General features: G+C 46.6%; 2 protein-coding genes and 1 long non-coding RNA gene across 5 annotated transcripts in view; 1 reads left to right on the top strand and 2 right to left on the bottom strand.

Annotated features, from left to right (window-relative positions):
* The window catches only part of LOC144675835 (transcriptional enhancer factor TEF-1-like), a gene marked incomplete at its 5' end in the record, with an annotated part of 27,345 nt that extends 26,796 nt beyond the window's left edge, over positions 1–549 (top strand). Inside the window, one exon of the mRNA XM_078536407.1 lies at positions 1–549. This exon is cut by the window's left edge and continues 139 nt beyond it.
* Positions 550–2,331: 1,782 nt separating this feature from the next.
* Positions 2,332–10,991, bottom strand: LOC144675834 (uncharacterized). Its single transcript, XR_013575172.1, has 4 exons — positions 9,560–10,991; positions 7,687–7,759; positions 5,582–5,646; positions 2,332–2,656 (listed from the first exon to the last, which is right to left on the bottom strand). It is a non-coding gene; the product is annotated as an uncharacterized LOC144675834 (long non-coding RNA).
* Positions 10,992–23,245: 12,254 nt separating this feature from the next.
* LOC144675833 (leukocyte antigen CD37-like) lies at positions 23,246–69,076 on the bottom strand. Of its 3 annotated transcripts, none has more exons than XM_078536406.1 (9): positions 69,026–69,076; positions 55,137–55,217; positions 51,079–51,151; positions 49,500–49,624; positions 43,851–43,925; positions 41,676–41,783; positions 34,485–34,679; positions 31,358–31,441; positions 23,246–24,884 (listed from the first exon to the last, which is right to left on the bottom strand). In XM_078536406.1, the coding sequence occupies exons 2-9, from the start codon at positions 55,200–55,202 to the stop codon at positions 24,783–24,785; spliced, it is 828 nt and encodes a 275-aa protein (XP_078392532.1). In that variant the 5' UTR covers positions 55,203–55,217; positions 69,026–69,076; the 3' UTR covers positions 23,246–24,782. The 3 variants fall into 3 exon arrangements, with proteins under 3 accessions (XP_078392532.1, XP_078392531.1, XP_078392530.1); XM_078536405.1 differs by lacking the exon at positions 69,026–69,076 and adding an exon at positions 68,647–68,916; XM_078536404.1 differs by lacking the exon at positions 69,026–69,076 and adding an exon at positions 67,828–67,911.
* Positions 69,077–72,089: the final 3,013 nt, after the last annotated feature.

Raw genomic sequence — 72,089 nt, 5'->3', positions numbered from 1 at the left:
GACGTTACCATCTAGGAGGAGAGTCTGGATCGGTTTGTGGTGCTAACTTTTCCCAATGCACCATTCTGAAATTTCACTCGCTACAAACCCAACCAGGCCTCCTCAGTGAGGCTAGATTTCTGTACAATACAAAAAAATCTAGAGGCCGGGTTTGCAATGACAGCGACTGTATCAAGGTTCTCTCGAGGGCTACCCAATGTTTCAGTGAAAATGACAACGTGTTTGGCTTTAACCAAATCATAACCTCAATTTAACTGGGCTGAGGGAGGAGCCCAGGAGCTACGTATTTGTATTACACCTCAAGGTCACTCAGGTCATTCGGCATTTGTTATTGGTAAATGTTCCCTTTTATCTTCATTGCTGATTAGAAATGATATCACCAGTTAAAACAAACTTTGAGATAAAATTGGAAGAGAGAATTACTGAACCTACTAATGCAGAAGATTAAGTAGTCATTCACCCTTTTGAAATGGCTAAAGTGTGCGTGGCCCTGACTTATCCACACTCACATGCTGGTGTGGAAACGGTAAATAAATCATCTGAAAGTGATCTTTCCAAGCTGCATTAGCCTCATACATCTACAGCCAGCCACCTCCCTACCTGTGCACAGGGGGGCCTATTGCTTCTGCAGATATAAATATGCTGTGATAATTATTGTAATGGTCGCAGAATGCCCTTAGCGCTTTGAGCACTCTGGCCAGGTTAGAGAAGTGTGGGGGTGGGGGTGTGTGCGCAGGCGTGTGTGTGAGCGTGTGTGCATGTGTGTGTAGGTGTGTGTGTGTGTGTGGGCGTGTGTGCACGTGCGCAGGCATGTGTGTGTACCTGGATGATGGCCATAGGCATCACAGTGACGGGCTCTTCAGTTACTTAGACAGAGAAATAGTTTAAAGCAGAAAGGGAGCTGCACTGGGGAGTGACAAATGTTTACTTTATTCACACAAGCTGTGAACCAGGAGATGTTTTGTTCATTCTGTTTATGTTTTCAGATTCTGAGAAATATCTCCTAGATATTCTAGAGGTTCAGTTACAATGAAAGACTCAGCCAGTGCTTGGAGGGAACTATGACCATTCCTGTGCGGCACAATAAAGTATTTATATTGTTTTAAAAGTGCCCAACGAAAGAGAGAGCATATCTGTCTCTGTGGCTAACACTCTGTCTTTCTTCATCTCTCTCACACTCACTCTTTATCTATCTCTCTCTTGCTCCTGTAACCATGAGCTTACTCACTCTTTATTTGTGTCTCTTCTCTCAGCTTTTATCCATCTCTATATTCCGCTCTGGGATTTGGCTGGGCTGGGGTTTGCTGCAATGTTATAGAGGCCACCAGAAGCCTCACTGACAGGTCTCACTCAGCACTGGGCTTATCAAGCTCTTGTTGAGTTAGTCCTGTCAGGCTCACACTTGCCTTTCTTCAGTTTTTAATCATCTTTCATTACAGAGGAAAAACCCCAGACCCTCACAATGTCGTAAAATTGCAACTTAAAATATGCAGCTTACCACCAGATGAAGCCTTGTGACCATCCTGATCCCTGACTAGACTGGGCCTCAGGCTGATCCTGATCCAAGGACATTCATACTGGCCTTTCCTTTAATTAGTTACCACAACTTTACAATGTTCAAGCAGCCTCTCTGGTTCCGATGGCATTAGCTAATAGAAATCAGAGTCTAAGGTGTGATTTGTATCCAGTATAAAGTTCTCTGTTTTCAGCTAAGCAGATTCTGGGCGGGATTCCCTCTGCTCCCTTCACCTTCCCTCACCAGAGTTGCCTGATCCAGACCCGGTACCTGATGTTACAGGCAGGATACGAAGCTGCACACATCCTGGGCTGTGATGGACAGAAGTGGTTTCACTCCTGCACTTTGCTGCTACTGTGTGTGTTTCTGGAACATTGAACAAATATCAACCACTCCTTGTGGGAATGTTGCAGTTTATAAAACTGCTGTGATGGTACTGGGGGCCGGTGTGTGTAACTTATTAACCCACAGCTCAGAGTGGCAGCTTCCCAACCTATTTCTGAACATTCCCAGTTTCTCCTGACTTGCTCTGAGACCGTTTCCAAGGGACAAATTCACCAAAATGATGTAAATCTAAACAGTGCACGGCAGTAAAGCAACTAGCACATACCTTCCAACAGGAGTGTCTGGACAATGGAGCAAGAACAAGACTCCTGGCTGTTTTCCAGGCTCTTAATACCCTAATGTGCCCTCTGTGAGGGTCAGATAGCTCAATGTAATCGGGGACAGAGTCTCCCCTACCTCACTTTGTGGGCTCGTGCACTAAGTGTAGGTTTCCATCTGCTGCAGCTACTAATGGGACACCGGAACCCATACAGTTGCAAACACTTTTAATCATTAACCAGTTCTTAATCAGCCTTCCCTGTAAGAGAGAGAAGGCTGCCTCTCCTCCACCAGGACTCATTTATAGCCACAAAGTGATTTTATTTCATGTTTTGCTCGACAAGTGATTTCACACAGCAGAGAGGAGGGGGCCAGCCACAGGGGTCAGCGGAGCGGAAGCTGAATGAAGTGCCGCAGGGTGTAAGGCCATTTGTTGATGAAATTCAGTTGCCGTTTCAGAATATATGGTGATTTCTGTCTGCCGTACTCCTTCAGTGCTCGTTTCTGATCACGTTTCTGTGCCTGACAAAGCAGGAGCTGGGGAGAGAACACTGGCAGTCAGGAAAGGGAAACCAGTACAACTGGGACATCCCATCACGCACAACACATTCAAACAGTTACATTACAATCAATCTGAGGAAGGCAGAGGTCATGGCTGTTTTTTAAGACAACAATATCCCACCAATAGTAATTATATCCATGAACAGCTAACCCTTTAGTTTGTGGTTTTGTTTGGGTGGCATATTAGTGAAGGCACCGAGGATCTTGCTGCTGTTTGAGTTGGGGTCACAGGGTTTCTCACTCACCTGGACAGCCAAGGAGGACCTCGGGTTTATTGGCCGATTGTGACTAACAAATCGGTGTCACTGGCTAAGGAAAGGAAAGGCCAGCCGGGGTCACACTCCTGTCTGTGCCACACAAGTGCCAGGCAATGACCATCTCCAACCAGAAAGAATCTTAACTAAATCCCCTGACATTCAACAACATTACCATCACTGAATCCTCTACTATCAATATCCATGGGTCGGGTTGCAGGTTACCATTGACCAGATGCTGAACTGGAATAGCCACATAAATACAGTGGCTACAAGAGCAGGTCATAGGCTGGGAATCATGCGATGAGTAACTCACCTCCTGACTCCCCAAAGCCTGTCCACCATCTACAAGTCAGGCATTGATGAAATACTCTCCACTTACCTGAACAACATTTAAGAAGCTCGACATCATCCAGGACAAAGCAGCCGCTTTATTGGCACCCCATCCACAAACATTCACTCCCTCCACCACCGACACACAGTAGCAGCAGTGTGTACCATCTACAAGATGCACTGCAGCAACTCACCAAGGCTCCTTAGACAGCACCTTCCAAACCCACGACCACTAACACCTAGAAGGACAAGGGCAGCAGATAGATGGGAACACCACCACCTGGAAGTTCCCCTCCAAGTCACTCACCATCCTGACTTGGAAATATATTGGCCGTTCCTTCACTGTCGCTGGGTCAAAATCCTGGAACTCCCTCCCTAACAGCACAGTGGGTGTACCTACACCACATGGACTGCAGTGGTTCAGGAAGGCAGCTCACCACCACCTTCTCAAGGGGAAATTAGGGATGGGCAATAAATGCTGGTCCAGCCAGCGAAGCCCACATCCCGTAAATGAATTTTAAAAATCATCCTTGCTGAAAAGTGCATTGTGGATGAATATTGGACCAAATGCTGGTGATTCCATGTTCAAATAGTGTGACTGGACTTTGGGTCTGGGGTCAGACATCAACAATAAACACTCTGTCATGTACTAAAGAGTGCAAATGGCCAGCAAGAGTTAATGCCCTTGGAGCCTGTGGCCTAAAGGCAGTGAGTGGAACTCATCTCCACCGGTGGGAGGGGGCGGGGGAGGTGGGTGCTGGTAAGGGAGAAAAGACAATGAATAATTTTAGTGGTGAAATTTTAGCAATGTCTCTAAATACTTTTTTGTAACATTCAGAGAAAACCTCCAAGAATCGGCCTAAATGGTCAATTATACCATTTCTCTAAGGTTTTCAAAGATCAGACAATCAGGAAAACCCCTCCTTAGAAAGATACAGGTAACAGAATCCTGTCAGTGTGCGGATTTTGGTCAGTCCTAACCACAGGGGCTTAGTTTTCCAAGCTACATTCACTCCTCCCGATTCTACTTCAAAATTTAAATCTGCCTCTCTGCACCCTCCCGGGGACTGTTCACTGTGTGTGAGAGCTCCCTCCTGTCTGTACAAAGAGCAACACTTAGAATAGAATCATAGAAAGTTTACAGACAGAGAAATGAACCCCCAGCCTAATCCCACTTTCCAGCATTTGGTCCATAGCCCTGCAGGTTACAACAGTTGAGGTGCATATCCAGACACCTTTTCAATGAGTTGAGGGTTTCTGCCTCTAATACCCTTTCAGGCAGTGAGTTCCAGAGCCACACAACCCTCTGGGTGAAATCATTTTTCCTCATCTCCCCTCTAATCTTTCCATCAATCATTTTAAATCTCTGCTCCCTAGTCACTGATCTCTCTGCTAAAGTTATAGGCTCTTCCCATCCACTCCATCCAGGCCCCTCACAATCAAATCTCCCCTCAGCCTCCTCTGCTCTAAGGGGAACAACCCCAGCCTATCCAATCTTCCCTCCTGTCCTGGCAACATCCACGTCAATCTCCTCCGTACCCTCTCTTACCCAAATGCACCATGGATGCAAACTTTTTGTATTTCAACATTCGTTAAATATTGGGGGCCTTGACAGGGGAGTCAAGCCCCCACTAGCAGACTCTCTATTAAATTCAGTTTAGGAATTGAAAGGCAGCTATAATAATGAATCCGTTTTAACATTCGAGCTCCTTAAGGACTCAGAAATACGCTATCCAGGTTCCTGAGCACTGTGACTGTAAGGCCCCAAACTTCATCACTGGTCTGGAGGGTGTTAACTGACCCTATTGGGACAACAGAAAGGACAGTGTCCCATTATACAATGAATCCTGAGAGACAGGATCAGTCTGACCGATGCCTCCCATAGTTGAATATGTGCCTGACAATCCTTGGGCTGATTGGCGAGGAACATCTGTGTGGATGATGTTACTGATGGCTATCTGATTGGAAGATGAGCAGGATTCTGTGTCTTTAGGCAGGAGGGATGGAATTCCTCCATTGGACAGGGAAGATGATGATAGTGATCAGAAAGACAATTTTCAATCATTTACATTTTAAACCAAACCGTGATTTCAGATGATGGAAAACTGCTCAATATGGAGTGGGCTGTACTCCATATACAACAACATCAATCTTTCAGCCCAGCATCTGGGATCCAGGACTGTGGGAGTCCAGATGTTGCCTCATGTGTGTAAAATAGATTCTAGTCAGTTTGATTCCAGAGTTAAAGTTGCTTCACAATTGCCTCAGATTCGTTCTTCTCTAAGAAGTGTTAAATTAATAAACAAACACTCACGTGTGAAATGTGCAAATGGGTGCAGGTGCAGTAATCTTGTGTCATCGTGGAAGGCAACTCAGCCTCTAGAGAAAAGCAAATCGGATGTTCATAAGTCTTTCAGATAAACAAATCATTAGACAACCTTCCTGTACAGCAGTGGTCAGTGCGACTAGGCCAGAGACGGTCATGTAAACAGTGATAATGTCGCAGAAAATGTCAACAGTCATGTCAAGTGGCAAGTAACATTCGCACCACACAAGTGCCAGGTAACGACCATCTCCAACAAGAGAGAATCTAACCATCGCCCCTTGATGTTCAATGGCATTACCATCACTGAATCCCCCACTATCAACATCCTGGGGGTTACCATTGACCAGAAACTGAACTGGACTAGCCATATAATTGCTGTGGCTACAAGAGCAGGTCAGAGGGTGGGAATCTTGCATTGAATAACTCACCCCCTGACTCCCCAAAGCCTGCCCACCATCTACAAGGAACAGGTCAGGAGTGTGATGGAATACTCCCCACTTGCCTGGATGAGTGCAGCTCCAACAACACTCAAGAAGCTCGTCACCATCCAGGACAAAGCAGCCGCTTGTTTGGCACCCCATCCACAAACATTCACTCCCTCCACCACCGACACACAGTGGCAGCAGTGTGTGTACCATCTACAAGATGCACTGCAGGAACTCACCAAGGCTCCTTAGACAGCACCTTCCAAACCCACGACCACTACCATCTAGAAGGACAAGGGCAGCAGATAGATGGGAACACCACCACCTGGAAGTTCCCCTCCAAGTCACTCACCATCCTGACTTGGAAATATATTGGCCGTTCCTTCACTGTCGCTGGGTCAAAATCCTGGAACTCCCTCCCTAACAGCACTGTGGGTGTACCTACACCACATGGACTGCAGCGGCTCAAGAAGGCAGCTCACCCCCACCTTCTCAAGGGCAATTAGGGATGGGCAATAAATGCTGGCCCAGCCAGTGACAGCCACATCCCGTGAATTAATTTTTTTTAAATGCCAATGGACATGCTATGTGGTTTAAAATGCTCATAACTCACAGCTCCTACACTGGCTCTTTGCTCCTACACTGGCTGACTGCTCAGTACCTCTGCTCCCACACTGGCTCACTGCCCATTACCCACCGCTCCTACACTGGCTCACTGCCCATTACCCACCGCTCCTACACTGGCTCACTGCCCATTACCCACCGCTCCTACACTGGCTCACTGCCCATTACCCACCACTCCTACACTGGCTCACTACCCATTACCCACTGCTCCTACACTGGCTCTTTGCTCCTACATTGGCTCACTGCCCATTACCCACTGCTCCTACACTGGCTCACTGCCCATTACCCACCGTTCCTACACTGGCTCACTGCCCATTACCCACCGCTCCTACACTGGCTCACTGCCCATTACCCACCGCTCCTACACTGGCTCACTGCCCATTACCCACCGCTCCTACACTGGCTCACTGCCCATTACCCACCGCTCCTACACTGGCTCACTGCCCATTACCCACTGCTCCTACACTGGCTCTTTGCTCCTACACTGGCTCACTGCCCATTATCCACCGCTCCTACACTGGCTCACTGCCCATTACCCACCGCTCCTACACTGGCTCACTGCCCATTACCCACCGCTCCTACACTGGCTGACTGCTCAGCACCCTCTGCTCCTACACTGGCTCACTGCCCATTACCCACCGCTCCTATACTGGCTCACTGCCCATTACCCACCGCTCCTACACTGGCTCACTGCCCATTACCCACCGCTCCTACACTGGCTCACTGCTTTTCCCTCTACGCACTCCCCAGTCCCAACCCTCACACCGTTATAACGAGATTTCATTGGCACAGAGAAGAAGTTTAGAATGTTACCCGTACCCATTTCTTCTGCTAAGTGTGAAAATCACATTGAAGTTTACCCCCAGCCATAGTGATTGTGTTACACAGCTGTGATATAAACTAATAAAACATGTCCCCCGCCTTTTTAAGCAGTTTGGTGTGACCAGAAGTCCTGTCTCGGAACAGAGGTCTCCCCAGATTTGGCCTCACTGCAGTCCACACACCAAGCGTCTGACAGCACCACCTGGTCAGCCGATCCCTCACCTGAGAAAACTCCAAACATTGCGACCAGGATTCCTATCACACACAATGGATAAAACTGCATGATCTCCTGCACCTGGAAGTACAAACACATAGATGCAGTCTAAGAAATGAGCTAAACAGATTGTTAAATAAATTTGGCTGTCTTTTGATCAGAGAACATGCTGCTTAAAAAAATGTCCTCTGTCAGGTTAAATTTTCTCCACTTAACCCCAGGAGTAGGGCATCAGCAGCACCGAAACTATTTCTCACGTTTGTGGGAGTCTCTCAGGCTCTTTTGAAGTTGTATAAAATGTGTTACTGAATCTTGCCCCAGAGGGGACTTAAACTTTACCCTCTTGTGCTCAATATTTATGGTTAATTTCTGGCGCTGAGAGTACCAGTGACAGCGCTCCCGATCCCAACACTCCTGGGCTCAGTGCTCCTGGTTGTTTTGGTGTCAGCATTCCTGGGAACAAAGAGAATTTACGGCCAGCGAGGCCATTCAGCTCATCATTTCTGTGCTAGCTCAGAACAGTTATCCAGCCTAATCCCACTTTCTAGCTCTTGGTCTTGGTAGGGAACATTTTTTAAATGTGGTGAGGGATTCTCTTGCAGCTCCCCCCCCGCCACACCATAATCCTATCCCATAGGCACTCTGTGCACAGGGTAACACTCCAGTGTCAGGGTCTATCATCCTGTTTGACTCAGTAAAGATTAGAAACTGGAATTAAAGTGCAATATCGCATGAGGATAAGATTAGAGTGGAGGAAACTCTTTCAAGTTATCAACAGTCACAGATTGCAACTCGTTCGAGTACAATCACAGTTCTTGGTTTCCGGGAGTGGGACATGAACCCACAACCCTCTGATTCAAAGGCGAGGGTGCTATCAAGGTGCATTCATTCCATTGAATCTCCTTCCTTTGACCAACTCTCTCATCTCAGGCCCTCCTGCTAGTACAAACGCTCCCATCAAATCTCCTATCCTAGTATTCAACAGCAATTCTAACACCTAATTTAAATTTACTTTTCACTCATTCACAATTTCTATTTAGCTTGGATAATTTTGAAGTTGTAATTTGGCTTCGCCTTATAGGATTTAGTATTTGATGAGGTTTTGATGCCCCTTTTGCAGTAGGTTGTAGAGTTTGTGCTTCTCTAACTTTCTCTCAAGGCTCAGCTCCTGTACACTTGGGATTATTTCTGTTATTTGTGCCTGCACCTTCTCTATTTCATGTACCTCCTCTTTATGGTATGTGGTTATAATTGAACACTTCCAAAGATAGTATAACCTCTGTTGACTTGTGAAACGTTCTGCCTGTACATCCAAAATACTATTTTCTCATTCTTTAATCTCATTGGATGGGAAAGAAAGAACTTGCCTTTGTATAGCGCCTTACACGACCTCACAATTTGCCAAGATGCTTTACAGTCGATCTTCATTGCTGCTTCTTCCCTGGCTAATTCTATCCCATCATTGGACATTCATGCCACATAATTTTTCCCAAAATGTTAAACAAATCACAATAGTTCCAAACATCCTCAGCATCTCTATTGTTCTTTCAATTTGAAAACAAACATTTTTTTTAATGAGTATTCTTTTGCAGCAGCCCAGGCACGATAATTAAACTCAGAAACTCTGGCATAGAGAGAAAATCAGCCAGAGTTCCTAATCATCATGCAGTGAATCCTGCTGAAAAGTACACATTCTGTATATTGTGGGATCACCAGGCAAGTGATTGGGTGCAGCTTTAGGAACCTCCATGGTCGAATAGCCTCCAGTGAAACATGAACAAGGATGGGGCACTAAAGGAGCTGATGTCTTTGGTACCATTACTCCGACATCAGTTCAAAACAATCAGGAGAGGAGGGGAATACATTACAAATAGACTTTACCTTTATGTCTTGGAGCAGTTGGAGATCTTTGAGAATTGGTCTGTTTCTCTTCCAGAAATTCTTATCGCTGGCGTCTTCTTTCACTCTGGTGCGGCTTCCAGTTTCACTGCACTTTTTATTTGGAGAGGTACCGATGAGTTGGTGGTGAGGGGGTGGAGCAAAGCTCCCCCTTCAGAAGCTGTCAAACTATCAAGCTGCAAATTGTGATGATCTCCTCTCTTGTTACAGCTTTGAGTCCTGATCCCTTTCACAGCACAAACCCAAGACCTTTGCCCTGTCTGCGTGATATTTCTGTTAAACTCCCTTTTATCTTTAACATCAATTCTCTATCAAACAAATGAGTAGATAATTCCCAAGCTGCTGAAAATGAAAGTTACAGCCATCACTGGGCTGAGAACAGGAACTTTATTGGAACAGTTATACAAACTTGGCCACAACATTGTGTTCCAGGGATTAGTGCACTAGCTGACAGTGACTGGGCACATTAAACACAAATATCCTGTTAAAATTATAAAGGGAGAATGGATTCCTGGAATACTTCATGGAACTGTCACTCAGTAAGAATATGCATCTGGGAGAGGACAGAAATCAGATTCCTTTATCCACTGCACACATCTTACATTTCCAATAAAAACACACTTTCAGCGCGCAGAGCCAATTACACTGCAGTATCTGTATCTTTCAATGCAAATCACCTCTATATTCATTTCTCAGGATACTGGGACCCCGCCACTCTGGGAGTGCTGTATCTCTTGCACTCCGGGAGTTAAACAATGGTTACAGCACAGAAAGAGAGCATTGGCCCATCGTGTTCACCAACTCTCTGCAAGAACGATTCAGTTAGTCCCACTCATCTGCCTTTTAATTTCTTTTACTCTAGATACTGATCCAATTCTCTTTTGAACACTATGATTGAATCTGCCTCCACCACACTCCCAGGCAGCAAATTTCAGATTCTAACCACTCGCTGCTTAAAAGGTTTTTCTCATGTTGCCATTGCTTCTTTTGCCAATTACCTTAAATCTGTGTCTTCTGATTGTCAACATTTCCACCAATGGGAACAGTTTCTTCCTATCTACTCTATCCAGCCCCCTCATGATTTTGAACACCTCTATCAAATCTCCTCTCAACCTTCTCTTCTCCAACGAGAACAGTCCCGACCTCTCCAATCTATCTATGTAACTGAAGTCTCTCATCCCCAGAATCATTCTTAGAAACCCTTCTATACCTTCACATCCTTCCTAAAGCATTGTATCCAGAATTGGATACAGCACTCCAGTTGAGGTCAAACTAAATTCCTCCACCTCAGATCCTACCTTCGAACCTCACTCCAGACAGCTCTGTGGAATGGAGACCGGAATTCTATGTTGGCATTCAGTGAGATGCTGACATCTGGTGGGTATGATTGACCCCAACTCTCCCTATTAATGTATGGGCAACGAGAGGCCATGAAGCCCTCTCATAGCAGAGGACTGAACCCAATGGCCTCGGAAGAAATATTCACATTGGAGACCTACAAAAACCTGAAAAAACTTCCACTATTCTCTGAGGAAACAAGATGATGTCATTTTGGAAATGCCGGGAGGGAAATGTTCAGCCAAAGGCTAATGGAGGATAATGAGGTCAGAAGCAATGTTGGCCTCTTTAAAACTGATGACAGTGATTTTGTCAATGAAAATAAGGCAATTAATGGATATGCTGAATAATTACTTTGTATCAGAGAGGAAGGGGTCAGCAGGTTATGGTCCCAAGAGAAACAATATTGAATTAAGGGCAGGGTCTCAATGAAATAAAGGTAAGCAAAATAACAGAAATGGAAAAATTAATGGCACTGAAGAATGACAAATGCCCAGGGCCAAATGGTTTTCATCCCGGGTTTAAAAACTCAGTAAGAACATTACAGATGCCTTATAAATTTCTGAAATTCCCTTGACTGGGGAAATGTTTCTTTCGATTGGAAAGCTGCACATTTCACTCTGCTGTTTAGAAACGGTGACCAGAGGGAAACCAGGGAGTTTACAACCTGATATCAGGAAATTATTAGAATCTATAATTAAGCATAGGGTGACTGAACACAACCTCATTGAATGGTAGAACAGACAGGTTCTCCTGTCCTATGTTCCAATAGCTTAGAATCTCACAGCACAAGAGGAGGCCATTCAGTCCATCAAAGTTATGCTGGGTGTTTGGCAGAGCAATCTAATTAGTTCTATTTCCCTGCTCTTTCAAACAACCCTGTACAATTTTGAAGTATATATCCATTTTTTAAAGTTATTACTGAATCTGCTTCCACCCTTTTAGGCCACTCAATCAGGTGATAAATCACTGCTTGTGCTGCTAATGCTCATTGACCAGCCTCACAGTTGTGCCAGTCCTGTGGATGGAGCCTTTCTTTGGGCTAATCACATTACAGCGTGTAAATCAATATAATGGATATAGCTCTAAAGAAGGCAATGAAAGGGTTAACCCCTTTAATGGAAACACACATCTCATGGTTAAACTTTACCTCCACATCTCATCACAGCTTCAAAGCTTCTTTCTTCCTGTTCAGACTGTTTGTGTCAGGACTTGTTGCACAAGAGGAGCCGCAGATGTTTCAAGCAAACTGCATTATCCAGCAAGAGTTCATGAGAGCTCTCATAGCACCTCAGCACAGCTGGGTCTCAGCACTTGCCGACGCTTGCTAATACATTTCAAAGCTGTGAGTCTCCCTCCAACACCCATACCCTTCATCTGAACTCTATCATCTCACAACAAGTCCTTAATCTCACCAAAAAGAGGAGGCGAAACATCAGCAATAAGAATCGTGCAGAACAAAGTGGTTGAACCTTTTTGAAATTGGACCAGCAGCTGCACCAAGCTTCAGCAAAAACTCAGCACAATGCCTGATGCTAAATGTTTCTCCCTCACCAACATGTAACCCATTCGCTGACATTTCTGCGCAGACACAAGCTGCTCATTAATTTTAACTTATAGTAAATTCACAAAATATTTCTTGATAAATCCCTAATCATTAGTCCAAATATCTGACCTAATTGCATATCCAAAATCTGGAGTACATCCAACAATAGACTATAGTTTAATCTCCTCCCTGCAGTGTCCTTTAGGGAAGGAAATCTGCCGTCCTTACCTGGTCTGGCCGACATGTGACTCCAGACCCACAGCAATGTGGTTGGCTCATAAATGCCCTCTGAACAAGGGCAATTAGGGATGAGCAATAAATTCTGGCCTAACCAGCGACGCCCACATCCCCTGAATGAATTTTTAAAAAGCTCTCACTGCACCACTCTCCCTAACAGTTCCCTCGCTGAGGTACAGATACCCTGATGTTGAAAGTTAATAAAACTGGGTTCACAAAGTCCAATTTTTAGAAGATTTCTTTTTAACCATTTCAGCCATGAAGGGTGAAAGGTGACAGAGGGAAACCAGGGAATTATAAACATGGGAGTTTACAATCTGATGCTGGGAAATTATTAGAGTTTATAATTGAGAGTAGGGTGACTGAACACGTTAAACATTTTCAGCCACAATCTCATTGAATGGGAGAACAGGCCTGAGGGTTTCCTCCTGTCCTATGTTCCAATAGGTACCTGCTTGGCACTGCGAAGGTTGAGCCAGTTCATTTATATCCCCAAGAGAGAAAGCTGAGTGGCTGATCCTTCCACTAAATGGCCTCTCTCACCAATTGGATTGCTCACAGTCGTCATCATCCAGGCGATTCTCCAAGTTTACAGCAAATCTGCATTTCTTTGGAGGCACAAAAACCCAACAGGAAAAGTGATCCAAACATGGCCAACAAGAGAAGCTGAAGAAGCTTTAGATCAAAGGAAGAGGCTTAGACAGTTTCCAAAAATGTAGTAAGCCTGAGGATTGGGAGTATTTTAGAATTCAGCAGTTCCTGTCCAAATGCAGCAAGACCTGGGCAATATCCAGGCTTGGGCTGACAAGGGGCACGTAACTTCCATGCCACACAAGTGCCAGGCAATGACCATCCCCAACAAGAGAGAATCTAACCATCGCCCCTTGATATTCAATGGCATTACCATCGCTGAATCCCCCACTATCAACATCCTGGGGGTCACCATTGACCAGAAACTGAACTGGACTAGTTATAAATACTGTGGCTACAAGAGCAGGTCAGAGGCTAGCAATCATGTGATGAGTAACTCACCTCCCGACTCCCCAAAGCCTGTCCACCATCTACAAGGCACAAGTCAGGAGTGTGATGGATACTCCCCACTTGCCTGGATGAGTGCAGCTCCCACAACACAAGGAGTTTGACACCATCTAGGATAAAGCAGCCCACTTGATTGGCACCACATCCACAAACATTCACTCCCTCCGCCACCGACGCACAGTAGCAGTAGTGTGTACCATCTACAAGATACATTGCAGGAACTCAACAAGGCTCCTTCAACAGCACCTCCCAAACCCACGACCACCACCTCTAGAAGGACAAGGGCAGCAGATAGATGGGAACACCATCACCTGCAAGTTCCCCTCCAAGTCACTCACCATCCTGAGTTGGAAATATATCGGCCGTTCCTTCACTGTCACTGGGTCAAAATCCTGGAACTCCCTCCCTAACCGCACTGTGGGTGTACCTACACCACATGGACTGCAGCGGCTCAAGAAGGCAGCTCACCACCACCTTCTCAAGGGCAACTAGGGATGGACAATAAATGCTGGCCCAGCCAGCAATGCCAACATCCCGTGAATGAATTTAAAAAAAGGAGGACCAAGAAACTGATAGAGAGAAAATAGAACATGAAAGTAAACTTGTGAGAAACATAAAAACAGCTGTAAAAGCTTCTACATGTATGTAAAAGTGAAAAGATTAGCAAAAAGAAATGTGAGTCCATTACAGGCAGAGACAGGAGAATTTAAAACAGGGAATAAGGAAATGGCAGAGAAATTAAACAAATACGTTGCATCTGTCTTCACAGAGGAAAATACAAAAAACCTCCCAGAAATACTAGTGAAGCAACAAGAATGAGCAGCTGAAAAAAAGTAGTACTAGAGAAACTAATGGGACTGAAGGTTGATAAATCCCCTGGAGTGAACGAGCTGCATCCCAGAGTGTTGAAAGGGGCGGATATAGAGATAATGGATACATTGGTGGTTACTTCCAAAATTCTATAGATTCTGAATCCTGCAGATTGGAAAGTTGCAAATGTAACCACACTATTTAAAAAGGAGGGAGAGAGAAAACGGAACTATAGACCTGTTAGCATGACATCAGTAGGGAAAATGCTAGAATCTATAATAAAGGATGTGATAACTGGGCAATTAGAAAATAATGATCTGATTGGGAAGAATCAGCATGGATTTATGAATAGGAAATCATGTTTGACAAACCTGTTGGGAGTCTTTTGAGAATGTTACCAGCAGAATAGATAAGGAGTGGTTGTGGTGTATTTGGATTTTCAGAAGGCTTTTGATAAGGTCCAACACAAAAGGTCAGTAGACATGGAATTGGGATGGCAATGTACTGGCACGGATTGAGAATTGGTGAATAAACAGAAAACAGAGTATGAATCCTCCCCCTCCTCCAGGTACCACACCCTAAGAGGGTGTTGGTGAGCATGGACCTTCCATTGGGCTCGTCTCTGTGCTTGTGTGTGGCTGACCAGCGAGCTCTCCCACACTCACCACCTGCCATCAGGTGCATTGAAAGAGTTTACAGGCTGATAATCAACCTGCTTGCCCACATTATGAACCCACCTTCCATGGTCATCTAGCCCTGAAATGGAACAAAAACAGAAAATGCTGGAAAAACTCAGCAGGTCTGACAGCATCTGTGGAGAGAGAAACAGAGTTAATATTTAGAGTCTGTATGACCTTTCTTCAGAGCTGAAGAGAAGTGGAAATGGGATGAAATTTATACTGTTTAAGGTGGAGGGAGCAGCTGAAGCTGGATAAAAGGCCAGCGATAGGTGGGGACAAAGGAGAGATTGAAAAAGATGTCATGAACTAAAGGGCAAAGGGAGTGTTAATGGTGGTGATTAGTGTGAATACTGGCATAAAGGTAAGAAAGCAGAATGTGATAATAGCAGAACAAGGATAGCATTGTGTGAAAGAACAACATGGAACAAGTGACAGGTGGTCCTGAGGGGGATGGAGTGGGGGGAGGGACAGTGTTGGGGGGCAAAAAAGGATAGAAAATGGGGTTTTAAAAAAGGGGATAAAACTACGGATAAATGAATGAAAATATAAGTAAGTGGATAAAAAATAAAAATGAATGTAGAAAAAAGGGCATCGGAAAGGGGGTGGGGATGGAGGAGAGAGTTCATGATCTGAAGTTGTTGAACTCAATATTCAGTCCGGAAGGCTGTAAAGTGCCTAGTCGGAAGATGAGGTGCTGTTCCTCCAGTTTGCGTTGAGCTTCACTGGAACAATGCAACAGGCCAAGGACGGACATGTGGGCATGAGAGCAGGGCGGAGTGTTGAAATGGCAAGCGACAGAGAGGTCTGGGTCATGCTTGCAGACAGACCGAAGATGTTCTGCAAAGCGGTCACCCAGTCTGCGTTTGGTCTCTCCAATGTAGAGGAAACCGCATTGGAAGCAGCGAATGCAGTAGACTAAATTGAGGGAAGTGCAAGTGAAATGCTGCTTCACTTGAAAGGAGTGTTTGGGCCCTTGGACGGTGAGGAGAGGGGAAGTGAAGGGGCAGGTGTTGCACCTTCTGTGGTTGCATGGGAAGGTGCTGTGGAAGGGGGATGAGCTGTTGGGAGTGATGGAGGAGTGGACCAGGGTGTCCCGGAGGGAACAGTTGCCATGGAATGCTGACAGGGGTGTGGGGGTGAGGGGAAGATGTGTTTGGTGGTGGCATCATGCTGGAGTTGGCGGAAATGGCGGAGGATGATCCTTTGAATGCGGAGGCTGGTGGGGTGAAAAGTGAGGACAAGGGGTGGCCCTATCATGGTTCTGGGAGGGAGAGGAAGGTGTGAGGGTGGATGCGTGGGAGATGGGCCAGACACGGTTGAGGGGCCCTGTCAACCACTGTGGGGGGGGGGAGCCTCGGTTAAGGAAGAAGGAGGACATTTCAGAGGAGCTGTTTTTGAAAGTGGCATCATCAGAACAGATGCGACGGAGGCGAAGGAACTGAGAGAATGGGATGGAGTCCTTACAGGAAGCGGGGTGTAAGGAGCTGTAGTCGAGGTAGCCGTGGGAGTCGGTAGGCTTGTAATGAATATTGGTGGACAGTCTATCAGCAGAAATTGAGACAGAGGTCAAGGAAGGGAAGGGAAGTGTCAGAGATGGACCATGTGAAAATGATGGAGGGGTGGAGATTGGAAGCAAAATTAATAAATTTTTCCAGGTCCAGACGAGAGCATGAAGCAGCACCGAAGCAATCATCGATGTACCGGAGAAAGAGTTGTGGGAGGGGGCCGGAGTAGGACTGGAACAAGGAATGTTCCACATACCCCATAAAGAGACAGGCATAACTGGGGCCCATGCGGGTACCCATAGCCACACCTTTTATTTGGAGGAAGTGAGACAAGTTTAGGGAGAAATTGTTCAGCGAGAGAACAAGTTCAGCCAGACGGGGGACAGTGGTGGTGGATGGGGATTGTTCGGAGTCAAGATAGGAAGAAATGTGTTCCGTGGGGCAGTAACAGGCTGACACGATTGGCCTACCGGGACAGTCCTGTTTGTGGATTTTGGGAAGGAGGTAGAAGTGGGCTGTGTGGGGTTTGGAGACTGAGGTTGGAAGCTGTGGAGGGAAGATCTCCAGAGGAGATGAGGTCAGTAACAGTCCTGGAAACAATGGCTTGATGTTCAGTGGTGGGGTCATGGTCCAGGGGGAGGTAGGAGGAAGTGTCTGCGAGTTGGCGCTCAGCCTCTACAAGTCCTGAAGTGGGACTTGAAGAGTATGAATAAATGGACCATTGTCAGGTTGGCAGGCTATGACTAGTTGGGTGCCACAAGGATCAGTGCTTGGGGCCCCAGCTATTCACAATCTATATCAATGATTCAGATGTGATGACCAAATGGAATATTTCCAAGTTTGCTGATGACACAAACCTTGGTGGGAACGTAAGTTGTGAGGAGGATGCAAAGAGGTTCCAAGAGGATTTAGACAAGCTAAGTGGTTGGGCAAGAACATGGCAACTGGAATATAATGTGGAAAAATGTGAAGCTATCCACTTTGGGAGGAAAAACAAAGATGCAGAGTCTTTCTTAAATGGGGAGAGATTGGGAAGTGCCAAAGGGCCCTGGCAGTTCATGTTCATAAGTCACTGAAAGCTAACATGGAGGTGCAACAAGCAATTAGGAAGACAAGTGGTATGTTAGCCTTGATTGCAAGGGGGCTTGAGTACAGGAGTAAGGAAGTATTGCTGCAGTTGTATAGAGCCTTGGTGAGATCACACCTGTACAGATTTGGTCTCTTTACCTAAGGAAGGATATTCTTGCCGTAGAGGGGATACAAAGAAGGTTCACCAGACTAATCCCTGGAATGGCAGGACTGTCCTATGAGGAGAGATCGAGGAGACTGGGCCTGTATTCTCTAGAGTTTGGAAGAAAGAGGTGTGACCTTATTGAAGCATACAAAATTCTTACAGGGCTCAACTGAGTAGATGCAGGAAGGATGTTTCTCTTGGCTTTGGGGGGGCGGTTGAGAACTAGGGGACACAGTCTCAGAATAAAAGGTAGGTCGTTTACATACGAACATACAAGATAGGAGAAGTAGGCCATTCGGCCCCTCGAGCCTGCTTCGCCATTCAATAAGATCATGGCTGATCAGTTTGTGTTTCGAGTTCCACATTCCCATCTACTCTCAATAACCTTTGATTCCTTCGCCTACAAGAATCTATTCACCTCTGGCTTAAAAATATTCAGTGACCCCACCTCCACCACCTTCTGAGGCAGAGGGTTCCAAAGTCACACACCCCTCAGAAAAAATTTCTCATCTCTGTCCTAAAATGGCGACCCCTAATTTTAAAACAGTGCCCCCTAGTTTTGGACTCACCCTCAAGAGGAAACGTCCTTTCCAGTCCAGCATGTCAAGACCATTCAGGATCTTATATACTTCAAACAAGTCACGTCTCACTCTTCTAAACTCCAATGGAAACAAGCCCAATCTGTCCAACCTATCCTCATAAGACAACCCACTCATTCCAGGTATGACTCTAGTGAACCTCCTTTGAACCTCCTCCAATGTATTACACAAATAGCTGTAAAAACTCAGCAGGTCTGACAGCATCTGTGGAGAGGAACACGGAGTTAACATTTCGAGTCCATATGACTCTTCTTCAGAGCTCCAGTTCTGATATGAAGAGCCATATGGACTCGAAACGTTAACTCTGTCTTCCTCTCCACAGATGCTGTCAGACCTGCTGAGTTTTTCCAGCTATTTTTGTTTTTATTTCAGATTTTCAGCATCCGCAGTATTTTGCTTTTATCCAATGCATTTACATCCTTCCTTAAATAAGGAGGCCAAAACTGCACACAGTATTCGAGATGTGGTCTCACCAATGCCCTGTATAACTGAAGCATAACATCCTTACTTTTATGTTCAACCCATCTCGTAATAAAGGATAACATTCCATTAGCTTTAATTACTAGCTGTACCTGCATATTTACTTTTTGTGACTCGTACTAGAACTCCTCGATCCCTCTGTACCTCGGAATTCTGCAGTCACTCTCCATTTAAGTAATGCTCTGCTTTCTAACTCTTCCTGCCAAAGTGAACAATTTCACATTTTCCCACATTATACTCCATCTGCCAGGTTTTTTCCCACTGACTCAACCTACCTATATCTGTCTGCAACCTCCTTATGTCCTCCTCACAACATACTTTCCTACATATCTTTGTGTCATCTGCAAATTTAGCTACCATGCCTTCACTGCCCTCATCTAAGCCATTGATGTAAATTGTAAAAAGCTGAGGCCCCAGCACAGACCCCTGCGGGACTCCACTCGTCACATCCTGTCAATCGGAAAATGACCCATTTATGCACACTTTGTTCGCTGCCAGCCAAGTTTCTATCCAGGCTAATATGTTACCCACTACACCATAAACTTCTATTTTCCACAATTTAGGCCTGAGATAAGGAAGAATTTCTCCACTCAGAGGGTGGTGGGTCTTTGGAATTCTCTGCTGCAGAGGGCTGTGGAGGTTCAGTCATTGAGTATGTTCAAGACTGAGATCGATTGATTTCTACATAGTAAAGATGTCAAAGGATATGGGGAGAGTCCAGGAAAGTGGCATTAAGGTAGATCAGCCATGATCTAGTTGAATGGCAGGGCAGGCTCGAGGGGCCGAATGGCCTACTCCTGTTCCTATGTTCCTAAAAGTAACAGGTTCATGTTTCACATCATTACTCTGTCCCAGAGCATCAGCTCTCAATATCTCTGAGGCCTTCTCTCTGTGCTTCAATCTACCTGGGTTTGCAGTGCTGTCTGCTCCACCCTGGGCCTCCTTTAGTGGCGCAGTTGAGGACTGCAGGTTAGTGGGAATCCAGACTTCTCCATCTTTATTTCAAAACCTTCTCCATCCTGGATCAAGTATTGCCCAAGTGGTCAATCTTCATGTAAATGTCAATCACAGATTGGAACATCATATTCAAACCCAGTGCAACTGTTGCCTATTTTTCCCCCAGGGACAGACACTGGGCAAGGGTAAGGCCGGACTGATTTATTCCCTCCTCTACCCCCTAACTAGCTGAGAGTTGATCCAACCCAGACCAGATCACAAACTGCTCCCCGGGAGGCAGTGAGTTATGTTCGTCAAGGGTTATTTGTCCTCCTCTTAAGTCAGAAACATTAAAACATAAAGTTTTTTTTAACCTATAATCAGAAAAGGAAACAGGAAGTATTGAATCGACCACATCTGTTGAGTGTTTTATTAAAGATATAAACCAGATTGGGATGGGGTCCTGCGATTTTTATACAGGAATATTGATAGAGACTTCCAAATGCTTTGATGTTTGGTTTGTTCACTGTACCTGGCACTAAACACTGCTCCTGACCACACTGTACCCCAGTAAATACGATGGGAATACACCAGTATAGGCGTGAAGGACCAAATTAAGAGATGATGGCATAATGGCAATGTCACTGGGCTAGTAATCCAGAGACCCAGGATAATGCTCTGGGGACATGGGTTAAAATCCCATCACAGCAGCTGGGGGAATTTACATTCAATAATCTGGAACTACAAAGCCAGCCTCAGTAACTGTGACCATGAAACAATTGTCGTAAAAACCCATCTGGTTCACTAATGCCCTTTAGGGAAGGAAATCTGTCCTTACCTGGCCTACATGTAACTCCAGACCCACAGCAATGTGGTTGACTCTTAACTGCCCCCTGAAATGACTGAGCGAGACACTCAGTTCATGGGCCATTAGGGATGGGCAACAAATGCTGGCCTTGCCAGTGATGCCCACAACCCGTGAAAGAGTAAAGAAACAAAGTGAAATCTAGGCTCTGCTTCCAGGTAATTCTTGAACATATTCCTTTGTTTGCAGTGAATGGATCCATGTGTATGAATGTGTGTCACTTGCAGCAAGAGTAAATGAGTCACATTACAAGCTTGATTATCTAAAGTTTGTTGCTAGTGTAGCTTTAAGTGCAATGAGGATTGTTCAGCAAGTGCTGTCCAATTTGTTACAACTGGGATGGGAGGAGTGTGCGAATTATCAAACCCCACTACTCCACAGGCCGTACCATTAATTTAAAATTTTCTCACCTAAATGGCCAATTGTACCTATACCTGTAGTACCCAATAGAAAAAAGAGACTCTGACCAGGCTTCTTTCAAAAACTCAGAATGATTAATTTATTTTAAAACAAAACTTCTTTTAACAAGTTGCAAGTACTGATTAACACACAATTGTAATCGGGCAGTATAACTATTTATCTCTTCCTAAAGAATTCCCCCAACACACATACACACGCACACACACACACACACACACAAATAGAGTTTCCCTGCAGAGATGGGCTTTGGAGGATGGGTGTTATAAAATAAAGTCTGCAGGGTCTTGACACCATTGACCTGGAGATCCCTCGTGTGAGGATGGGCCGCTGGTCCCCGTGGGATGTCTGGACGTTCTCACCAACTGGTCCAGCTTTGCAGGTCCAAATGCAGACCAGTTACACTCAGGTGCGGGTTCGCTGGCTACAGGTTGATATTTACACACAATTTCAGGCAAGGTAGAGAAAGAGAGAGCCAGTCAAGGTAGCCTTCCTTCCCCAGCTTGTTCCCCAACAAAACTGCCTTCGAAACAAGCAGGTTCACTACTTAAGTTTCTTTTTCCCCTCTCTCCCATGTGATTTCCAGCAAGTTACCAATCTTCCTTTTCCAGTTTCTTCTCCGTCCACTAAAGTGGTTGCTGATCAAAACAAACAACCAGACCTTCCTCAAGTACCATAAAGGTCAGGTGATTTCTTGGAAGAGGCCTGATTGCTGACAGTTCCGAGGTGAACTTATTAAAATAAGTTCTTAAGTCCCAGGTTAGCATCCATATGTCCAGATCATGCCATGTCCTTCCAGTTTGTAAAAGAAACATTCAGACTTGAGAGATAAGATTCTAATAAATTGCAGAATGACATCTAACAGCAGACATTTTATTTTGGGCTGGTTAAGTATGGTCTGTACTCTGCCTATTATGAACAGCCAGAGGGACATGTTGTTAGATTCTATCAGCCAGTCAGTGGGGCATACAGCTACATACCTGGTATCACTCTGTCACTGAAATTCCTACACAATGACACTCAGCGGTGTGGTAGCAGAATGTCTTTTTGGACTGACAGCAGCATCCTGTTAGTAGAAAATGCCACTTGTGTTCAAATTTTTGAGTTACTTCCCTTGCCAGAGTAATTTCAGGTATCCTGTTCTGATCAGGATAACCAGGATAAAGCAGGGATAGCTTTAATGCATTGTTGAGTGCATCAGGCAAACTCACTAATGGTCCAAAGGACACCACTGTCGGACCTGAAAAGTGCCCAATCTACCTCAAACCCCTGACATTGCAGAGCTCCCTCAGCACTGCACTGCCAGTGTGGCTTAAGTGTTGGAAGTGGGACTGAACTGACACCTTCTGACTCAGGAGACAAGGGTGCAAAGTGCAAGCACTGAGCTGATCAGGGTATGCCAAGTGTGATAACATTTTCAAAATATATCTGATATAAAATATAGAAATGGAACAGACTTAATTCAGTGACAATTATCATTGTCTTTGATTTGCTAAAGAGTAGGCCTTGTGGTTTAGTCATAATCTCCTCAACTCTTCACTTGTAAAATTCATCACAGACTTTGTCCTTTCTCGAGTCAACAGCTACAGACTAAATATCATTGAAAGTCAGCTGTAGAGACAAGAGACTGGTGGGAAATTCAAGGGAATGCTGTAAATAAAGACAACGTCTAGCTCAATCTGCGGCCTGATCATTAGGTGCAACATTGACCTGTATTTATTCTTTCAGATTCTGAATCAGCTGGCTGTACATTCTCAGCAAAAAACACTCTCTTTTCCTATATGTGTTCACTTGCATGGCAGGGTTACAGTGTCCAGGAATAGCCACCAGTTGTCAAGTTATTTTGACAATTTATGAAGATTAATAGTGCAGTTTGTGCTGAAGATTTGATGTCGGGGGAGGGGAAGGGTTACTGTTCACCTAAAACCACAGATACTACGACTTCAGGCTCCAGGTTCCAGTCTAAGACATTATTTGTTTCTCCTCTGGTGCTGACGGTCACTGTGTACAGATCACTGGGCACTGGCTGCCCCTCCAGTACTTCATCCAATCGCCTACTCTTAATGTTTGAGCCCAGACAGTAAATGTTCGTCGATGTCTGCCCTTAGAGTGCATCACAACAAGCCTGTTCCTGCCCTCATTTTCCCACACGCGTTTCCTAGCATTACATCAAATCCTTAATCTCACCAAAGAGGCAGCAAACCAGCAGCCAGAATCACGCAGAACAAAATAGTTAAACCTTATTGAAGTTGTTCCAGCAGCTGCAAAGTTTCATTGATGTCAATTGTTTCTGTCTCACTAAGTCCAACTTATTCACTGGCATGACTGCCAATCGATCAAATCAGACATGTCCCTCTGGCTCTCCCTTAGTCAGAAATGCTAAAATATAAACAGGTTCTTTTTTCACCTATAAGAATTTGACTTGAAATCTCTTAAATCAGAAAAGGAAACAGGAAGAATCGAGTCCAACACATCTGTTGAGTGTTGTACTAAAGGGATAAATCAGATTGGGATGGGGTCCTGGGATTTTTATACAGGAATATTGATGGAGACTTCAAGATGCTTTGCTGTTTGGTTTGTGTTCACTGTGCCTGGCACTGAACACTGATCCCTGCCACATTGGAACCCGGTAAACATGATGGGAATATTACCAGTATTTGCACTGTCTGGGGTGGTACTGAGGGAGCTCTGCACTGACAGAAGCTGGAGGTAGACAGGGCCCTGGACTGTAATCAGAACCCCTGATATTCCTCAAAAATTGTGAAGCCCTTACCACCATACATGCTCAGATCAGTCAACTCACTAACCAAGAACTGAACCCAAGTCAGTAGCAAACTGGACAATACATTTACCTCCTGAATCTTTGGGGCAGTTCTGGAGCATACAGTTGTGCAGTAACAGCCACTGGTACTACTTATCCTCCCAATAAATCTCAGCCAATAATTATACAAGTATCACATCCTGCACTTCCTACTTGGTCACATGTTGCCCAAAAACAAATAAACAATCTGTGCATCTGACATCAAAAGCTCAAAAGTGATCCACGTTCAATTTTTTCTTTTTAAAGTTTTCTTCCTTGCTGTATACCTCCATTATCCAATCTCCATTCAGCAGCCATACACAAGGAGCTGATGTCTTGTGAAGAATCCTTAGAGAAGATCTTGGTTTATCCTCTGCATCTTTGTCACCTCTCCAATACAGACAGTGCATGTTAATGAGTTAAGCGACAGGCAAAAACTGAATAAAACCCAAGGTTCTTTTTGGGCTCCTGGGTGTAATGATTTGACCAAATTTGGGTTGGGTAAAACGAGTTGGATTGAGATTGCTGTTGGCTGTTGAGAGTTCGGCACTGACCGGTGATTTCTACTTTCTGAATCCTGCTCCTCAGAGGAGTCAGCACCTGCTATGGTGACCCCAGTCCCAACTGCAATCTTCAAAAAGGGTTAAGCACAAACTGGAAGCAGAGTTACTGCAGGAAGTTATAAACAAAGAAAAATAAACGCATTGGTTTTCTATCCTTTCAGACCTGCCCACAAGCCTTGTTGTTACTGAAGCGAATGAGTTTGTCGTAATCTGGGTCGATGTTCCTACACAACAACATTGATAATGTCATCGCAAAGATCTGTGGGAAAGGAGAGAGAGTCAATGTGAATACCTGGCACAAAACAGCAAGGGGAATCACCCATGGTGACACTGAGCACTTGTCCCCCCCATATGGAGTCCAGTCCTTGTGTACAGATACACAGTGAAAGTGAGCCCCATGTACAGATGGATATACTCCATGTACGGATGGATATACTCCATGTCACTGTCACTCCTGGCAGTGGAGCTAGGAGGTGCTGCTGGAACAGAATGCCACGCCCAATCTACCTCATTTGTTCAACTAGAAAATTCAGGCCAGTTTATCCAGCTAGATGGTTACAATAGCTGAAAATGCGATGACTATCTCTGAATGAGTGAAGTTATCCCAGTTCCCCCTCCTTACTCCTATCACAGGGCATTTAATTACAGAAAACTTTACAGCCATGTGTGCTTATCTCAGTGCCTTGGGATGGGAGGGAGATGATCAATCTGACCCCTCCCCAATCTGGGCAGGAACACCAATTGTAGCCAAATGCCCATCAGCAGATGGATAACCCTCAGGCTAAATACTTCACCAGAAAATTGTCTGAGGGTCTGTGTCAGCAATTGCTACATAGATTCTGACCTCTTCTCACAACATAAACACAAACAGCTGCTCCTTCATTTTCCCTCATTTCTCAACTTTTATTCAGTGGAATAAAGTTCAACAGTTTCAAAAGACATTTTCTCAACTTTATAACAGCACATTGCTCTGTTCAGTCTGTGCTGTTACACTGGATAATTGAGCTGCTGTCTCTGCGCTCTCTTGTTTCTGTGTCTGTGCTGTTACACTGGATAATTGAGCTGCTGTCTCTGCGCTCTCTTGTTTCTGTGTCTGTGCTGTTACACTGGATAATTCAGCTGCTGTCTCTGCGCTCTCTTGTTTCTGAGGCTGTGCTGTTACACTGGATAATTCAGCTGCTGTCTCTGTGCTCTCTTGTTTCTGTGTCTGTGCTGTTACACTGGATAATTCAGCTGCTGTCTCTGTGCTCTCTTGTTTCTGAGGCTGTGCTGTTACACTGGATAATTGAGCTGCTGTCTCTGCGCTCTCTTGTTTCTGAGGCTGTGCTGTTACACTGGATAATTGAGCTGCTGTCTCTGCGCTCTCTTGTTTCTGAGGCTGTGCTGTTACACTGGATAATTCAGCTGCTGTCTCTGCGCTCTCTTGTTTCTGAGGCTGTGCTGTTACACTGGATAATTCAGCTGCTGACTCTGCGCTCTGTCCTCCTGGCTGCACAAGCACTGAACTGGCAGAGGAGTTTGAGGATAATTCCAAATTCTGAAATTCTGTGGCCTCAATACTGGATTGAAACAGATGCAAGCACAGGATCAAGGAAAATACAAGGAGCCCAAACTAGAAGTGAGATAAGAAAGCAGACTGCATTGAAAAATGCTTCAAAGAGAACAGATACCACCTGACACAAAATTGATCAACTTCACAAAAGTAGTTTTATTTCTGCAAATCTAAGTAATTCCCTATCCATACATTACCTCCAATTTCATGTGCTTTCGATTTTGCTGACATATTCTCCTCTCCTGAAGTATTTACTCTCACTGGGGTACGGGTACCACACCCCCCAACTCTCACTGGGGTAAAATGGGGACGGGTACCACACACCCCGACTCTCACTGGGGTACGGGTACCACACACCCAGACTCTCACTGGGGTAAAATGGGGTACGGGTACCACACACCCCAACTCTCACTGGGGTAAAATGGGGTACGGGTTCCACACACCCCAAATCTCACTGGGGTACGGGTACCACACACCCAGACTCTCACTGGGGTAAAATGGGGTACGGGTTCCACACACCCCGACTCTCACTGGGGTAAAATGGGGTATGGGTTCCACACACCCCGACTCTCACTGGGGTACGGGTTCCACAGGAAGTGACCCTCACTGCAGTGGACATGTTTGCTGAATGAATTGACTAAATTCAATCATGAACAACAATTCTACTAACAGTAAGAGATTGAAGTGGGTCAGTGATGTGTTAAACATGCTGAAGTAAGCTGACCCACACACGAGCAGAAGTTACCTTGCCAAAATTCAATGTGGAAATCTCTGTGAGCAAAACACAACCAAACCCAAGTTGGTTGGATCAGTTCAGTTAAAGTTGCCAGACACCTTACTGAAAATGTCACCATTAAAGCTCTGAAATCATCAAACAGACCGAGGCAATTTTCAACATGCACGGGAGTGGGGAACAGGCTGCTACAATACACACCACTAACCTGCCACCAACACCATGCAATGCATGCCCTCACACCCTCACATGCCCGTTCAAACCTGCACTGTGGCCTGGCTCACTCTCAGCTTTCCCAGCAATGAATAGATTTTTCCCTCTATTTGAACCAAAAATGTAAAATTGAGAGGAAACTAGTAGAGAGAGGCAGCCTAATCCCAGGCATCAGGCACACACCTTTGTACATCACCCAGCAACTTTGTGCCATGGACAGCAGTGGAATAGGAGGGAGCCTCTACATGTAGTTCGGAGCTTCAGCTGATCTTCAGCTGATCCGAGTTTGCGTGTGGGGGAGTTTCCATAGTTTAGCCCATTCCTTAAACTTCTCCCCTAAACCATTCCCACCTCAAAATCCATCTTTTTGACCAGGATTTCAGTTTTCTCTCCTAACCTTCACTACTTGGTCTCCCTCCCATCCATGATGCCCCCATGGATTTATTTGTAATGAAATACACAAACATAGAAACTAGGAGCAGGAGTAGGCCATTCGGCCCTTCAAGCTGCTCCACATTCAATATGATCATGGCTGATCCTCTATCTCAACGCCGTACTCCCGCTCTCTCCCCATGCCCCTTGTCGCATTTAGAGTCCAGAAATCTATTTCCTTCTTAAATATATTCAGTGACTTGGCCTCCACAGCTTCTGCGGTAGAGAATTCCACAGGTTCACCACCCTCTGAGTGAAGCAATTTCTCCTCATCTCAGTCCTAAATGGTCTGCCCCATATCCTGAGACTGTGACCCCTGTTCTAGACCCCCCCAGCTAGAGGAAACATCATCCCCGCATCCAGTCTGTCCATCCCTGTCAGAATTTTATATGTTTCAATGAGATCTCCTCTCATTCTTCTAAACTCCAGTGAATACAGACCTAACCGACCCAATCTCTCCTCATACGACAATCCTGCCATCCCAGGAATCAGTCTGGTGAACCTTTGCTGCACTCGCTCTATGGCAAGTATATCCTTTCTTAGGTAAGGAGACCAAAACTGCACACACTACTCCAGGTGTGGTCTCACCAATGCCCTGTACAGCTGCAGTAAGACATCCTTGCTCCTGTACTCAAGTCCTCTCGCAATGAAGGCCAACATACCATTTGCCTTCTTAACTGCTTGCTGCACCTGCATGCTTGCTTTCAGTGATTGGTGTACAAGGACACCCAGGTCCCTTTGTACATCAACATTTCCCAATCTATCACCATTTAAATAATACTCTGCCATTCTGTTTTACCTACCAAAGTGGATAACTTCACACTTCTCCACATTATACTTCATCTGCCATGTATTTGCCCACTCACTCAATCTGCCTAAATCACCTTGAAGCCTCTTAACATCCTCCTCACCGCTCACATTCCCACCAAGTTTCATGTTGTCAGCAAACTTGGAAATATTACATTTGGTTCCCTCATCCAAATCATTGATATATATTGTGAATAGCTGGGACCCAAGCACTGATCCCTGCGGTACCCCACTAGCCACTCCAAAAAAGACCCATCTATTCCTACTCTCTGTTTCTTGTCTGCTAACCAATTCTCAATCCATGCCAATATATTATCCCCAATCCCATGTGCTTTAATTTTACACACTAACCTCTTATGTGAGACTTTATCAAAAGCTTTCTGAAAATCCAAATACACCACACCCACTGGTTCTCCCTTATCTATTCTGCTGGTTACATCCTCAAAAAATCTCCAGTAGGTTTGTCAAACATGATGTCCCTTCATAAATCCATGTTGACTTTGTCGAATCCCTTTGATATTTTCTAAGTGTCCTGTTATCACATCCTTTATAATAGGCGCTAGTATTTTCCCCACTGCTGAGGTTAGGCTAACCGGTCTGTAATTCGCTATTTTCTCTTTCCATCCTTTTTTAAATAGTGGGGTTACATTTGCCACCCTCCAATCTGCTGGGACTATACCAGAATCTACAGAATTTTGGAAGATGACAACCAACACATCCACTATTTCCATGGCCACTTCCTTTAGTCCTGGGATGTAGATTATCAGGAATGCAAATTGTAGCCACAGGTCAGTCCAGGTTCACTTCCTTCCACCCCCACACAATCGAAAAGTTACCCTGGTTCGATTTGGGAAGATTGCCTCCAATCACACATCCTGCACCCACTTTACTGTCAGCCTGGAATGTTCAAACCACTCAAAACCAAACCCACAGGCCCCTGGCAGGAAGGCTCAGGAGGTCAGTGGAGGACCCTGTGTTCCATGTTCGTCTTGGAGACAGGGTCAGGTTACAGTGGACAATCATACAGAGTCGCTGAAGGAACTAAACACAACGGCATTCATCAGGAACCTCTCCCAGACTCTGCCTTCACCCCCCCCCACCAAACCATCTTCCAAACTGCACCCCATTCGCCCTCCAAAACTGCACCCCATTCGCCCCCCCAAAACTGCACCCCATTCGCCCACCCCAAACTGCACCCCATTCGCCCCCCCCAAAACTGCACCCCATTCGCCCCCCCCAAAACTGCACCCCATTCATCCCCCCCAAAACTGCACCACATTCACACCCTCCCAAACCGCACCACATTCACGCCCTCCCAAAACTGCACCCCATTCGCCCCCCCCAAAACTGCACCCCATTCGCACCCCCCCCAAAACTGCACCCCATTCGCCCCCCCCAAACCGCACCACATTCACGCCCTCCCAAAACTGCACCCCATTTGCCCCCCCCAAAACTGCACCCCATTCGCCCCCCCCAAACTTCACCCCATTCGCCCCAAAACTGCACCCCATTCGCCCCCCCAAAACTGCACCCCATTCGCCCCCCCCAAACTTCACCCCATTCGCCCCAAAACTGCACCCCATTCGCCCCCGCCAAAACTGCACCCAATTCGCCCCCGCCAAAACTGCACCCCATTCGCCCCCTCCCAAACCGCACCACATTCACGCCCTCCCAAAACTGCACCCCATTCGCCCCCCCCAAACTGCACCCCATTCGCCCCCTCCCAAAACTGCACCCCATTCGCCCCCTCCCAAAACTGCACCCCATTCGCCCCCCCCCAAAACTGCACCCCATTCGCCCCCCCAAAACTGCACCCCATTCGCCCCCCCCAAAACTGCACCCCATTCGCCCCCCCAAAACTGCACCCCATTCGCCCCCGCCAAAACTGCACCCCATTCGCCCCCCCCAAACTGCACCCCATTCGCCCCCTCCCAAAACTGCACCCCATTCGCCCCCTCCCAAAACTGCACCCCATTCGCCCCCCCCCCAAAACTGCACCCCATTCGCCCCCCCCCCAAAACTGCACCCCATTCGCCCCCCCAAAACTGCACCCCATTCGCCCCCACCAAAACTGCACCCCATTCGCCCCCCCCAAACTGCACCCCATTCGCCCCCCAAAACTGCACCCCATTCGCCCCCCCCAAAACTGCACCCCATTCGCCCCCCAAAACTGCACCCCATTCGCCCCCCAAAACTGCACCCCATTCGCCCCCGCCAAAACTGCACCCCATTCGCCCCCCCCAAACTGCACCCCATTCGCCCCCCCCCAAACTGCACCCCATTCGCCCCCCAAAACTGCACCCCATTCGCCCCCTCCCAAAACTGCACCCCATTCGCCCCCCCCAAAACTGCACCCCATTCGCCCCCACCCAAAACTTCACCCCATTCGCCCCCCCCAAAACTGCACCCCATTCGCCCCCCCCCCAATGGATCACACTGACCCCCGATGGATCGCACTGACCCCCGATGGATCACACTGACCCCCGATGGATCGCACTGACCCCCGATGGATCGCACTGACCCCCGATGGATCGCACTGACCCCCGATGGATCGCACTGACCCCCGATGGATCGCACTGACCCCCGGTGGATCACACTGACCCCCGGTGGATCACACTGACCCCCGATGGATCGCACTGACCCCCGATGGATCGCACTGACCCCCGATGGATCACACTGACCCCCGATGGATCACACTGACCCCCGATGGATCACACTGACCCCCGATGGATCGCACTGACCCCCGATGGATCGCACTGACCCCCGATAGATCACACTGACCCCCGATGGATCGCACTGACCCCCGATGGATCGCACTGACCCCCGATGGATCACACTGACCCCCGGTGGATCACACTGACCCCCGATGGATCGCACTGACCCCCGATGGATCACACTGACCCCCGATGGATCGCACTGACCCCCGATGGATCACACTGACCCCCGATGGATCACACTGACCGACTCAGAACCTTCCCTTTCCCCATTGACTCACCTCCACTAAACTCACACCAATGGAGACAATCATGATGCTCAAAATATTTTCCCGAATCCACTTGAACACATTCGTCTTACAGCTCTGGGGAAGAATAGAGGAAAAGAAATGGAGTCAGTACCATGAGCATCATGTTCTCTTTCCAGGAACAGAGTCCAGTACCCGCGATACCACCGTGTGTAAACACCGAGCAGGCGATTACCCAAAAACTAACCCCCTTCTGGTCGGCCACCTTGACACATGATCGGCTCAACCTAACCTTGGTGGGATCGCCCCCTGGTGCCCAACACTGGACATGAGCTTGCAAACTTATACGAATATATGAAATAGGAGCAGAAGTAGGCCATTCAGCCCATCGAGCCTGCTCCGCCATTCAATAAGTAAAAGAAACATATCAGCCAGGATTTAATTCCACATTCCCACCCACCCCCCGATAACCTTTGATTCCCTTGCCTAACAAGAATCTACCTCTGCTTTAAAAATATTCAGTAACTCCACCCCCACTGTCTTCTGAGGCAGAGTTCCAGAGAACAAAAATCTCCTCATCTGCCCTAAAAGGGTGACCCCTAATTTTACAACAGTGCCCCCTAGTTCTGAACTCACCCCCAAGAGGAAACATCCTTTCCACGTCCATCTTGTCAAGGCCATTCAGGATCTTATATACTTCAATCAAACCACCCCTCACTCTTCTAAACTCCGGTGGAAACAAGCCCAGTCTGTCCAACCTTTCCTCATAAGGCAACCCATTCATTCCAGGTATCAATCTAGTAAACCTCCTCTGAACTGCCCCCAACGCATTTACATCCTTCCTTAAATAAGGAGACCAAAACTGCTCACAGTATTCGTTCGAGATCTGGGGAAAAATTCTCCCCCCGCCAACAGGAGCGGGCACAGGCAGGCGCGCCTCCGACTGGCACTGACTGGTCTCACCAATGCCCTTTATAACTGAAGCCTAACATTCTTACTTTTATATTCAATTTCTCTCATAATGAAGGATAACATTCCATTAGCCTTCTTAATTACTTGCTGTACCTGCATACTAGTTTTTTGTGACTCATGCACAAGGACACCTAGATCCCTCTGCACCTCGGAATTCTGCAGTTGTTCTCCATTTAAGTAATATTCTGCTTTTTTATTCTTCCTGCCAAAGTGAACAACTTCACATTTTCCCACATTGTACTCCATCTGCCAGATTTTTACCCACTCGCTCAACCTATCTATATAGGTCTGCAACCTCATGTCCTCTTCACAACATACTTTCCTACCTATCTTTGTGCCATCTGCAAATTTAGCCACCATGCCTTCGCTCCCCTCATCTAAGTCATTGGTATAAATTGTAAAAATTTGCAGCCCTAGCACAGTACCCTGCAGGACTCTGCACATTACATCCTGCCAATCAGAAAATGACCCAGTTATGCATACTCTCTGTTTTCTCCCAGGCAGCCAATCTTCTATTCATGCTAATTTGTTACCCCCCACACCATGAGCTTTTATTTTCTGCAATAACCTTTGATGTGGCACCTTATCAAATGCCTTCTAGAAATCCAAGTACAGCACGTCTACAGGCTCTCCTTTATCCACAGTGCAAGTTAATCCTTCAAAGAACTCCAATTAATTGGTTAATCATGATTTCCCTTTCACAAAACGATGCTGACTCTTCCCTTGAGTTTTTCTAAGTGCCCAGTTATAACCTCTTTAATGATCGATTCTAGCATCATCCCCACAACAGGCACCAGGCTAACTGGTCTATAGTTTCCTGTTTTCTGCCTCCCTCCCTTCTTGAATAGAGGGGTTATATTTGCTACTTTCCAGTCTGATGGAACCTTTCCAGAATCTAGCGACTTTTGGAAAATTAACATCAATGCATCCACTATCTCATTAGCCACCTCTTTTAAGGTCCTAGGATGAAGTCCACCAGAACCCGGAGACTTGTCAGCCCACAGCTCCTTCAGGTTGCTCAGTAAGGCTTCCCCAGTGATTGTAATTTCACCAAGTTCCCCTCTCCCTTCCACCTCCTGATTTACAGATATTACTGGAATGTTTTTTGAATCCTCTATAGTGAAGACAGAAGCAAAATATTTGTTCATTTCATCCATTTCCTTATTATCTATTAACTCCCCAATCTCACTCTCTAGGCGCTCAACACTCACTTTACTTACTTTTCCTGTTTAAATACCTGAAGAAGCTCTTGCGATCCATTTTTACATTTCTAGCTAGCTTCCTCTCATACTCTAATTTCTTTCTCCTGATTAACCTTTTAGTCATTCTCTGCCATTCTTTATATTCTGGCCAATCATCTGACCAGCCACTCATCTTTGCACAGTTATACGCTTTTTCCTCAAGTTTGATGTTTTCCTTAACTTCTTTAGTTCACCATGGATGGTGGGTCCTCCCCTTAGAATATTTCTTTATAGAAGGAATATACTTATTCTGAAATATCCACTTAAATGTCTCCCACTGCTCCTCTATTGATCTATCCTCTAGCTTAGTTTCCCAGTTCCCTTCAGCTAGCTCAGATCTCATGCCCACATAGTTGCCCTTATTTAAGTTTAAAATACTAGTCTTAGACCCACACTTTTCTCTTTCAAGCTGGATGTAAAATTCAATCATATTGTGGTTGCCGCTACCTAGGGGCGCTTTTACTCTGAGGTCATGAATTAATCCTGTCACATTACACAACACCAAGTCTAATATAACCTGCTCTCTGGTTGGTTCCAGATGTGCTGCTCTAAAAAACTGTCTCGAAAACATCCAGTGGGACTACCCTCAGTTGATTCCATTCTTCTCAATCTGATTGTAACCAGAGAATGTCTAGCAATGTCCACCTCCAATGTTTTGCCAGCCAATGCTGCAGCTTCAGCTCAGCAGCCAGTGGAAACCTCTTCCACACTTTTAACATGTCTACACTCAATTATTTCAATGTTCTCCTGGCCCACCTCCAATCCTGAACCTTCCATTAACTTCAGCTCATCAAAAGCTCTGCTGCTTTGATCTTATTCCACACCAAGTCCCGCTCACACATCACCTCTGTCTCTTTATCATCCCCACACTCAATTATTCCGTAACCGTATTCAGGACTCAGCAATCGACAAGCAAGGGCCGAGTGACACAAAAGAGGAACCATTACCTTCAGCTTTTCTGTCAGTAGGTTTGTGGGGGCAGAACAGAATCCTGTCTCTTTGGTAATGTTCAAACTGCTGTTATTCTCGGAGATGGATCTATAGCAGGAACAGGGAAAGGGAAACTCCCCCTGAGAATCAGCACGTTTCATTTGTGGGTTTTTCATCCACTCCAGAGAGCTATTCCAACCACAACAAGAGAACTGGAAAAGGAGGAAACAATTTAATGGAGAAGTTTGCACATTACATTCTAAGGCCAGCAGATTACTGCACAATCTGTGACAGTTGCATTTGACTGTGGGCTAACAGAATAAAAGGGATAATATTCACATATCAAACTAAAACATGGATTGAGCATAACTGTGAACAGAGTTCCTCATTGAGTGGCAGGTGAATATTAGACTCTGTCCCACTACTCAGTTCTGTGATAGTTCAGAATCTCTACCCTTCAGCCTCACCAACTCCTGGTCTGGCCCAGAATAAAACACTCTATTCAAATTGGATACGAAAATTCATTACCTTTTGCCTCAGGCCCCAGTGGCTGGAACTACCTGAGACCCAGGTTTAAGGTGACCGACAAGAGCCAAAGGATTTTTCATGCACAGTGAATTTCTGTGACCTGGGGTACATTAACTGGAAACATGGTGGAAGGAGATTCAATAATAATTTTCAAAAGGGGATTAATTGGATTTGAAGATTAAAAATGTACAGAGCTGTGGGAATGAGGAGGGTGGGACTGAATGGACAGCAGGAAGAGCTGGTAAGAGGAGACAAAGCTAAATGACCTCCTCCTGTGCTCTGTGATTCTAATTCAGTAATTAATTTACCCATTATTTGTGAACTAGGAATGCTCTGAGGAGCCTAAAGCGTGAATGAACCATGTGTTCATGGCCCCCACCTCTATTACACTCATCCTAAATTTCCAATGTAATGATTAAGAGGTTAGTGACCCCTTTAATTGTTGGGAATTGCAGCTGCAGTACCCAGGGGAGCCACCTGGTGGCACCAGACACCGATAAGCCCAGAGATGTCACCAGGAGGGAAGCAGCGGCCCTGACACCAGCCTGGACCAGTGACCACTGCGATTCCCAGTGACCAGGCTGGACCAGTGACCACTGCGATTCCCAGTGACCAGGCTGGACCAGTGACCACTGCGATTCCCAGTGACCAGGCTGGACCAGTGACCACTGCGATTCCCAGTGACCAGCCTGGACCAGTGACCACTGCGATTCCCAGTGACCAGGCTGGACCAGTGACCACTGCGATTCCCAGTGACCAGGCTGGACCAGTGACCACTGCGATTCCCAGTGACCGGGCTGGACCAGTGACCACTGCGATTCCCAGTGACCGGGCTGGACCAGTGACCACTGCGATTCCCAGTGACCAGCCTGGACCAGTGACCACTGCGATTCCCAGTGACCAGGCTGGACCAGTGACCACTGCGATTCCCAGTGACCGGGCTGGACCAGTGACCACTGCGATTCCCAGTGACCAGGCTGGACCAGTGACCACTGCGATTCCCAGTGACCGGGCTGGACCAGTGACCACTGCGATTCCCAGTGACCAGGCTGGACCAGTGACCACTGCGATTCCCAGTGACCAGGCTGGACCAGTGACCACTGCGATTCCCAGTGACCAGGCTGGACCAGTGACCACTGCGATTCCCAGTGACCAGGCTGGACCAGTGACCACTGCGATTCCCAGTGACCGGGCTGGACCAGTGACCACTGGGATTCCCAGTGACCGGGCTGGACCAGTGACCACTGCGATTCCCAGTGACCAGGCTGGACCAGTGACCACTGCGATTCCCAGTGACCAGGCTGGACCAGTGACCACTGGGATTCCCAGTGACCGGGCTGGACCAGTGACCACTGCGATTCCCAGTGACCGGGCTGGACCAGTGACCACTGCGATTCCCAGTGACCGGGCTGGACCAGTGACCACTGGGATTCCCAGTGACCAGGCTGGACCAGTGACCACTGCGATTCCCAGTGACCAGGCTGGACCAGTGACCACTGCGATTCCCAGTGACCGGGCTGGACCAGTGACCACTGGGATTCTCAGTGACCAGGCTGGACCAGTGACCACTGCGATTCCCAGTGACCAGGCTGGACCAGTGACCACTGCGATTCCCAGTGACCAGGCTGGACCAGTGACCACTGCGATTCCCAGTGACCAGGCTGGACCAGTGACCACTGCGATTCCCAGTGACCAGGCTGGACCAGTGACCACTGCGATTCCCAGTGACCAGGCTGGACCAGTGATCACTGGGATTCCCAGTGACCAGGCTGGACCAGTGACCACTGCGATTCCCAGTGACCAGGCTGGACCAGTGACCACTGGGATTCCCAGTGACCAGGCTGGACAAGTGACCACTGCGATTCCCAGTGACCAGGCTGGACCAGTGACCACTGCGATTCCCAGTGACCAGGCTGGACCAGTGACCACTGGAATTCTGCAGTAATTATAGTTTTGATAAATGCAGGACTGTAACTTTAAAGAAAAATCCTGTGTTGTAAGATCACATGATCTGTGTAAATCAATGAGTTATCAGTAGGGGGAACCTCTAGGAGAGAGCTCTTCTTTAGTTATAGAGTTTGATGCACACATGTAATTGCTGCTGCTGCCTTGTAAATAAAGTTAAATGTTTCCATCTGTCTGAAGATCAACTTTATAACAAACTAGTGATGAGGATAAATCGGATTCGGTGCTGTACCTCGCCCAGTGATTGAGTATCCCTAAGTTTGTTAAAAATAAAGATATACTCATCCGAAATGCCACAGTTTGGCAGAATCGATCCCTTTGAGCCAGCCAGACGATTGGTCTCAATATATAGAACATCTTGCGTTCTTCTTTCAAGCAAAGCAAATCACAGCCGAGGAAAAGAGGAGAGCGATTCTCCTGAGTATTTGTGGGAGCCAGACCGACAGTTTAATTCGAAGCTTGATGGCTCCCAGTGTCCCAGATTTGAAGACTTTTAGTGAGTTAGTAGACCCCATTAAGGGACATTTCCAACCCAAGCCCTCAGTCACAATGAAGAGCTCAGGTTCAATTCACGGAATAAGCCCCAGGGGAGACCATTGCTACCTACGTGGCGAAATTAAAACAACTAATGGAATATTGTGATTTCAGTGAAACCCTGAATGACATGTTCAGGGATTGTTTAGTATGTGGTGTGCAGGAGGCTGCTATTCAGCAAGGATTGCTGGCTGAAGTGGATCTTTAAGAAAGCGTTAGAAATAGCACTTGTGGTGGAAAGCGCTGTAAGGGATTCACAAGCAATTTAAGAGGTGCAAAATGGCGCAGTTCTCCTAGTTGGGCAGGAAGAGTCAGCTGAAAGTTGCGTGAAAAGCCAGGACTCTAGCGTGAAGCGAGGGACAGCCCCGGCTAACCAAAAACTTCGAGGAAACAGCTTAGCAAATAAATCGAAAAATAACTTTCACCAATGTGAAAACAATCAGTCTTCTAGTGATTGGCAATTTAAAAAGTAGAATGTTATTTTTGTCATGGAAGTGGATATATAATGAGACAGAATTAAACAGGCTCCCAAACAACAATCGAATCCAATGAAGTCTATAGTGTGGAAGAGCCAGAAACAACCAATCCTGACATTTATTCCTTATTCAACATGAATGTTGGGAAGACAGAGCCACGTACTGTCACACTGCAAGTGAACGGTAAACCCTCAAAAATGGAAGTGAACACAGGTGCTTCTGTAATAGGAGAACACACTTCCAGACTTTTAAATAAAGGTGAACAGCAATTAAATTTGGAACAAACATCTGCCAAGTTGAAAATGTACACAGGCGAAGAAATCCAAGTTAAAGGTATCACCAGAGTAACTGTTCATTATAGACACCAATCGGCACAGCTCCCAGTGATGGTGCTAGAAGGTGAAGGGCCAAGCCTACTCGGTTGTGATTGGTTGAAGGAGATTAAATGAAAGTGGTCTAAAATCTTCCAGTTGTGAGCAGAGGGGCTACCAGAGCTGCTAAATAAAAATGACACCATCTTCAAGGATGAAGTGGGAAAAATCCAAGGCCTAGAGGCCAAGATTTATGTGTACACCCAGAGGCAACTCCTCGCTTCCTGACAGCAAAACCAGTGCCATAGGCCCAGACAGAGAAGATTAGGGCTGAGCTGAACTGGCTAAGAGAGGCTGCATGTCATAAAAGCAGCTCAGTTCTCAGAGGGGGCAACACCCATAGTCCGTGTCCTTAGGCCATGCCAGACCATCTGGACCTGCGGTGACTATAAACTAACGGTCAACAGAGCAGCCAAACCAGACAGGTACCCTATTCCCAAGATTGAAGACCTATGTGCCAAACTAGCAGGAGGGACAACGTGTACAAAGCTTGACATGAGTCACGTGTATCAACAACTAGAGCTGGGGGACACCTCCCAGGAATTCGTCATCATAAATACCCACAAAGGGGGTCCAGAACAAAGCAGCTGCTTGATTGGCACCACATCCACAAACATTCACTCCCTCCACCCCCGATGCACAGTAGCAGCAGTGTGTGTACCATCTACAAGATGCACTACAGGAATTCACCAAGGCTCCTTCGACAGCACCTTCCAAACCCACGACCACTACCATCTAGAAGGACAAGGGCAGCAGATAGATGGGAACACCACCACCTGCAAGTTCCCCTCCAAGTCACTCACCATCCTGACTTGGAAATATATCACCGTTCCTTCACTGTCACTGGATCAAAATCCTGGAACTCCCTCCCTAACAGCACTGTGGGTGTACCTACACCACATGGACTGCAGTGGTTCAAGAAGGCAGCTCACCACCACCTTCTCAAGGGCAATTAGGGATGGGCAGTAAATGCTGGCCCAGACAGCGAAGCCCACATCCTGTGAATGAATAAAAATAAAAAACCAATATACCACCTGCACTTCGGTGTTTCCTCAGCCTGTGCCATTTCTCAGAGGACGACAGGGAGTTTACTGCAGGAGCTACCTCAAGTTATGGTCTACCTGGACCATGTACTGATAACTGGACTAACAGAAAAGAAACACTTGGTTAACCTAGAGGAAGTCCTGCAACGATTTTTAGAAGCAGGAGTGCGTCTGAAGGAGGAAAAATGCACTTTTCAGGCAAATTAAGTCATTTATTTGGGCCACCGGGGAGATGTCCAAGGGTTGCACCCTGTTGAAGAGAGGGTTAAAGCAATCAGACAGGTGCCTGCACCTAAGAACATCTCTGAATTTAAATCATTTTAAGAGATGATAAATTATTGTGGGCGATTTCTACCAAATTTATTCACATTTCTAGCCTCTCTACATTCACTAAGAAAAACCAACATTGGGTTTGGGAGTCATCCCAGGAAGAAACCTTCACAAAAGTGAAACAGCCCTTACACTCTTCCAATTTGTTAGTGCATTAAAACCCCACAAAGGGATTGGTGCTAACCTGCGATGCATCTCCCTACGGAGTGGGAGCTGTCCCATCTCACAAAATGGATAACGGTACAGAGAGGCCTATGTATCCAGAACACTTACCACAGCCGAAAAAGGATATTCTCAGATCGAAAAGAAAGATCTGTTGATTGTTTTTGGTGTAAATAAATTCCACCAATACGCACACGGGTGACATTTCACAATAGTATCAGACCACAAACCACCTTTCGGTCTGTTTAGTGAGGAAAAGGCTAAACCACCCATAGCCTCTGCACGAATACAAAGATGGGCCCCAATTTTGGCAGCATATGAATAACCTTTGTACATAGACAAGAGATTCATATAGCAAATGCTGATGCCCTAAGTCGCCTTCCTTTGCAAGAGAATGATAAACATGTCCCAATCCCAGAGGAGCTTGTATTAATGATGGATTTTCCAGATTCCTCACCAGTCTGTGCCAGGCAGATAAGGAATTGGGTAAATCATGGTCCAGTCCTGTCCCGAGCGAGAGACCAAATGTTATATGGTTGGTCCCAGAAACCAGTCTCTGATGAATTGAAGCCGTTTTTCAACCAAAGAAATGAGATGAGCAGTCAGGTGGTTTTCTATTATGGGGTGCACAGGTAGTAATTCCTGCACAAGGAAGGGAACTACTTTTAGTTGAGCTACACAGAGCCCATCCAGAGATCTCCCGAATGAAGACGATAGCACAAAGTTATCTTTGGTGGTCGGGGATGGACGGTGATATTGAGAAGGTGGTAAGACACCATGTGCAATGTCAACAGCTAGAGAGGTTGCTGGTGGCAGCCCCATTACACCCATGGGAATGGCCTGATAGACCCTGGGTGAGATTACATTGGTCCTTTCCTTGGAACCATGTTTCTACTGATTATAGATGCTCATTCCAGGTGGTTAGATGTTCATGAGATGAAACCACCAACGTTAGGCTCAGCTACAGAAAAACTACGCCAGAACTTGGCCATCCATGGATTGCCAGAGGTAATCCTCTCAGATTACAATTGCCAAGTTCCAACGATTTCTCAGCCTCAATGGCATCACCCGTGTGAAGACTGCACCATACCATCCGTCATCAAACAGACTGGCGGAAAGGGCAGTTCAAACTGATTCACTGGAGACCAAACTTGTTCATTTTCTATTTCACTACAGAATGACCCCCCCCACACTGTGACAGGAGCAACACCTGCAGAGTTACTGATGGGGCATCATCTTCGTACAAGATGAAGCCTGGTACTTCCCAATTTGGAGGGGAAGGTGGAGAAGTGTCAAAAGCAACCCGTGATCTGTAGTGAAGATTTAAGAACAGAAGACGTCTCCACAGGAATCAGTCCGTATACACCACTGATATGAAACTTGGTTTGATTCACAATTTTTACTGGATTCATTGAATAAGATTGTCCACCTTCAAAAGAAATTTCCTGTCCGCTTGGTTGAAATTTGAGAAATACAATATGTTATTTTCTCTCTCTCTGCCAAGGATTTATTCAATATCTTTCTCTTTTCCATATTTATTCAGTATCATATTTTTCCAAACAACACTCCCTCTCCCTCCCTCCCTCCCGTGACATTTTTAGGTCTATTGTTCTTTGTCTAAAGCCTAATATAAACTGGTTATTTTATCAAACACTGCATGAAATCAAACCTTTTAACAAAATCATTAAACTCTAAATAGGAGCATTACAGGGGCTACAAGCTTACAGCTACACCAACTGGGATCTTCCCAGACCTGATGACATGGTCCCTTTAACCTGCCGGTAAGTGCTCAAACTCACTTGGAATTGGATGAAGTCCCAACTCTCCTCCTCATTCTGCAGTTTGCTATCAGTTTCATTGTACTTTTCAATCAGATTCTTCGCGGCAAGGCTCAGATGTTTCTCAATCTAACAAAAGATTAGAAGGAAACTGTAAACCAAACTGCAAGAAACTCACAAACCATGAATCTCCCAGAGTTCCATAGGTACAACAACTACTTGTACCTTAATAGCACCTTAATTATAGTAAAACATCCCAAGATGCTTCACGAAAGCACTAGCAGACAAAATGTGACACTGAACCACACAAGGAGATATTAGACTTGGTCAAGAATGAGGAAATGGAGGAGGCATTGAACAAATATTTTGTCTTTTACTGTGACAACAGACACAAGTTTCATACCAGAAACAGACGATAACACAGGGGCTAAAAGTTAGGAGAAGTCTCCCTCCTTAGTTAAAAAGCGATGTGATAGAAAACAGTGAACTACAGGCCAGTTAGACTAATGTCAGTTATTAGGAAAATGCTGGAATCTATTATTAAGGAAGTCTTAACAATGCACTTAGAAAAACATAGTATGATTAGGACACTCAACATGGTTTTCCTAAAGGGAAATTCTATTTGACAAATTTATCAGAGTTTTTGAGGATGTAGCAAGTAGAGTAGATAAAGGGGAGTCAGTAGATGTAGTATACCTGGGTTTCCATAAGGCATTTGATAAGGTGCAACATAAAAGGTTAATAGGAAAAATAAGGGCTTGTGGAGTTGGGGGTAATATATTAGCATGGATAGAGGATTGGTTAATGGCTAGAAAGCAGAGAGTGGGCATAAATGGGACTTTTTCAAGTTGGCACTCCATGTGGTGTGGGTACATCCACAGTGCTGTTAGAGAGGGAGTTCCAGGATTTTGACCCAGTGACAGTGAAGGAACGGCGATATATTTCCAAGTCAGGATGATGAGTGACTTGGAGGGGAACTTCCAGGTGGTGGTGTTCCCTTGCACCTGCTGCCTTTGTCCTTCTAGATGGTAGTGGTCGTGGGTTTGGAAGGTGCTGTCAAAGGAGCCTTGGTGAATTCCTACAGTGCATTTTGTAGATGGTACACACTGCTGCTACTGTGCGTCGGTGATGGAGGGAGTGAATGTTTGTGGATGTGGAGCCAGTCAAGCGGTCTGCTTTGTTCTGGATGATGTCAAGCTTCCTGAGTGTTGTGGGAGCTGCACTCATCCAGGCAAGTAGGGGGTATTCCATCACACTCCTGACTTGTGCCTTGTAGATGGTGGACAGGGTTTGGGGAGTCAGGAGGTGAGTTACTCGTGGCAGGATTCCCAGCCTGTGACCTGCTCTTGTAGCCACAGTATTTATATGGCTAGTCCAGTTCAGTTTCTGGTCAATGTAAACCCCCAGAATGTTGATAGTGGGGGATTCAGTGATGGTAATACCTTTGAATGTCAAGGGGAGATGGTTAGATTCTCTCTTGCTGGAGATGGTCATTGCCTGACACTTGTGTGGCACGAATATTACTTGCCACTTGTCAGCCCAAACCTGGATATTGTCCAGATCTTGTGGTCTACCTCCTGCTCCTATTTTCTGTGTGTTGTTGTGTGGATGATTTAGGGAGGGAATTCCAGAGTTTAGGGCCCAGGGAGCTGAAGACATGGACACCAATGGTGGAGCGATTAAAATCAGGGATCAAGGATCTCAGAAGGTGGTGAACTAGGAGATGTGGTGGGGATGGTGGTGGGTGGTCAGTGAGGAACAGGCAATGGAGGGATTTGAAAACAAGGCTGTGAATTTTATTTCAGAAACGGGCTGCCATTTGCAAGGATCATATTTAATAAAAAACACAAATCACTGGAAACAAGATGGTCTAAGTTTCTGGATTTATCGCAGTATTGACAGAAAAAAGAAACAGGGGGGTGGCTACAGGCTCTCTCCCCGGGGTCCCGTGGGATGTAGGGTGGGGTGAGAAACGCACTCACTTGGTAACAGTTACCATTCCGGCAGTTAATTAAAATCAGGGCCACAGTGTGTGGGGGAAACTCCAGACCCACATCCTGTCACCGTGCCCCACACCCTGGAGACACGGGCAGGGGTCCAGATGTTCTGAAACGTGTCAGCGGCGGCCCTGGTAGAAAGCAGCATTGGCTGATGTCAGAACAGCCTGGCTCTGCACTACCCTATACTGAAACTCACCATCTTCCTCTGGGTGTAGATCAGAACCCCAACAGTAATCTGTAACGTCAGGAGGAATACAAGGAAAGTGAAATACTGCAAAAGAGACAAAATAATTTTGTTATAAAGATCAGAACGACACTCGGAACCAGGCCACACAGGCCTACCCCTGACCTCTGAACCTGGCCACACAGGCCTACCCCTGACCTCTGAACCTGGCCACACAGGCCTACCCCTGACCTCTGAACCTGGCCACACAGGCCTACCCCTGACCTCTGAACCTGGCCACACAGGCCTACCCCTGACCTCTGAACCTGGCCACACAGGCCTACCCCTGACCTCTGAACCTGGCCACACTTGGCTTCGCTTTTCAGTCAGGTTCTATTTTCTGGACACACTTTCAGTAAAATGAGGAACAGAGGAGAGTGTAAACAACTTGAAAATGTTTAAAATAGATACCACCGCAAATATTTCAAAAACGGGAAATGGTTAAATTGACCAGTTTCGACCTACGAACCCAGAACAAAACTTTCCGCTCACCTCAAACATGGAAATAAACAGACCAAGTTCAGGGTGTGAGACAGACCAATCTAACTGAGGACACCAGATCTCCCACTCCACACACGAGCACCCAGTGTTTCTGTCCCTCATAAAATCACCCAAACACCTTCATTAATAACCAGCCAGAACAGGTACAGCACGGGGTTAGATACACAGTAAATCTCCCTCTACACTGTCCCATCAAACACTCCCAGGACAGGTACAGCACAGGGTTAGATACAGAGTAAATCTCCCTCTACACTGTCCCATCAAACACTCCCAGGACAGGTACAGCACGGGGTTGGATACAGAGTAAAGCTCCCTTTAAACTGTCCCCATCAAACACTCCCAGCACAGGTACAGCACGGGGTTAGATACAGAGTAAAGCTCCCTCTACGCTGTCCCCATCAAACACTCCCAGGACAGGTACAGCACGGGGTTAGATAAAGAGTAAAGCTCCCTCTACACCGTCCCCATCAAACACTCCCAGGACAGGTACAGCACGGGGTTAGATAAAGAGTAAAGCTCCCTCTACACCGTCCCCATCAAACACTCCCAGGACAGGTATAGCACAGGGTTAGATACAGAGTAAAGCTCCCTCTACACTGTCCCATCAAACACTCCCAGGACAGGTACAGCACGGGGTTAGATACAGAGTAAAGCTCCCTCTACACTGTCCGATCAAACACTCCCAGGACAGGTATAGCACAGGGTTAGATACCGAGTAAAGCTCCCTCTACACTGTCCGATCAAACACTCCCAGGATAGGTACAGCACAGGGTTAGATACAGAGTAAAGCTCCCTCTACACTGTCCCCATCAAACACTCCCAGGACAGGTACAGCACGGGGTTAGATACAGAGTAAAGCTCCCTCTACACTGTCCCCATCAAACACTCCCAGGACAGGTACAGCACGGGGTTAGATACAGAGTAAAGCTCCCTCTACACTGTCCCCATCAAACACTCCCAGGACAGGTACAGCACAGGGTTAGATACAGAGTAAAGCTCCCTTTACACTGTCCCCTGAAATATGTCTCAATGCCCAAACTGCCATTGCAGGGAACTGAAATATTCCCCTCCCAAATGCTTTGGACTCAGGTGAAATTGGAGCTTCTCACATTCACTGTGAACTGGGTCAAAATTATCCTCAGTCAAACTCCTGTAGCGAACAGACTGACAAGACCAACTGCTTAGTTGATCTTGGCAGGAGATAGAGGACAGAAGGAATGACTGGAGCCAACTCTCTCTCTCAAGGCCCATATTGACTTCTCTGAAAACTGCTGTTTGATGAAAAAAAAAATCGGTAATTTTTTTCTAGAAGAGAAAGCTCTTTTTTCATCTGCAGATGACTGGCAGGTTTCGGGACTGTTGTAAGCAGATGTTTCAATAATGAGTTTTTGTTCCTGTATTTTGTGCTGGGTGGGTATTCCCTGTGTGGGACACACACTGCTGAACGTGAGCTACATACTGAAATGGTCACCAACCCACTGCTGCAAAATTCTCTCAGTAAAATTGACAATTACTTAAAAGTTTTCAATAATCCACGCTCCTTTTCTCCATCCAGTACAGTGTTTATCTCCATCATTAAACTACTCTCCCAGATCAGTTTAATCTCTGATTAAGGTGAGGTGAGAGTGACTGCCCTTGACATCAAGGCAGCATTTGACCGAGTGTGGCATCAAGGAGCCCTAGCAAAACTGGAGTCAATGGGAATCAGGGGGAAAACTCTCCACTGGTTGGAGTCATACCTAACACAAAGGAAGATGGTTGTGGTTGTTGGAGGTCAGTCATCTCAGCTTCAAGACATCACTGCAGGAGTTCCTCAGGGTAGTGTCCTCAGCCCAACCATCTTCAGCTGCTTCATCAATGACCTTCCTTCCATCATAAGGTCAGAAGTGGGGATGTTCGCTGATGATTGCACAATGTTCAACACCATTCACAACTGCTCAGACACTGAAGCAGCCCATGTCCAAATGCAGCAAGACCTGGACAATATCCAGGTTTGGGCTGACAAGTGGCAAGTAACATTCATGCCACACAAGTGTCAGGCAATGACTATCTCCAACAAGAGAGAATCCAACCATCACCCCTTGACATTCAATGGGATTACCCAGATTGGATCCCCACTATCAACCAGAAACTGAACTGGACTAGCCATATAAATACTGTGGCTACAAGAGCAGGTCAGAGGCTAGGAATCGTGCGACGAGTAACTCACCTCCTGACTCCCCAAAGCCTGTCCACCATTAACAAGGCACAAGTCAGGAGTGTGATGGAATACTCCCCACTTGCCTGGATGATTGCAGCTCCCACAACACTCAAGAAGCTTGACTCTGTCCAGGACAAAGCAGCCACTTGATTGGCTCCACATCCACAAACATTCACTCCCTCCACCACCAACGCACAGTAGCAGCAGTGTGTACCATCTACAAGATGCACTGCAGGAATTCACCAAGGCTCCTTTGACAGCACCTTCCAAACACATGACCACTACCACCTAGAAGGACAAGGGCAGCAGATAGATGGGAACACCACCACCTGGAAGTTCCCCTCCATGTCACTCACTATCCTGACTTGGAACTAAATCGCTGTTTCTTCACTGGGATCCTGGAACTCCCTCCCTAACAGCACTGTGGGTGTATCTACACCACATGGACTGCAGTGGTTCAAGAAGGCAGCTCACCACCACCTTCTCAAGGGCAACTAGGGATGGGCAATAAATGCTGGCCCAGCCAGTGACGCCCACATCCTGTGGGTGAATAAAAAACTCTTTCAGAACTCATCTCCTGATCATATTCCATGCAGTCCATTGCTGCGTGTAATGCCTCTTCACCCTCCCTCCCAGATCACTTCTTACACGTTCTTTGGAGAAGATAATCTTCTCAAAGACACTTACTCTCAATACTATCCTTCCCAAGGCCAGCTTAATGCTACTGCCCTAAATCAAGGATAAAATTTGACCAGAATATTGGGAGAACTCATCTGTTCATCCAAGTGCTGTGGGATCTTTTATATGTATCTGTGAAAATGTTCCACCCCACAACCTGGGTGTGTGAATCCAGGCAAGTCAGCAAAGCTGTTGTAGTTTAAAACTGCTGCACTGTAACTTCAACAATAATAATTTGATGCTTAAATCTGCTTCCTCTTTAAAAGAAGTTTTACTCTGATCAGACATCTTTAGTTTAATATACGTCCTTTACCCCTTTGAGTTTCTTCACTCAGTATCCAAATTTGAATTGACAGCTTCAAAGGGGGAAATATTTAGAGTTACACACCACTCCGACCAGGTCCCTGAAACTGGGGCTGTGTTTGGCAAAATGACTGACCAGTTTTGAGCAGGTTTTCCAAATACACGGTGAAGAATTCCCTCATGTTTGCGAAGACCATACAGGACTTGAATATCGATAGCAATGCTGTGTCCATGTACTCATTTGACATTGCTAGCCTATTCACCAATGTGCCACTTAAGGAAGCCATAGATATTTGTGCTGCAACACTTTATCATGGTGATCTTGACCCACCACCATTGTGCGAATGGTTCATTGGACTTATGAATTTGGCAACTCGTACAGTTGAGTTCAGTTTTAATGACTCCATGTGTGTCCAAATAGATGGTGTTGCCATGGGATCCCCTCTAGGCCCAGCTCTCACAAACATCTTTGTTGGGTTCCATGAGAAACATGTCTTTGATGGATTGATGCCTAACCTCCTACCCCTCGCATATTTCATATATGTGGATGATACATTTGCTATATTTAAATCTGCAGCTGCATGTAATAATTTCCTTATATGTCCTAATGGGCTCCATCCTGCGCTCAAACTCACCTTTGAAATGGAGCAGTCAAATGAAACCCCCCCTTCCTTGACGTGCTGGTTGAAAAATCTGCCAGGGGTTCTTTACCATGGTCTGCCGCAAGCCTACCTTCACTGGTCAATATACGCGATGGGATTCTTACAGTTCCATGTGCTATAAGATTGGTCTTATCAGCAACCTTGTCAATAGGGCCCGAGCCATTTGCTCACTATGCAAGTTTGATGCTGAAATAGGGGCATCAAAGGCATCCTGCAGGATAATGGCCACCCTGATCAGATCATTTTGCGCTGTATATCACACAAACTCATGAACATGCCTAAGGCCGTCACTTTCAGCCCTGAAAAGTGCCCAGTCTACCTCAGATTACCCAGGAAGGGCAAGGTATCTCAAAAATTCGAGCAACAGATGAAGCTATCTATTTCACGCTGCTGCTGTGAGGTACCAACACGAGTGGTATTCGCCGCTAACAGGATTCTGCCATCAAGCCAAAAAGACGTCCTTCCTGTCACACAAATGATCAATGTGGGATATGAATTTCAGTGCCAGTGTGATGCTAGGCATGTAGACTGTACATCCCAAAGGCTGGTGGATTGTGTCAAACAGCTCGTCCCATCCACTGTTCACAACGGGCAGGGTACAGACTGTACCGAACCAGCCCGTGCTTGCAAAACTCAAAACACAATGTCCAACATTAGATGTGATTCCACGATTGGACAACATTTGCTGGATAATTCTCAATGTGCTAAGAATTACACTGACAACCAATTTAAGATTGTCAGTCGAGCTCGCAGTGTGTCACTTTTACGTGTACTGGAAGCTACATATATTAATACATGGGGCCCTGTTCTTTGCAGACAGAAAGAACATGTACACACATTGCGCCTGTTTCACCTAAACAAAATAAGTGTCAGCCATTCACTGACCCATTCCGCAGAGCAATGCCTTGACCAATAAAGGTCAAGCTGCCTGGCTTAAATTTCAAACAATGCTTGGCAGTTAACTGTCAGTCACCATCAACTGGTGCATTCCCCATGGCAATGCCTCTACCAATCAGAGTCACTTGCTAACCAATCAGCACGCTCTTCTCATACAGTATAAATATGTTCTTTCCCCTGACATTGGTATTTTCTTGCGAATTGTCCTGATGAGTACAAAACAAAAAACTTCAACAAAAATGTCTCTTTTTTTCAGCAATACAGGAAGACTGTCTCGGACTGGGTGTCTCAGTCAGTGTTTGGGTTCAAGCGTAGATTGAGTGCACACTGTTTCCATGGCGACTGTTTCCCATTAATCTCACCGTCAGAAATGATACTCACAATTCCCAACATGCATTTCACTTCCTTCAGCGCTCCGATGCAGCCAAGGAATCCCATCACCATAGTGAAAGTCCCCAAGCTCGAGAGCAAGTACGACCACAGGCGGAGAGGGACTGAGACAGTTTCTGTTCATAAAACAAACCACATAAAAACACAAGAGCTAAACCCAAAACACACGCATTCAAAGATTCACATCTGTAACCTGTGTGAACACATGAGGGTTTCTGAAGTAGAACAGTTAAAATATTTAGCACCATAATGTACATCTATCCAACTATCTGAGCTGTAACTAGTCCAAGTGGCTATTATATGATTTAAAGAGCTTCAGAGCAGGAGAACAATATGTGGGCACTGAGCCCCAGGAAGGGGGATAGGCTGCCTGATGTAGGAATGAGCCCCACGCAAATCCTCCCCGGTTTGACCTGGGCTGCGATTGAGTTGGCTTCACAATGTTCAGTAATCTACCTCCTGCCTGGGCTTGTGTGTGAAGACTGAGCCCCTGCACTGTGCTGGCTTCTGTAAAGATGTGGAATACGAGCCCCCAGAGCATCAGGAGAGGGAAAGACAGAGGGCGGTTCCTCCAATATCCTGCCATTTCCTCCCTCTCCCTCTTTCCTCAGTCACACCTCCCCCCACAACGCCACCCCCTCCACCTCATTCCACCCCCCAACTTCCCAGAGAAAATTAACTTCAAATGGTACAAAAACGGAGTTGACAATCAGTTGACAAGGACTGTTGGGTTTAATCTCTTTTGCAAGTTGCTGACACGGGACAATGCTTCCTCTCAACAAACGCTCTCCCTTCCAGCTGAGTTCAAGCCAAATTTTAAATCAGAACTCACTTCCCACAATGGCCTGGGCAGCTAGGCAGTGAGTCAGCCTGAGACAGAGCTCGACTCCAGTCCATTGTAACATTCAGCCCAGCGTTCTGTTTACACCACTGACTAACCCAATGGTATTTCAGAATTCCAGCTTTCACTCCCTCTCTCTTTGCAGCTTTCCAAATAAACAGGCTCTCCATATCACATTCCCTCTTGTCACACACCACTCCTTTCTCTCCATGTCCCTCTCCCTCACTCCCCATCTCTCTCTCTCTCTCTTCTTCTCTACCACCCCATCCCCTCTCTTCTTCTCTATCTCCCTGTCTCTCTCTCTCTCTCTCTCTGTACTTAATTGGCTGTAAAGCACCTTGGGATGCTTTGAGGTTGTGAAAGGTGCTATGTAAATGCAAGTTTCCCCTGTCCCCCCTCACTGAGTCCCTCCCTCTCATACACATTGCTTCCTGCCTGTCTGAATCCCTTACCGATTCCCAACAGTAACTAAAGAGCTCTCCACCCCCCCCTCCTCTCCATCACATTCCATTTTTCACTCTCAGTCCCACCTTCCTACATCCAAATGTTTTATTCTGTCGGGTACTGAGCATGGAGCTTGAGTTGGTATCAGAGACTGGCTGCCTCATTACAGTAAACAATTTTAAAATGAACATTAACAGGGCATTAAACAATTATAACAATGATAAGAGTGAGTCCCAGTGTCTGGCAGGGGAGGAGGATGGACGGGGAGGTTGGGGGGAGACTTACCTAGAACCAATATGAAACTGTTTTTGTCAAACAGAATCCAAAGGCCAAATGCCAACATCACTCCACCAAGGAACTGTAAGAGATAAAAAACAAAGTTCAGTAAAATATCACTTTAACCTTGAATTACTCCCAGCCTGGCCTAGCTATAGAATAAAGCAGCATTTAACAATGATCACCCACACCCACAGCCACAGCCACACCCACACCCACACCCACACACTGAGCTTCTGCCTCAGAGTTTTCAATGTCACTCAGCTGGGGCTGATGCTGAGGGGAACCTCATCAACCAGCGGTAGGATCAACCCCAGGGAGGGATCAATTCATGGGGCACTGGCACCTGTACTGGGGAAAGGAGGAGCTGTACCATGGGGATGGTCTTCACCTGAACCATGCTGGGACCAGTGTCTGGGTGAATGGTATAATTAGGGCTGTAGGAGGGGACTTTAAACTAAATAGTTGGGGCCAGGGGGTGGGGTGGATAGGGGTTCACGTGAGAGGAGATTTGGAAAGTTAAAAAGAAAAGACAAGGTAATAGTGCAGGGTAGCGATGTGGGTAATGATAAATTAAATAAAGAGTATTAAATATTTATTAAATAAATAACAAAGGTATAAAGATATTTGGCTAAAGTTGCCAGGGTAAATAGATTAAAAGGTAAAACACTTGTGAAACAGTGGCAGGCATTTAAGGAGATATTTCATAATCTCAACAAAGATATATTCCATCGAGGGAGAAAGACTATACCAAAAGGATGCACCATTCATGGCTAACCATGGAAGTTAAGAATGGTACTAAATGGGAAAAAAAGGTCAAGAATATTTGTGATGGGCCAGGGGATTGGGGAAGTTTGAGAAATTGGCGAAAGATGAGTAAAAAATAATGGAGGGAGAGATTGGAGAGAAAACAGACAGTAAAAGCTGCTACAGGTATACACAAAGGAAGAGCTAAAGAGAGGGTGAGACTGGGAAATTAATAATGGGAAACTAGGAAATGACAGAGGCCTTGAACAAGTATTTTGTAAGCTTCTTCACAGGAGAAGACACCAGAAAAATCCCAAAATTCATAGAAAATCAAGGGGCAAAAGACAGGGAGAAACTTAGACCAATCGCCATTAGCTGAGAAAAAGTGTGAGGAAAACTAAAGGGATTAGAGGCTGACAAGCCCCCTGGACCGGATGGGAAGCTTAGAGTCATATACAGCACAGGAGGAGGCCATTTGGCCCATCGTGCCAGTTCTCTGCGCAGCAAACCAATCAGTCCCCTGCTTGATCCCCATACCCCTAGGGTCTTAAAGGATGTGGCTGCAGAGGTACAGGATGCACTGGTTGTAATCTTCCAAAATTCCCTAGATTCCCTAAATGTAACACCACTGTTCAAGAAAGGAGGGAGACAGAAAGCCAGTAGCTATAGGTCAGTTGGCCTAACATCTGTCTTTGGGAAAATGCTAGAATACATTGAGGAAGTAGCTGCAGGACATTTAGAAAATTGTAACACAATCGGGCAGAGTCAATATGGTTTTGTGAAAGGGAAATTGTGTTTGACAAATTTATTAGAGCTTTTTGAGGACGTAACAAGCAAGGTAGATAAAGGGGAACCAGTAGATGTGGTGTACTTGGATTTCAAAGAGGCATTCAATAAGGTGTCACATTAATGGTGACTGCACAAGATAAAAGCTCAGGGTGATATATTAGCATGGATAGAAAGCTGGTCAACAGACAACAGAGTCAGGATAAATGGATTGTTTTTAGGTTGGCAAAATGTAACTAGTTGAGTAGCTCAGGGATCAGTGCTGGGGTCTCAACTATTTACAATCTACATCAATGAGTTGGATGAAGGGGCCGACTGTATTGAAGCAAAATTTGCTGATTACACAACAGTAGGTAGGAAATCAAATTGTGAGCAGGACACAAAGAGTCTGCAAAGGGATGTAGACATGTTTAGTGAGCGGGCAAAAATTTGGCCATGTAATGTGGGAATATAGGAGGTTGTCCATTTTGCCAGGAAGAATAGCAAAGCAGAATATTATTTAAATGGAGAGAGGCTGTGGTACAGAGGGATCTGGATGTCTTTTTACATGAATCACAAAAAGTTAGCATGCAGGTACAGCAAGTGATTAGGAAGGCAAATGGAATCGCGGCCATTATTCCAAGGGGGATAGAGTATAAAAATAGGGAAGTCTTGCTGCAATAAAGCAGGGATTTGGTGAGACCACACCTGGAGTACTCTGTACAGTTTTGGTCTCCTTACTTAATGAGGGATATACTTGCATCAAAAGCAGTTCAGAGAAGTTCACTAGGCTGATTCCTGCGACAAAAGGGTTTGTCTTATGAGGAAAGGTTGAGCGGATTGGGCCTATACTCACTGGAGTTTAGAAGAATGAGAGGTGATCTTATTGAAACAAGATTGTGAGGGGGACTTGACAGGGTAGATACGGAGAGGATGTTTCCCCTCATGGGAGAGTCTAGAACGGGGGGCACAGTTTCAAAATAAGGGATCTCCCATTTAAGACAGAGATGAGGAGGAATTTCTTCTTTCAAAGGTTTTAAGTCTGTGGAATTGTCTTCCCCAGAGAGCAGTGGAGGCTGGATCATTGAATATATTCAAGGCTGAGTTACACAGATTTTTGATTGACAAGGGAGTTGAGGGTTATGGGGGGCAGACAGGAAAGTGGAGTTAAGGCCAGAATCAGATCAGCCATCATCTTATTGAATGGTAGACCAGGCTCAATGGGTTGAATGGTCTACTCCTGCTCCTATTTCTTCTGACCAATCCCAGGGACAGAATCAACCCCAGGAGTCAGTTTGAGGGTTTGAGAATGGGATTGAGTGATGCCACCTGAATATACTCCAATGACTGACTGTGGAACTGTACACTCCAAAACAGCCCGTCCACACTGTCCCCATCAAACACTCCCAGGACAGGTACAGCACAGGGTTAGATACAGAGTAAAGCTCCCTCTACACTGTCCCCATCAAACACTCGCAGGATAGGTACAGCACGGGGTTAGATACAGAGTAAAGCTCCCTCTACACTGTCCCCATCAAACACTCCCAGGGCAGGTACAGCACGGGGTTAGATACAGAATAAAGCTCCCTCTACACTGTCCCCGTCAAACACCCGCAGGGTAGGTACAGCACGGGGTTAGATACAGAGTAAAGCTCCCTCTACACTATCCGCATCAAACATTCCCAGGGCAGGTACTGCACGGGGTTAGATACAGAGTAAAGATCCCTCTACACTGTCCCCATCAAACACTCCCAGGACAGGTACAGCACGGGGTTAGATACAGAGTAAAGCTCCCTCTACACTATCCGCATCAAACACTCCCAGGACAGGTACAGCACGGGGTTAGACACAGAGTAAAGCTCCCTCTACACTGTCCGCATCAAACACTCCCAGGACAGGTACAGCACGGGGTTAGATACAGAGTAAAGCTCCATTTACACTGTCCCCATCAAACACTCCCAGGACAGGTACCGCACAGGGTGAGATACAGAGTAAAGCTCCCTCTGCACTGTCCGCATCAAACACTCCCAGGACAGGTACAGCACGGGGTTAGATACAGAGTAAAGCTCCCTCTACACTATCCGCATCAAACACTCCCAGGACAGGTACAGCACGGGGTTAGACACAGAGTAAAGCTCCCTCTACACTGTCCGCATCAAACACTCCCAGGACAGGTACAGCACGGGGTTAGATACAGAGTAAAGCTCCATTTACACTGTCCCCATCAAACACTCCCAGGACAGGTACCGCACAGGGTGAGATACAGAGTAAAGCTCCCTCTGCACTGTCCGCATCAAACACTCCCAGGACAGGTACAGCACGGGGTTAGATACAGAGTAAAGCTCCCTCTACACTGTCCCCATCAAACACTCCCACGGCAAGTACAGCACGGGGTTAGATACAAAGTAAATATCCCTCTACACTGTCCCCATCAAACACTCCCAGGACAGGTACAGCACGGGGTTAGATACAGAGTAAAGCTCCCTCCACACTGTCCCCATCAAACACTCCCAGGACAGGTACCGCATGGGGTTAGATACAAAGTTTATACTTACAAAGAAAATCAGGTTGAAAACAAACAGGAAGTATTTTGTGACAACGAAACAGCCCTTTGTCGCCATCTTTGATATTGGCACCTACAAAACAAACAGAGTTAGAACATTCTGCAGGAGTGAGTGCTCAGGAAATCTTAAAGAGGCAGAGGGAGTGAGAGGGCGTACGGTGAAGAGTGAGCAATATGAGGGGGAGGCTTGTAGAGAAAGACAGAAGGGACAAAGATAGAGTGCGCACGTGGGCAGAGAGAGCAAGAGGGCACATGCGCCAAAGGGGTAAGGGGGAGAGAGAGAGAGAGGAAGAGAGGGAGGGATGGGAAAGAGAGAGAGTGTGTGTGAGGCAAGGGAGAGAGTGAGAGAAGGGAAGGAGGGAGGGAGGGATAGAGTAAGGGAAGGGAAAGATAGAGAGAGAGAGAGAAGAGGGTGTAAGAGCAAGAGAGAGTGTGGGAGAGAGAGCACACAAATGTGACCCAGCTCACAACCAGGATGTGCACACACTCTCCAAATTGTGTAACAATCCAGGTTGTGCCAATTTGAAAGGTGAGAGCCTGGAAAACGATCCCACTCTGGGATGGGAATTAAGGTGTGGTTTGGGGTATGGGGGTGGTTTGGGGTATGGGGGCGGTTTGGGGTATGGGGGCGGCTTGGGGTATGGGGGCGGCTTGGGGTATGGGGGCGGTTTAGGGTATGGGGGCGGTTTGGGGTATGGGGGCGGTTTGGGGTATGGGGGCGGTTTGGGGTATGGGGGCGGTTTGGGGTATGGGGGTGGTTTGGGGTATGGGGGTGGTTTGGGGTATGGGGGTGGTTTGGGGCATGGGGGTGGTTTGGGGTATGGGGGTGGTTTGGGTATGGGGGTGGTTTGGGGTATGGGGGTGGTTTGGGGTATGGGGGTGGTTTGGGGCATGGGGGTGGTTTGGGGTATGGGGGCGGTTTGGGGTATGGGGGCGGTTTGGGGTATGGGGGTGGTTTGGGGTATGGGGGTGGTTTGGGGTATGGGGGTGGTTTGGGGCATGGGGGTGGTTTGGGGTATGGGGGTGGTTTGGGGTATGGGGGTGGTGGGGGAAAGAGACAAGTCATAAGTGCAAAGGGACTTTCCATTTGAACCTGGTAAAAATGCAATTAAACATACAATCTTTTGACATCTATAACCGCAAATATTTGTGCTTTAGAGGCTGCATTGGGAACTCAATGCTGATTGGCCTAAAGGTGAAGTATCCGAGGCCAGACTCAGTAAATAGTGTTATCTCCATCACACACACACTGGGCAGGTCAAACAGCTGTCACATCCTCACTCTCTGGGCCAGTCCGCCGTGGCTCACATCCCACTACAATGATCCAAACATAAAATCCAGCCTGACATTCCAGTGCTGTGCCGGGGGAGCGCCGCAGGGCCAGTGCCGGGGGAACGCCGCGCTGCAGCAGGGCCAGTGCCAGGGGAGCGCCGCACTGCCGCAGGGCCAGTGCCGGGGGGGCGCCGCACTGCCGCAGGGCCAGTGCCGGGGGGGGGCGCCGCACTGCCGCAGGGCCAGTGCCGGGGGAGCGCCGCACTGCAGCAGGGCCAGTGCCGGGGGAGCACCGCACTGCCGAAGGGCCAGTGCAGGGGGAGCGCCGCACTGCCAGTGCAGGGGGAGCGCCGCACTGCCAGTGCCGGGGGAGCGCCGCACTGCTGCAGGGCCAGTGCCGGGGGGGCGCCCCACTGCCGCAGGGCCAGTGCCGGGGGAGCGCCGCGCTGCCGCAGGGCCAGTGCCGGGGGGAGCACCGCACTGCCGCAGGGCCAGTGACGGGGGGGCGCCGCACTGCCGCAGGGCCAGTGCCGGGGGAGAGCCGCGCTGCCGCAGGGCCAGTGCCGGGGGAGCGCCGCGCTGCCGCAGGGCCAGTGCCGGGGGGAGCACCGCACAGCCGCAGGGCCAGTGCCGGGGGGAGCACCGCACTGCCGCAGGGCCAGTGCCGGGGGAGAGCCGCGCTGCCGCAGGGCCAGTGCCGGGGGAGCGCCGCGCTGCTGCAGGGCCAGTGCCGGGGGGAGCACCGCACTGCCGCAGGGCCAGTGCCGGGGGGAGCACCGCACTGCCGCAGGGCCAGTGCCGGGGGAGCGCCGCGCTGCCGCAGGGCCAGTGCCGTGGGAGCGCCGCGCTGCCGCAGAGCCAGTGCCGGGGGAGCGCCGCGCTGCCGCAGGGCCAGTGCCGGGGGAGCGCCGCGCTGCCGCAGGGCCAGTGCCAGGGGAGCGCCGCGCTGCTGCAGGGCCAGTGCCGGGGGAGCGCCGCACTGCCGCAGGTGCCATCTTTGGGATCTACATTATATGGATGCCTTATTGACTCTCAGGTCCTAAAGGATTCCCCAGTGTCCTGGCAAATATTTATCACATCGCTGTCAATTAGAGTTTGCCAAGTGTAAATTGGCTGCTGGGTATCCTGCAGCTTAACGATGACCACAATATGAAGCACTTTGGGAAAGATGCTAACACAATCCTTTCAGCTTGGGAAAACCCTTTCAGCTTGGGAAAACCCTTTCAGTTTGGGAAAACCCTTTCAGTTTGGGAAAACCCTTTCAGGTTGGGAAAAGGAGTTTCTAGGCCTAGAAGGTAAAATTAGAGAGCTGCAATCAGTGTTTCTACAATCCTAGTTTGTAAATGCAGAGCCGTTAGCAACTTGCTCATGTGCTGCCCATATCAGTTTGGCCTGGACTCTGTTCCTGGTTCTGTACGCAGTTTGCCGAGTCCAATCAATAGCAGAAAGGAGCCCAGTTGGTTTCTGTGCCCAATGAACTATGGGCAGGAAAGGTCATGCAGTTGTATAGATTAACATTTGGTTTATGTTTGAAATAAGTAACTGCTCATGATTTTTGTGCCAATCTCTTGATTTGCCTCATGATTTAGGATTGTGAGTTTGTCATTACTGCATCAGACTTTCCCCAGCTGGAGCCCTCACACAAACTGAAATCCAGTGGCACAGTTCATCGCATTTATACAAAAGCAGAGAAATTCTATTCCTTCACTTATCCCAGCCAGGAGTTAATGAATTCCAATCCACTGAAACTTATGTAAGTTAAGATGCTGAGCTCACAGCTCGTCGCTGGCAGTGAGGACCCAGCAACGAATACACAAACATCTGCCTAGACTCAAACTAAAATAAAACACAAGACAGCGAGAATGCACAGACAGATCAAACCAGACCAACACTACAATGGCCACAGTATCATGAGGGGGGAGTGGGGGTGAAAAGGGCACGGAGAGCGGCAGGGACTCCAGTCTGAAGGGGATGCGGAGAGCGGGAGGGTGCGGAGAGCGGGAGGGTGCGGAGAGAGGGAGGGTGCGGAGAGCGGGAGGGTGCGGAGAGCGGGAGGGTGCGGAGAGCGGGAGAGTGCGGAGAGCGGGGGGATGCGGAGAGCGGGAGGATGCGGAGAGCGGGAGGATGCGGAGAGCGGGAGGGTGCGGAGAGCGGGAGGGTGCGGAGAGCGGGAGGGTGCGGAGAGCGGGAGGGTACGGAGAGCGGGAGAGTGCGGAGAGCGGGGGGATGCGGAGAGCGGGAGGGTGCGGAGAGCGGGAGAGTGCGGAGAGCGGGAGGGTGCGGAGAGCGGGGGAGTGCGGAGAGTGGGGGGATGCGGAGAGCGGGAGGGTGCGGAGAGCGGGAGGATGCGGAGAGCGGGAGGATGCGGAGAGCGGGAGGGTGCGGAGAGCGGGAGGGTGCGGAGAGCGGGAGGGCTTCAGTTTGTAAAGGAAGCTGTCGGGGAAATAGAAAAGGAGCAATTGTGATGTCACAGGGAGCTAGTCAGTTGATTGGCCGGTAAGCGCTCAGTCTAAGGGACAGTCTGTGAGAAACCAGCTCAGGACAGGTGAGTTCAGGTAGATCCTTAAATAAAAAAGAACTAAAACTTTAAAATAAAGAAAACAAAATTTGAAAACTTTGAAATTAAAATCAAACTATAAAGATAAAAAAGGAATAAAAAGAGTAATTTAAATAAACATCTAAAACACATACCTTGTAGTTAAGAACCTTTAACCTGTAGTTGTCAGTGGTGCTAGCATTCAATAAACACAGTAAATTGTAGCATAGATTGGAAGAAAGTAATTAAAGTAAATCAACTATATAACATAAGATAGAATGGCGGGAGAGGTGTTATGTTGCAACTGTGAGATGTGGGAGCTTTTGGACACCAAGGTGATTCATGACAAACACGTCTGCAGGAAGTGTAAGCAGCTTGAGGAATTCCGGATCAGGATTATTGGTCTGGAAGTTGAAATGCGGACACTGCGTAACATAAGGGAGGGGGAGAAATACCTGGATACTTTGTTCCAGAAGACAGTCACACCTCTTAGAAAAGGGTGCTCTGATTCGGTCAGCAGTGAGGGACAGGAGGATGTGACTGTCAGTGAGGCAGGTAATGGGACCGAGCAGACAGTAGGGGAGGAGCCTCAGGCTTTGCAGTTGTCAAACAGGTTTGAGGTGCTCACAGCCTGTGTGGATGAAAGTGAAGTGTGCAAGGTGGATGAGCTGGCTGGCCATGGCACTGTGGGACAGGAAGCCGTTCAAGTGGGGGGAGCAAAAAGGAGTGTAGTGGTAGTAGGGGACAGTATAGTGAGGGGGATTGACGCTGTTCTCTGCAACAAAGAGCGAGAATCCAGACAATTTTGCAGCCTGCCCGGTGCCAAGGCTCAGACATCTGCTGAGATCTGGAGAGGAACTTACAGTGGAAGGGAGTGGATCCAGTTGTCGTGGTCCATGTAGGTACCAATGTCATACGTAGAACTAGGAAAGAGGTTCTGCAACGTCAGTGTGAGGAGCTAGGTACCAAATTAAGAAGCTCTGGATTATTACCTGAGCCACATTCAAATTGGCATAGGGCAAAGAGGATTAGAGAGATGAATGTGTGGATCAAAGACTGGGTTCCAGTTTGTGGGGCATTGGCACCAGTACTGGGGAAAGTGGGGTCTGTACTGTTGGGACAGTTTACATCTGAACCGTGCTGGGACGAGTGTTCTTGCAAATCGCATAACCAGAGAAGTAGAGAGGGCTTTAAACGAAACAAGATGGGTGAGGGATCAAGCTTGGGTAGATGTAGCAATTCAAGCTGTAGAGTCAAGACAGGAAAGCAAAATAGTAATATGAGAAATGAGGGTCAGGAAGGGACAGAGAGAAAAAACCTAAGAATACATCAACAGTCAAGACTAGATGTTACAAAGGTAACACAATGACAAAACTGAAGGCTCTCTATCTGAATGCACATAGCATTCATAACAAAGTAAATGAATTGATGACCCACATTGAAGTAAATAAATATGATCTGATAGCAATTACGGAGATGTAGCTGCAGGACGATAAAGGCTGGGGCCTTAATATTGAGGGGTACATGACATTCAAGAAGAATAGGGAGCTAGGTAAAGGTGGAGGGTAGCACTGTTAATCAAAGAGCGCATCAGTGCAATAGTTAGAGATGACCTTGGTTCAGGAGATCAGGATGTAGAATCGGTTTGGGTGGAGTTGAGGAATTGTAGGGGAAGTAAGTGGGAGTGGTCTACAGGCCCCCTAACAGTAACGACAGTGTAGGACAAAGTATTCAAGAGAAAATGTTGTGTACTTGTGAAAAAGGAGCAGCAATAATCATGGGTGATTTTAATCTACACAAACTGGAAAAATCAGATTGGCAGTAGTAGCCTGGATGAAGAGTTCTTAGAATGCTTTCAAGATAGTTTCTTAGAGCAGCATGTTCTGGAACCAACCAGAGAGCAGGTTATACTAGATTTGGTATTGTGTAAGGTGACAGGGTTAATTAATGAGCTCAGAGTAAAGGCACCTCTAGGTAGCAGCAACCACAATATGACTGAATTTTACATCCAATTTGAAAGGGAGAAGAGTGGGTCTAAGACTAGTATCTTAAAATTAAATAAGGGGAACTTCAGCTGAGCTAGCTGGGAACTGAACTGGGAAACTGGGCTAGAGGATAGATCAATAGAGAAGCAGTGGCAGACATTTAAGAGGATATTTCAGAGTATTCAGGATAAGTACATTCCTACTATAAAGAAAAATTCTAAGGGGAGGACCCAACATCCATGATTAACTAGAGATTTTAAGGAAAGCATCAAACTTAAGGATAAAGCAAACAGCTCCACAAAGATGAGTGGCAGGACAGCTGATTGGACAGAATATGAAAAACGGCAGAGAATGATTAAAAGGTTAATCAGGGGAAAGTATGAGAGGAAGCTAGCTAGAAATTTAAAAACGGATAGCAAGAGTTTCTACACGTACTTAAAAAGGAAAAGAGTAAGTAAAGTGAGTGTTGGTCCTCTAGAGAGTGACAGTGGGGAGTTAATAGTAGATAATAATGAAATGGCGGAAGAAATGAACAAATATTTTGCTTCTGTGTTCACTATAGAGAATACAAAAAACATTCCAATAATATCTGTAAATCACGGGGTGAACAGGAGAAAGGAAATTGGTGAAATTGAAATCACTACGGAAACAGTACTGAGCAAATTAATGGAGCTAAAGGCTGGCAAGTCTCCAGGTCCCGACAGACTACATCCTAGGGTCTTAAAAGAGGTGGCTAATGAGGTGGTTTATGCGCTGGTGTTAATTTTCCAAAATTCCCTAGATTCTGGAAAGGTTCCATCGGATTGGAAAGTAGCAAATATAACCCCCGATTCAAGAAGGGAGGGAGGCAGAAAGCAGGAAATTATAGGCCAGTTAGCCTGATGTCTATCGTGGGGAAGTTATTAGAATCAATCATTAAGGAGGTTATAGCTGGGCACTTAGAAGAGCTCAAGACAATTGGGAAAAGTCAGCATGGTTTTGTGAAAGGAAAATCGTGTTTAACCAATTTATTGGAGTTTTTTGAAGGAGTGACATGCACAGTGGATAAAGGGGAGCCTGTAGACGTGTTGTCCTTGGATTTCCAGAAAGCATTTGATAAGGTGCCACATCAACAATTATTACGAAAATAAAAGCACATAATGTAGGGGGTAACATATTAGCCTGGATAGAAGGAGAGGAGAGGTGATGGCATAGTGGTATTGTCACTGGACCAGTAATCCAGAGATAAAAGCAAAATACTGCGGATGCTGGAAAACTGAAACAAAAACAAAATCGCTGGAAAAACTCTTCGAAGAAGAGTCATACGGACTCGAAACATTAACTCTGTCTTACTCTCCACAGATGCTGTCAGACAGATGGTGGAATTTGAATTCAAAACAAAATATCTGGAATTAAAAGTCTAATGGTGACCATGAGACCATTGTCTACTGTTGTAAAAACCCATCTGGTTCACTAATGTCCTTTAGGAAAGGAAATCTGTCCTTACCTGGTCTACATGTGACTCCAGACCCACAGCGATGTGGTTGATTCTTAAATGCCCTCTGAACTAGGGCAACTAGGGATGGGTATTAAATACTGGCCTGAGCAGCAACACCCACATCCCATGATTGAATTTAAAAAGAAGATTGGTTGGCTGGCAGAAAGCAGAGAGTATGCATAAATGGGTTTTTTCCTGATTAGTAGGATATGACGAGTGGCGTCCCAGTGGGGCCTCAACTTTTTACGATTTACATCAATGACTTAGATGAGGGGAGTGAAAGACATGGTAGCTAAATTTGCAGATGACACAAAGATAGGTAGGAAAGTATGTTGTGAAGAGGACATGAGGAGGTTGCAGATGCATATAGATAGGTTGAGTGAATGGGCAAAGATCTGGCAAATGAAGTTTAATGTGGAAATATGTGAATTTGTTTACTTTGGCAGGGAGAACAAAAAAACAAAGTATTATTAAAATGGTGAATGACTGCATAATTCTGAGGTGCAGAGGGATCTAGGTGTTCTGGTACATGAGTCACAAAAAGTTAATATGCAGGTACAGCAAGTAATTAAGAAGGCTAATGGAATGCTATCCTTTATTACGAGAGGGATTGAACATAAAAGTAAGGATGTTATGCTTCAGTTATACAGGGCATTGGTGAGACCGCACCTCAAATACTGTGTGCGGTTTTGGTCTCCTTATTTAAGGATGGATGTAAATGTGTTGGAGGCGGTTTAGAGGAAGTTTATTAGATTGACTCCACCAATCAATAATCATGGCTAATCTGATTATGGCCTTAGCTCCACTTTCCTATCTGCCCCCCATAACCTTCAACTCCCTTGTAGATCAAAATTCTGTCTAACTCAGCCTTGAATAGGAACTGTCCCCCAGTGAGAGTCAGCACCTTCAGGAACTGTCTCCCAGTGAGAGTCGGCACCTTCAGGAACTGTCTCCCAGTGAGAGTCAGCACCTTCAGGAACTGTCCCCCACTGAGAGTCAGCACCTTCAGGAACTGTCTCCCAGTGAGAGTCGGCACCTTCAGGAACTGTCTCCCAGTGAGAGTCAGCACCTTCAGGAACTGTCCCCCACTGAGAGTCAGCACCTTCAGGAACTGTCTCCCAGTGAGAGTCAGCACCTTCAGGAACTGTCCCCCACTGAGAGTCAGCACCTTCAGGAACTGTCTCCCAGTGAGAGTCAGCACCTTCAGGAACTGTCCCCCAGTGAGAGTCGGCACCTTCAGGAACTGTCTCCCAGTGAGAGTCAGCACCTTCAGGAACTGTCCCCCACTGAGAGTCAGCACCTTCAGGAACTGTCCCCCAGTGAGAGTCAGCACCTTCAGGAACTGTCCCCCAGTGAGAGTCAGCACCTTCAGGAACTGTCTCCCAGTGAGAGTCAGCACCTTCAGGAACTGTCCCCCAGTGAGAGTCGGCACCTTCAGGAACTGTCTCCCAGTGAGAGTCAGCACCTTCAGGAACTGTCCCCCACTGAGAGTCAGCACCTTCAGGAACTGTCCCCCAGTGAGAGTCAGCACCTTCAGGAACTGTCCCCCCCGCAGTGAGAGTCAGCACCTTCAGGAACTGTCTCCCCCCCAGTGAGAGTCAGCACCTTCAGGAACTGTCCCCCGGTGAGAGTCAGCACCTTCAGGAACTGTCCCCCAGTGAGAGTCAGCACCTTCAGGAACTGTCCCCCAGTGAGAGTCAGCACCTTCAGGAACTGTCTCCCCCCCAGTGAGAGTCAGCACCTTCAGGAACTGTCCCCCAGTGAGAGTCAGCACCTTCAGGAACTGTCTCCCAGTGAGAGTCAGCACCTTCAGGAACTGTCCCCCAGTGAGAGTCAGCACCTTCAGGAACTGTCCCCCAGTGAGAGTCGGCACCTTCAGGAACTGTCCCCCAGTGAGAGTCAGCACCTTCAGGAACTGTCCCCCAGTGAGAGTCAGCACCTTCAGGAACTGTCCCCCAGTGAGAGTCGGCACCTTCAGGAACTGCCCCCCAGTGAGAGTCAGCACCTTCAGGAACTGTCCCCCAGTGAGAGTCAGCACCTTCAGGAACTGTCCCACAGTGAGAGTCAGCACCTTCAGGAACTGTCCCCCAGTGAGAGTCAGCACCTTCAGGAACTGTCCCCCGGTGAGAGCCAGCACCTTCAGGAACTGTCCCCCAGTGAGAGTCAGCACCTTCAGGAACTGTCCCCCAGTGAGAGTCAGCACCTTCAGGAACTGTCCCCCAGTGAGAGTCGGCACCTTCATTGTAAAAATATCGCTCAACCAATATGGGATTGTCTGGTATACAAATATACAAATTAGGAACAGGAGTAGTCCACTTGGCCCCTCAAGCCTGCTCTGCCATTCAATAAGATCATGGCTGATTGTAACCTCAACCCCACATTCCTGCCTACCCCCAATATCCTATTACCCCTTGCTTATCAAGAACCTGTCTACCTCTGCTAAAAAATATTCAAAGACTCTGCTTCCACCGTCTTTTGAGGAAGAGTTCCAAAGACTCACTATCCTCTGAGAAAAAAATTCTCCTCATCCTGTTTTAAATGGGCGATCCAAGCCTAACCTACACAGCCCTTCCTCATAAGACCATTCCTGGTATTAGTCTAGTAAACCTTCTCTGAACTGCTTCTAGTGCATTTACATCCTTCCTTAAATAAGGAGACCAGTACTGTACACAATACTGCAGATGTGGCCTCACCAATGCCCTGTACAACTGAAGCATAATATCCCTACTTTTGTATTCAATTCCCCTCAATAAATGATAACATTCTATTAGCTTTCCTAATTACCTGCTGTACCTCCATACTAACCTTTTGTGTTTCTTGAACAAGGATGCCCAGATCCCTCAATCTCAGAGCTCTGCAACCTCTCACCATTTAAATAATAAGCTTCTTTTTTATTCTTTCTGCCAAATTGAACAATTTCACTTTTGCCCACATTATACTCCATTTGCCAGATCTTTTCCCACTCACTTAACCTATCTATGTCACTTTGTTGCCTCCTTACATCCTCTTCACAATTTACTTTCCTACCTATCTTTGTGTCATCAGTAAATTTAGCCACCATTCCTTCGGTCCCTTCATCCAGATAAATTGTAAAAAGTTAAGGCCCCAGCACTGATCCCTGTGACACACCACTCATCACATCCTGCCAACCAGAAAAAGACCCATTTATGCCAACTGTTTCTTGTTAGCTAGCCAATCTTCTATCCATGCCAACATGTTACCCCCTACACCATGAGCTTTTATTTTCTGCAATAACCTTTGCTGTGGCACCTTATCAAATGCCTTCTGGAAATCTAAATATACCACATCCACCGGTTCCCTTTTATTCACAGCACATGTGACTCCTTTAATGAACTCCAATAAAATTGGTTAAACATGATTTCCCTTTCACAAAAACCATGTTGACTCTGCCTGATTGCCTTGAATTTTTCTAAGTGCCCTGTTATAACATCTTTAATAATAGCTTCTAACATTTTCCCGATGACAGATGTTAGGCTAACTGGCCTATAGTTTCCTGCTTTCTGTCTCCCTCCCCTTTTGAATAAAGGAGTTGTATTCACTATTTTCCAATCTAACAGAGCCTTCCCCGAATCTGGGGAATTTTGGAAATTTAAAACCAGTGCATCAACGATCTCACTAGCCACTTCTTTCTAGACCTTAGGGTGAAGTCCATCTGGACCGGGGGATTTGTCAGCCCACAGCCCCAACAATTCGCTCAATACCACTTCCCCGGTGACTGTAATTTTCCCCGAGTTCCTCCCTCCCTTCCATTTCCTGATTTATTGCTATTTGCGGGATGTTACTTGTGTCCTCTACAGTGAAGACCGAAGCACAATACCTGTTTAATTTGTCCACCATCTCCCTACTTTCCATTATCAATTCCCCAGACACACTTTCTTTTGGACCAAAGCTCACTTTGTTAACTCTTATTTAAATATCTGTAGAAACTCTTACTATCTGTCTTTATATTAGTAGCTAGCTTTCTGTCATACTCTTAATTTTTCCTTCCTTATTAAACTTTTTGTCATTCTTTGCAGTTCTTTATATTCTTTCCAATCTTCTTACCTGCCACACATCTTAGCATAATTATATGCTTTTTCTTTAAGTTTGATACAGTCTTTAACTTTTTAGTTAAACATGGATGGTGTGGTGGGTCCTTCCCTTAGAATTTTTCTTTCTCATTGGAATGTATATTTTTGGTGTATTCTGAAATATCCCCTTAAATATCTGCCACTGAACTTCAGTTGAACAATCCCTTAACCTCATTTGCCACGTCACTTTAGCTAGCTCTGCTTTCATGTCCTCATAATTGCCCTTATTTAAGTTTAAAATACTAGTCTTGAACACACTCGTTTCTCCCTCTAAATGAATGTAAAATTCAATCATATAATGGTCACCGCTACCTAGGGGTGCCTTCATTATGAGGTTATCAATAAATCCTATCTCGTTGCTCAATACCAGGCCCAGTATAACCTGCTCCCTGGTTGGCTCCAAAACACACTGAGCTAAGAAACTGTCCCGAACTATGAACTCCTCATCTCCGCAACTTTGCCCATCTGATTTTTCCAGTCTATATGTAGATTAAAATCCCCCATGATTATTGCTGTACCTTTCTGGCAAGCTCCCATTATCTCTTCTTTTATACTCTGCTCTAACGTGTAGTTACAATTAGGGGGGCCTCTACACCACTCCCACAAGTGACTTCCTGCCTTTATCAATCCTCATCTCAACCCAAACCGCTTCTACATCCTGGTCTCCTGCATGTAGGTCACCCCTCTCTAGCGTGCTAACACCATCATTAATTAACACAGCCACCCCTCCACCTTTTCCTAACTTCCTGTCCTTCCTAAATATCACGTACCCTTCAATAGTCAGGTCCCAATCTATGTAGCCATGTCTCTGTAATGGCTATCAGATTGTACTTATTTATTTCTATTTGTGCTATCAGTTCATCTGTTTCGTTTTGAATGCTCTGTGCATTCAGTCGTGTCCTTTTATTATTTTGTGTAGCATCTAGCCTCATCTGCTGAATTATTCTTAGATTTGTACTCTCTGTGCCTTCCTGTCACAGCCTGTTTATCATTTCCCATATTAATATCGGTCTCTCTTGCCTTGTCTCTACTACTTGGTTTACCACATCATCCCAAATTTGATCCCTTGGCCCCACTATTCAGTTTAAAATCCTCTCTACTTCCCTAGTTAGGTGGCTCACGAGGACACCAGTCCCAGCACGGTTCAGGTGTAGACCATCCCAATGGTACAGATCCCACTTTCCCCAGTACTGGTGCCAGTGCCTCACAAACTGGAACCCATTTCTCCGACGCCAGTCTTTCAGCCACGCGCTCATTTCTCTAATCTTATTTGTCCTGTGCCAATTTGCACATGGCTCAGAAAATAATCCAGAAATTATTACCTTTGAGGTTCTGCTTCTTAATTCAGTGCCTAGCTCCTCATACTGACTATGCAGAACCTTTTTCCTCATCCTGCCTATGTCATTAGTACCTACATGGACCACGATAACTGGATCCTCTCCTGCCCACTGCCAAATATCCCAAACCCTGGCATCGGGCAGGCAACACAGCTGCCTGGACTCTCGCTCTTTGCTACAGAGAACAGAGTCAATGCCCCTCACTCACTATTCTGTCCTCTACTACAACTATATTTCTTCTTGCTCCCACTACTTGGATGGTTTCCTGTACCAGGGTGCCATGGTCAGTTGGCTCATCCACCCTGCAGCCCCCACTCTCATCCAAACAAGCTGAGAGAACCTCAAACCTGTTGGACAATTGTAGAGGCTCAACACTCCCGCCCTCTGGGTCCCCTTACCTGCCTCACTCACAGTCACACCCTCCTGTCTCTGGTCACTGACCAAATCAGAAGACCCTATCCTAAGTGGTGTGACTGCCTCTTGGTATAAAGCATTTAGGTAACTTTCCCCCTCCCTGATATGTCGCAGTATCTGCAGCTCAGCCTCCTGCTCAATGACTCTGAGCCAAAGCTCCTCAAGCCACAAACACTTACTGCAGACGTGTTTGTCCTGGGTCCCAATGTTATCCAGGAGCTCCCACATGCTACAGCCTTGATACATCACTGTCCTGCCATCCTCAATGTGTTTTAAATTATTACTTACTTATATTAATCGCTTATTTAATGTTGCTTTTCATATTTTTTTATTAACTTTACCACCAAATTACATACTATTTTAAACCTTGAGGGATAAAATAGAACTTACCAGATATTCACCAAACAGCCAGCTCCTTTCCCTATAGTAGAGCAAGAATCAATTTCCATAGGGTGAGAAAAACAGAAAGAGGAAATGAACAACTCCCCTCTCACCAAACTCCAACTCTCCACTCAGTTTGCCAAGGCTGCACTAAAGAACCTTGAATTTATAGCAAACTGAACCGGGGTTACAGTAACCAGATTCAACCAGTTAGCACATTAACTGCTCAGCTCCCACAGCTGAGAGTGAGCTTACCCTATGTAAACTGCCAGAAAGCAAGCACTTAGCCTCCTTACGCAATACTTTCCAGTTACTGTTAATTACAGACTCGATTAGATGTTAAGAGCAAAATTTAAGAACAAAATTCACATTTAAAACTCCCTCTCACCAAACTCCAAGGCTCCACTCAGTTAGTCAACTGCACTCGGTTTGTACCTGGGCCAATGTCATCGAAAGGGCAGAGTGTCACTCGGACGCTACGGAGAATCCCAGGATGGGGTCACAGTTCCTGTGTGGTCAGCCACTTAATGTTGTTCCTTCGTAGTTGATACTTCCCTATCTACCTTGCCTCCTTCACCTATCCTCCCCCACTTCAGACACCGTCCCTGGGGACCCTGACACATACACTCAGCTGCAGATTTGTGTGGTTTGAGAGACAGAAACTTCACATTTGTTGCTGTTAGAAAACCAACAAAAATAGGAACCTCCTACACAATTTGCAAAGGTTAGGAGGTTCCACGCACATGGTACTGAGAATGAACGAAGCCAGTGGGAGATGTTGGAAAGTAACACTCAGTGTTACTGCAGAGGATAAGATACCTCTTACAACCTGTCGCTTATTAAAACCCAACCTTGACATCATTTTAAGTGCAAATACCTGATTCTCTTCAGATCTTTTTATCCTTGTTGCTGTCATACAGTCCGGGCCCCATGAGGGTCACAATATACAAACAGTTTGCACAACTTGTTGGATAACCTCTGTTAATAAAATCACGTGCTCATGTGGCCGAATGGGACCAGACTAGCTTTGTCAAAGCATTCCTTGCTCCCTCTTGTTTTATCTCTTGGTCTACTGCCCCCAAATCCTTCTCCCCTCTCTCCCGTCCTCTCTCCCTCCTCTCCCCTATGTTCCCTCACTCCCGCGCTCCCCTACTACAGCTGAATCGTGAAGAAACACTAACTGAAAGTTCAGCTAAAGGCTGCACGTTCCACGTGTGCAGCAACCCTCCCCCATTAACTCCGACCATCAATCTGTAAAACTCAATGTATACAAGCCAGACCAAGCACAGTCAGAACTTAAAAACACGGCTCTTTTCTGCTTGTATAATGAACGGATGGAAAAGGCATTTATTTCACAGGGAGTTTGTGCCAGATGTTTATACACAAGAACGTGCACAATCCATTCAAACAGCAGGGTTAACCCAGGCAGACTGCCAGAGATGGCCACCACTGGCAGATACCACAATGCTGTATCTACAGGAAACAGTGCGGCTACTGACAAAAAACAGGAAAAGAGAAACCACCTCATCTTTAAGATGGAGGCATCATGTTGATTACAGTGAGCAAAACAAAATGGCTGGCTGAGATTTCTAGCAAAGTTTGTGATCCCGTGTAACTGACATTCACCAAGCAAAAGTAAACTGACAATAGGCAGGAATAGGACACCATCCCTTTGTTCAAGGTAAATCAACAAGGAACAAGAACACAGCAAAAGCTTTCACCCAATTTTCACAGTGACATAAAACTCAGCATCAACCACCACTCTCTAATCCAGCTATTCTGTCTCTCCACTGATGATCCTAAATCGTGGTCAATATTCCACTGAACTTGCCTCCCAATCCTCCCAATCATCACATGGATCAACCCAGGTTCCCCGCCATGTCCAAACTCTCCAGCCAATGGCATTTCAATGGTGCTTTCCATTGTTAATCCCTCCTTGTCGTCTTTTCCGAATATTTTTTCACCCTTAAGATGTTTGGTCTGTGAGAGTGGGATTGGCTTTCTCCATTAAAACAGTCAGATTCCGAAATACAAGTCAGTCGCCTCATCGAGCGGTCTCATGCCCGTGCCAGTCACAGGCCAGACTTCATTTCATTATCCTGCTGACACCAATTTCATTCCATGCCGACTTCCAGTTCCTCTCAGTGTAATTTTTAACTAGGAGTTAAAAGTTTTAAACTGCAAACATAGCTTTTGATTAGAAATCCTTCCTATATATTTATACAGGAGGCTGCCTGTACAAGGCAGAGTTGTAAATACACACTCTCTCTCTCTCGTGGAGGCTCTGCAGCATCTCCTCTGGCAAGAGAGTGTAATTACACTGTGACATGTTTACATGGGCAGTTTCAATACAATGTGGACAAAGCGATTTACAATGGAAATACAAAAATAAGGAAGACTATATTACGTTAAAACAGGAACTTCACTGCATTTATATGCCCTGATCCACTTACCCCACCCCCACTGTCTAACCCACTTCACCTGGAGATACACTTGGGTCAAAATCCCAATGTTCAACACCAGAGAACATCAAGTGGTATAAATAATAAATACTGGGTTTGAGATCCTGATTTGAACAAGAAAAGGAAATAAATTGTTAAAAAGGATGAAATAACTACCAATAGCTGCAGAAGAAAAATGGGAAAGCAAGGGGCATTGAGCACGAGGAGTGCATGTGGCACTAACACGAAACAGTTCCTGGTCCCACTCTCAGGCAGATGTGAGGAAGTGCAGTCAGCAGCAGGAACTGGGCTGGTTTCTGCTCCCAAACACAAAGGATTGAAACTTTAAAACATCACAGGCTATGGAAACTGTTAGCCAGTGAGGAAAATATTTCTGACCTATTGACTGAACGGGCAGTGGGAGTGGGGAAGAATTTCCCAGAATTGAATCCACTCCTTCAGTTAAAAACTCTGAATGTTAAAACAATTAGAAATTCTGATCAGTGCAGTTTTTCTCCAATGAGGCACAGTTTGTGACTGCAATTCTGGCATCTGATAAATCCCAGTAACTCACCGTCAATGACGCCTCACAGCCTCCCACTTCCCCCCCTCCCCTCCCACTTTCCCCCCACCCCTCCCACTTCCCCCCCACCCCTCCCACTTCCCCCCCTCCCCTCCCACTTTCCCCCCACCCCTCCCACTTCCCCCCCACCCCTCCCACTTCCCCCCCTCCCCTCCCACTTTCCCCCCTCCCCTCCCACTTTCCCCCCACCCCTCCCACTTTCCCCCCCTCCCCTCCCACTTTCCCCCTCCCCTCCCACTTTCCCCCCTCCCCTCCCACTTTCCCCCCACCCCTCCCACTTCCCCCCCTCCCCTCCCACTTCCCCCCCCGCCCCTCCCACTTTCCCCCCACCCCTCCCACTTTCCCCCCCTCCCCTCCCACTTCCCCCCCTCCCCTCCCACTTTCCCCCCCTCCCCTCCCACTTTCCCCCCCTCCCCTCCCACTTCCCC

This window comes from Cetorhinus maximus, unplaced genomic scaffold, assembly GCF_964194155.1.
Source record: "Cetorhinus maximus unplaced genomic scaffold, sCetMax3.hap1.1 HAP1_SCAFFOLD_1187, whole genome shotgun sequence".
Classification (NCBI taxonomy): domain Eukaryota; kingdom Metazoa; phylum Chordata; class Chondrichthyes; order Lamniformes; family Cetorhinidae; genus Cetorhinus; species Cetorhinus maximus.
The sequence above is the reverse complement of the archived record's forward strand: the minus strand, read 5'-3'. Positions and strand labels throughout refer to the sequence as shown.

Excerpts from the sequence above, each read along its gene's own strand:
- LOC144675833 (XM_078536404.1), bottom strand. The coding sequence starts at position 67,896 with ATGAGGAAAAAGGTTCTGCATAGTCAGTATGAGGAGCTAGGCACTGAA. Across the intron at positions 55,218-67,827 it reads TAAGAAGCAGAACCTCAAAG|GTGCCAATATCAAAGATGGC; the intron begins GTAATAATTTCT and ends TTTGTTTTGTAG. Across the intron at positions 49,625-51,078 it reads CAGTTTCATATTGGTTCTAG|AAACTGTCTCAGTCCCTCTC; the intron begins GTAAGTCTCCCC and ends TTTTATGAACAG.